Genomic DNA, 72,089 nt, shown 5'->3' on the forward strand with positions numbered 1-72,089 from the left:
CAAATAAATCCCGGTAATCAGACAAGAACTCAGGAACCTCAGAAGGGGTGGATGACGAAATAGTCAGAAATGGGACATCACCATGTACCCCCTGACAACCCCAGCTGGACACAGACATGGATTTCCAATCTAAAACTGGATTATGGACTTGTAGCCATGGCAACCCCAACACGACCACATCATGCAGATTATGCAACACCAGAAAGCGAATAACCTCCTGATGTGCAGGAGCCATGCACATGGTCAGCTGGGTCCAGTACTGAGGCTTATTCTTGGCCAAAGGCGTAGCATCAATTCCTCTCAATGGAATAGGACACTGCAAGGACTCCAAGAAAAACCCACAACGCCTAGCATACTCCAAGTCCATCAAATTCAGAGCAGCGCCTGAGTCCACAAATGCCATGACAGAATACGATGACAAAGAGCAGATCAAGGTAACGGACAGAAGAAACTTTGACTGTACCGTACCAATGGTGGCAGACCTAGCGAACCGCCTAGTGCGCTTAGGACAATCAGAGACAGCATGAGTGGAATCACCACAGTAGAAACACAGCCCATTCAGACGTCTGTGTTCTTGCCGTTCAACTCTGGTCAAAGTCCTATCGCACTGCATAGGCTCAGGTTTGGTGCACAGATTTACGCTCGCGCAAGCATCGACCGATCTGAATGGCCAAAGACATAGACTCATTCAGACCAGCAGGCATAGGAAATCCCACCATGACATCTTTAAGGGCTTCAGAGAGACCTTTTCTGAAAATAGCTGCGAGCGCACCTTCATTCCACTGAGTGAGTACGGACCACTTTCTAAATTTCTGACAATATACCTCTATTTCATCCTGACCCTGACACAGAGCCAGCAAATTCTTCTCTGCCTGATCCACAGAATTAGGCTCATCGTACAGCAATCCGAGCGCCAGGAAAAATGCATCGATATTACTTAATGCAGGATCCCCTGGCGCAAGGGAAAATGCCCAGTCCTGAGGATCGCCACGCAAAAAAGAAATAACGATCCTAACTTGTTGAACTGGGTCACCAGAGGAGCGAGGTTTCAAAGCCAGAAATAGTTTACAATTATTTTTGAAACTCAGAAATTTAGTTCTATCTCCAAAAAACAAATCAGGAACAGGGATTCTCGGTTCTAACATAGAATTCTGAACCACAAAGTCTTGAATACTTTGCACTCTTGCCGTGAGCTGATCCACACATGAAGACAGACCTTTAATGTCCATTGCTACACCTGTGTCCTGAACCACCCAAATGTCTAGGGGAAAAAAATGGCAAAACACAGTGCAAAGAAAAAAAAATGGTCTCAGAACTTCTTTTTTCCCTCTATTGAGAATCATTAGTACTTTGGCTTCCAGTACTGTTATGAAAGGTAATTCAGTACCACAATGGACATAGAGGTCAGCGCACATACAGTGACCTGGCAATAACCCAAAAAACAAGAACGAGCTCTGAGACGTGGAAACTCTGTTGACCGCAAACCCTAATCCTCTCCAACACAACTAGAGGCAGCCGTGGATTGCGCCTAACGCTCCCTATGCAACTCGGCACGGCCTGAGAAACTAGCTAGCCTGAAGAAGGAAAATAAGCCTACCTTGCCTCAGAGAAATACCCCAAAGGAAAAGGCAGCCCCCACATATAATGACTGTGAGTTAAGATGAAAAGACAAACGTAGAGATGAAATAGATTTAGCAAAGTGAGGCCCAACTTTCTGAACAGAGCGAGGATAGGAAAGGTAACTTTGCGGTCAACACAAAACCCTACAAAAACCACGCAAAGGGGGCAAAAAGACCCTCCGTACCGAACTAACGGCACGGAGGTACACCCTCTGCGTCCCAGAGCTTCCAGCAAGCAGAAAAAAACAAATTGACAAGCTGGACAGAAAAAAACAGCAAACAATAGCAAAGAGGAACTTAGCTATGCAGAGCAGCAGGCCACAGGAACGATCCAGGAGGAAACAGGTCCAATACTAGAACATTGACTGGAAGCCAGGATCAAAGCACTAGGTGGAGTTAAATAGAGAAGCACCTAACGACTTCACCACATCACCTGAGGAAGGAAACTCAGAAGCCGCAGTACCACTTTCCTCCACCAACGGAAGCTCACAGAGAGAACCAGCCGAAGTACCACTTGTGACCACAGGAGGGAGCTCTGCCACAGAATTCACAACAGAGATCATATTTCATTATGGTGAATTGTTTTTATTTCAATGTATTATTTTAATCCAAGATGAATGAATTTTAACATTTTTGGTCACAGCATGTCAGTACAATGTATCAGTTAGTAATTTGAAACCATGCGTTCATATAGATCTTGCAGGACCTTACCATTAAGTCATCTGACACTAGTGGTTTATTTGCTCGGTCCGCATGCACTATATGGATCTCATGCTGTTGAACATAGTTTAGCTGTGACAAAGATCTATCTATAGATCGAAACGCGTCTCTAGACTTTCTCCCCTCCGTGTGCGTCCACATCATCTGAGGATTTTGCCAATTACATGGATTTTAAAATGGATAAATAAAGATTACAATTTTAAGGAGCTGGAACGCCCATCTTTCCTTTCCTGGTTGCTTCATGTTCTGTCAAGACGAGGTTCCGTGTACCTGTGGCTGTCGCTGAGCTGCCGGTGGCTATTTAGCCTATTTGTTTTATATACTGGATATGTTGGTTTCTCATAGTGTAGGGCCAGTGCCAATTCTTTTGTAATGATTCATTTATCTTTGTGTCATGATCTGCTTAGTTTGTGGGATTAGGTAGTTCAGAGGTGGGTTTCTGGGAGGCTTCATTGTAGAGTCATTCCTCCTGGCTTGTACTCTGACCCTTGGCCGTGTGTGCGTGTGACCGTGTGGTGCCTGTGTCTGTGCTTTGCGCCTGTGCTACTTTATGCTTGTCTGGTTCTGATCTGGTTCTGTCCCCGTTTAGAGTTCTGTCTGTCCCTCATGTACTACGCTGCTATCTCCATGAATGACTCCTTGCTTACGTTCTGACTATTCTCTGATTGCCCCTCCTGTACCGCGCTGCCCTCTCCGTGTATGACCCCCGCCTGTTTGACCTGAGTTCCCCTCTCCTCTACTTGAGGGTCCCTGTAGAATCCTGCACTCATTCCAGCAGCAGGATGCTAAGCCCCGCCCCCTGTGGTCACATGATCGCGGGTCCTTCTGTTTTCTCCATCCTCAGCACGCTGCTCAGGTCCCGTCTGCGTGAGCTTTCCCTGTGGTATCTGACCCCAGGCTTCCCCACAGTGTGGACGAGTCACCCTGTTGAGCCGTGGAAGTGCACCGGTGCTGACATGATCCTGGTACTTTGGCTACTTTTATATGACAAAATTGTGCTGACTATGATAGCGGGGGATTATAGATCAGCTTTCTATAACAATCCTTATTTTTAGATGACGGAATGTGTCAGACTCATACAGAGTTCTTGGCAATATCACTATGTTGCCATCTTTGTTCGTGGGTTTAAAAACAACATTGTCTCTTTTGTTAGGTTATATAGACTCACTGTTACATTCATTTCTGCTTAAAATGTCTTTGTAACAATTATAGTGGTACACTCAGGAATCTCTTGACTTGAGACAAATAAGGCAGCTGAACCAAACTAGATTGGCTGTAGCAAGCAGAGCTTACGTGTCCTAGCAGGCAGGAGAAGATTGCAGATAAACACAGGCAAAAACAGCTTGCAGCACAGACACCACTGAGAGCTGGGAAGGTTTACTGAGGAGGCGGAGCCAGAGTATCTGAAGAGGAAAGTCTCTTGTAGCACAAGCCAGGAATTCTAGCAGAATAAACAAGCAAGGAGTTGGATGTGAACCAGGGTTATAAAGACAGGGAGGGCGGATCACATGAGCAGAAGTGAGGCAGCAGACGCCATCTTGGAAAAGGGCGATTAGTACCTCAAATAAAAACAGGGAATCCAGAGTCCTGACAGTCTTTTTTAATTGTATGAGGAATTTTCTCAAAGTCTGCACTGACCAACTGAGCAAGTAAACCCACATTAGGACAGTTAGATAGAGGTGGACGTTTTTTGACCTTGGGGCAATACTAGATGGAATCTTCCTTCCTTCCTCTGTTTTATGATCATGAGCTAATTCTTCCAAGATATTTAGAGCTTCCTGTTCTGATTCTGTTGGAAACAATTTATGTAAGGATTGGTCATGAGAATGTTTTTTAAAGGTCAGAGGTCGTGCAAAAAGCTGCAGATCTTTGATACTTGTAAATAAACCAAATTTACTGTCAGGAAAACAATTAAGACCCTTATTAACCCCTTCAAGATGCAGGCCTTTTTCGTTTTTGCGTTTTCCTTTTTCTCTCCCCTCCTTCCCAGAGCCATAACTTTTTTATTTTTTCCATCAATATGGCCATGTGAGGGCTTATTTTTGAGGGACGAGTTGTACTTTTGAACGACACCATTGGTTTTACCATGTCTTGTACTAGAAAACGGGAAAAAAATTCCAAGTGTGGTGAAATTGCAAAAAAAGTGCAATCCCACGCTTGTTTATTGTTTGGCTTTTTTGCTAGGTTCACTAAATGCTAAAACTGACCTGCCATTGTGATTCTCCAGGTCATTACAAGTTCATAGACACTAAACATGTCTAGGTTCTTTTTTATCTATGTGATGAAAAAATTCAAAACATTGCTAAAAAAAAAAAAAAAATTTGCGCCATTTTCCGATACCCGTCGCGTCTTCATTTTTTGGGCTGCACTCTATCGTGCCAAAGCCTGTCTAATATGAAATACATGAAATATGAATAGCAAAATCAGGTGAGGGCTTATTTTTTGCGTGCCGAGCTGATATTTTTAATGATACCATTTTGGTGCAGATACGTTCTTTTAATCGCCTGTTATTGCATTTCAATGCAATGTCGCGGCGACCAAAAAAACTTTTCGAATTTTTTTTTCTCGCTGCACTGTTGAGCGATCAGGTTAATGCTTTTTTTATTGATAGATCGGGCGATTCTGAACGCGGCGATACCAAATATGTGTGTTAGATTTTTTTTATTATTGTTTTATTTAGGATTGGGTGAAAGGGGGGTGATTTAAACTTTTATATTTTTTTATTTTTTTCATATTTTTTAAAACTTTTTTAAAAACTTTTGCCATGCTTCAATAGCCTAATTTTAGTTTCTTTATTTTGATTCTGTTTTTCCCTTTGTATCTGTTTATGCACATTATATATTGTTTTTTGTCCCTGTAGCACACTGATGAAGGTCCACGCGGACCGAAACGTTTGTGACTACTGTATGTACATTAAATTTTCCCCTTTGCATCACATTTCTGGAGTGTGCCAATTATAAATTATTTCACGTATTAAGGTTTGGGAACCTATATTTGTGCACCTCCCTAGCAGGCTGTGCTGAAACATTTTCTATACTAGCCTCCATGGGAGGCTAGAAGCTGGCATAGCCTGATCATCAGATCGCTCCTATGTAGCTGAATTTCAGGCTTGATATGAGCGCTGACCACAGGGTGACGCTCACAGCTAGCCGGGATCATTAACCATAGAGGTCTCAAGGAGCGGCCGGAAGTTGTAGTTAAATGCCGCTGTCAGAGTTTGACAGCGGCATTTAACTGGTTAATAGCGGCAGGTAGATCGCTATTCCACCTGCCGCTATTGCGCGCACATGTCAGCTGTACAAAACAGCTGACATGTCGCGGCTTTGATGTGGGCTCAGTGCCGGAGCCCACATCAAAGAGGGAGAAACGACATGCCCCGTACTAGTATGGGGCATGTCGTGAAGGGGTTAAGGATGTCATAATCAGCTTCAGATAATACATGACTACTCAAATTAATGACCTTGTTACGCTTATTGTCAGGTGATCGATGGCCTCTATTATGGAACTGACGCTAATCGTATTTACGTCTGAATAAATTATTCCTTTTAAAAATTGTTACAAAGACATTTCCGGAACTTTGCTCTAGGACGTAGCAGAAGACAATGATTCTGAACTAATATTTTCATGTGTTTGTTGTTTTCTCCGTTATACGTTATTCCCCAGCAGGTCTTTGGGGTCTCGTTTGAATTTAGTAGCCCGAGTCTGCTGAATGTTTTTAACCCAAGTATCCACATGTTTATCCATTTGGGAATTAATGGATTCAAGGTCATTTGCTGATGATTCCGATGTAGCAGATGTACAGTAGCATGTAAAAGTTTGGGCCCCCATGATCAAAATTGCTGTTATTAAGAACAGTTAAGCAAGTTGAAGATGAAATGATCTCTAAAAGGCCTAAAATTAAAGATAACATAGTAACATAGTTAGTAAGGCCGAAAAAAGACATTTGTCCATCCAGTTCAGCCTATATTCCATCATAATAAATCCCCAGATCTACGTCCTTCTACAGAACCTAATAATTGTATGATACAATATTGTTCTACTCCAGGAAGACATCCAGGCCTCTCTTGAACCCCTCGACTGAGTTCGCCATCACCAACTCCTCAGGCAAGCAATTCCAGATTCTCACTGCCCTAACAGAATCCTCTTCTATGTTGGTGGAAAAACCTTCTCTCCTCAGACGCAAAGAATGCCCCCTTGTGCCCGTCACCTTCCTTGGTATAAACAGATCCTCAGCGAGATATTTGTATTGTCCCCTTATATACTTATACACAGCGTCGGACTGGAGCACCTTGGGCCCACCAGAGAAAATCATTCTTGGGGCCCACTATGTAGCTACATAGAAATAGATACAAGACCAACAATTGTGCGGTAAAAAGCGCTAATATCAGGGTATAATATAAGGTAGTTCACGTCTTAATAATGTAGCAAGGGTTGGGGTAGCCCCCTCACAGAATATAATGTAGCCCCCTCATAAAATATAATGCAGTCCCCTCTCATAGAATATAATGCAGCACCCCACAAAATATAATGCAACCCTCTCAGGTATGACGCAGTCCCCACCATAGAATATAATGTAGCACCCCATAGGGTATAATGCAGCCCCCCCCATATAGTGTAATGCCACCCACCACAGAATATAATGTAGTCCCCTGAGAGAATGCAGTTCCACCACAGAATATAATGCAGCCCCCCCATAGAGTATACTGTAGCCCCCTCATATAGTATGATGTAGCCCCCATAATATTATGTAGTCCCCTGAGAGAATAATGCAGCCCCACCACAGAATATAATGCAGCCCCCCATAGAGTATACTGTAACCCCTCATAATATAATGTAGTACCTTGAGTATAATGCAGTCCCCCCACAGAATATAATGTAGCCCCCCAGGGCCGTATTTAGAGTTTCTGCTGCCCTAGGCACTTTTAGCTCTGCCTTCCCTTTTGGTGAGTATGACACTATCGGCAGTGACTTTGGCAAGAATCGCTGATGTGAAAGTCGCCTTTTGCAGCAGATCGTGCAGTTTTTCTGCATCTGCCGCGTAACGGATCACTTACAGCAACACTGCGTTCGGCCTCATTCATTCCCTATGGGATTTGCGGCACTTGCCGTGATCTGGCAAATGTGGTACCATACCTCCCAACTTTTGAAGGGAAGGAGGTATTAAGTTTGCGGCGCGCGTAGTGCGCCGCAGCAAATTTTAGGCCACGCTTCTGACCAGACCCATTTCACAACTAGTCACACCCATATCCACGTCCCAACCACAGCCATTTAGCACTGCTGATCACACTGTTTTATATACAATAATTATAAGCAAACAAAAATATGGCCACACAGTGCTCCATACTGTATAATGGCCACACATGATGCTCAATACTGTATAACGGCCACCACACATGATGTTCCATACTGTATAATGGCCACACATGATGCTCCATACTGTATAACGGCCACACATGATGCTCCACACTATATAATGGCCACACATGATGCTCCATACTGTATAATGGCCACACATGATGCTCCATACTGTATAACGGCCACACATGATGCTCAATACTGTATAACGGCCACCACACATGATGTTCCATACTGTATAATGTCCATTGGCCACACATGATGCTCCATACTGTATAACGGCCACACATGATGCTCCATACTGTATAATGGCCACACATGATGCTCCATACTGTATAACGGCCACACATGATGCTCAATACTGTATAATGACCCCCCTCCTGTATGCATGGCTCATCTCCCTCCTATCCCATATACATAGCTCATATTACCCCCTCCTGTATGCATGACTCATATCTCCCCATGTATTCATGGCTCATATCCCCCCCCCCTGTATTCTTGGCTCATATTCCCCCTGTATGCATGGCTTATATTCCCCCCTGCATGGCTCATATTCCCCCCTGCATGGCTCATATTCCCCCCTGCATGGCTCATATATATTCCCCCCTGCATGGCTCATATATATTCCCCCCTGCATGGCTCATATATATTCCCCCCTGCATGGCTCATATACATTCCCCCCTGCATGGCTCATATACATTCCCCCCTGCATGGCTCATATACATTCCCCCCTGCATGGCTCATATACTGTACATTCCCCCCTGCATGGCTCATATACATTCCCCCCTGCATGGCTCATATACATTCCCCCCTGCATGGCTCATATACATTCCCCCCTGCATGGCTCATATACATTCCCCCCTGCATGGCTCATGTTCATTCCCCCCTGCATGGCTCATATACATTCCCCCCTGCATGGCTCATATACATTCCCCCCTACATGGCTCATATACATTCCCCTCCTGCATGGCTCATATACATTCCCCCCTGCATGGCTCATATACATTCCCCCCTGCATGGCTCATATACATTCCCCCCTGCATGGCTCATATACATTCCCCCCTGCATGGCTCATATACATTCCCCCCTGCATGGCTCATATACATTCCCCCCTGCATGGCTCATATACATTCCCCCCTGCATGGCTCATATACATTCCCCCCCTGCATGGCTCAAACATTCCCCCCTGCATGGCTCATATACATTCCCCCCCTGCATAGCTCATATACATTCCCCCCTGCATGGCTCATATACATTCCCCCCCTGCATGGCTCATATACATTCCCCCCCTGCATGGCTCATATACATTCCCCCCTGCATGGCTCATATACATTCCCCCCTGCATGGCTCATATACATTCCCCCCTGCATGGCTCATATACATTCCCCCCCTGCATGGCTCATATACATTCCCCCCCTGCATGGCTCATATACATTCCCCCCCTGCATGGCTCATATACATTCCCCCCCTGCATGGCTCATATACATTCCCCCCTGCATGGCTCATATACATTCCCCCCTGCATGGCTCATATACATTCCCCCCCTGCATGGCTCATATACATTCCCCCCCTGCATGGCTCATATACATTCCCCCCTGCATGGCTCATATACATTCCCCCCCTGCATGGCTCATATACATTCCCCCCCTGCATGGCTCATATACATTCCCCCCTGCATGGCTCATATACATTCCCCCCTGCATGGCTCATATACATTCCCCCCTGCATGGCTCACATACATTCCCCCTGCATGGCTCATATACATTCCCCCCCTGCATGGCTCATATACATTCCCCCCTGCATGGCTCATATATATTCCCCCCCTGCATGGCTCATATACATTCCCCCCCTGCATGGCTCATATATATTCCCCCCTGCATGGCGGCTTATCTCTCTGCACCAGCACCCGCTCCTGCTCGGCGCGCCGGCTTATATCCTCCTTCCCCCCGTCCCTCATACTCACCTGTCCCACTGCACGGCCGTGCCGACATCCCTCGCGCTCTGTCCCGACTCCAGGCGGCGGCGCCGGCGCAGCACCTTCTTCCTGCTTGAGCGGTCATGTGACACCGTTCATTAAGATCATGAATATGCGCATATTCATGATCTTAATGAGCGGTGTCACGTGACAGCTCGTTCAGGACGAGCTGCGCCTGCAGTGCAGACGCCGAGACCATCGCTGGAGCAGGCAGGGTGAGTATTCAAGGCAAGGCGGGCGGCGGGGGAGGGGGCCCTGGAGCGGGGGGAGGCCCTGGAGCGAGGGGAGGCCCTGCCAACAGGTGTCAGTGCCAGGGCCCACCGGAGGATCATCCGGTTCCCCGGTGGGCCAGTCCGAGCCTGCTTATACATGGTTATTAGATCGCCCCTCAGTCGTCTTTTTTCTAGACTAAATAATCCTAATTTCACTAATCTATCTGGGTATTGTAGTATTGTACTCTCTCTAGTTCCATTATATCCTTCCTGAGCACTGGTGCCCAAAACTGGACACAGTACTCCATGTGCGGTCTAACTAGGGATTTGTACAGAGGCAGTATAATGCTCTCATCATGTGTATCCAGACCTCTTTTAATGCACCCCATGATCCTGTTTGCCTTGGCAGCTGCTGCCTGGCACTGGCTGCTCCAGGTAAGTTTATCATTAACTAGGATCCCCAAGTCCTTCTCCCTGTCAGATTTAGGCTGGTTTCACACTTGCGTTTTTGTCTGCAGCGTTTTTAAAAAAAAAAAAAGCATGCGTTTTTTTCCTCTATATTTAACATTGAAAACGCATGCGTTTTTTTGTGTACGCGTTTGGTCGCGTTTTCAATCGCATGCGTTTTTTTTACTGCATGCATTCATTTTCCAAAATGCTACTTGTAGTATTTTGGGGGGCGTTTTTTTTTACCCCAAAAAACGCATGCGTTTTCATGCGTTTTTTTGGGGTCCAAAAATACATTGGTGTCAATGGGGACGCATGCGTTTTTTTGTACATGCGTTTGCATGCGTTTTTTTGACGCATGCGTTTTTTTAAACAAAGGTTGAGTAGACTGTAGATAAGGTTGTCTAGACACTGATAAGCCTCCCCCATAGCAGCAGGGTTATAAAAGGAAGGTTGGGGGAAGTTTCTGGTCACTTCTCATCAGACTACAAAGAAGACAAGACCCTGCTCGGACGCATTGGTGGACAAGACCCAGAGCAATGTGAGTATATCCTAGCCAATGCATTTACTTTTTAATTTTTGGTATCTACATGTCCTAATTTCTTCTTTTTTTTTATTTCAACATGCATCAGAATGTCTTCAGCGGAGTCTTCATCTGATGAGGAGTTCGAGCCACGTCAGTCAGAAGTGGATCATGTCAGTGAGGTTAGTTTTTTGTCCTTCAGCTTGGTAAGTATTGACTGTCACATCGACACATGAGACAATTTGATTATTTTTTTTTTAGACGGAGCAGCGGAGTCAAGGTCCGGTGGGAAGACGTCAGCGGGTATGTATACAAGGCAGACTGTCCTCATTGTAATATTCTTGAATCTTCCTTTCTGTACCCTTGATTTTCTTTTCATTTTTCTTGTATGATCCTTTTCTGAAATTTGACTTTCATATTCCTGCCCTTTTTCATTTTTTTTTTTCTTTTTTCCCAATGTGACTGAGCAAACTTATATGATTTTCTTTTACTTTTAGGTTTCACAACGGGACGATGACCGGATCGATAATGATCTCCTGATCACCCTGGTCCAGGAGCGAGTCCCGTTGTGGGACGGCCGGGATCCTCAGCACTCAGTCAATAGTACGCTACGTCGGTTGTGGAGTGAGGTGGCCCAAGCGTTGTGGGATGGCTGGGAGAATGCCCCGCCGTGGGTCCGTAATGCATTTGGTAAGTATTGCACTGCAGTGTGAAGCAGCAGAGACCTTGGCCGTGCTCTCTTGACTGTGTGTGATGAAAGAAACTTTTTGGAGTTTCTGTCATCACACACAGCCAAGAGAGCACGGCCAAAAGTACTTTTTCTGACCATTATATGTTTTTGTTATTTCACAGTGGACAAAATAAGAACACGTTGGCGTTCCATGAAGACCGCTTCAACAAGGACCTTCGTGCAGAGAAGAGTGCAGCTAGTGGTTCCGGAGCAAGGCACCGGCTCTACAAATATCACTGTGTGCTGGCCTTTTTAAGACCGGTCCTTCTCATGAGAACGTAAGTATTTCTCACATGCTTCCGGTTGTATTGCATTGACATAATCTGTAATTTTAAATTCCACAGGATGTACCGTCTTGTTATATTTTGGTATTAATTTTCTGTGTTCTTTTTTCACAGCACACACTGCATGACTGTCGCAACAGGTTCTGGAGCGGTCCTTCAGCCGGCAGCCATGGACCCGTCCCAGCCATCCAGCAGCGCAGCAGCAGGTGGGTCTTCCACAGTCACTGGAGACCAGGGGGCTGGCCCATCAGGTCTTCCCCTTTCGCAGTCCTCTTTCACTGCACCCATTTTTGCGGGCACATCCCGGCAGCGACAGAGGGCTTCGGATAGGACCGTCATGCCCGAGTTTTTGCACTTGAGCTCGGTTTTACACGAAGCAATCAAGGCTTTAGGTGACAGAATGGATGTGTCCCATAATCTCTTACATTGCCGCATCCAGGATGTCGCCAAAAGCGTTGATCAAGTTAAAGCCGACCTCAAGAAGCCAGCTCATCATTTTTTTAATCAAATACAACAGGGCATGTCGGAACACCTTAGCCCTGATCTCCAGCTGAGTGTGATGCAGGCCTGCAATGTTGCTTTTGTGCAGGCTATGCAGCAGAGTGAGAGTCGTAATGTGGCGGCATATCCAACTGTGCCGTCACTGTCACGATTAACCACCATTCCTACCTCTGCTGCATACCACTGCACGGCCACCTCTATTCCCTCCACAGGTGTACTCCACTACAGCGCCAACACAATGACGAGTGCTGTTGGACATCCCACCGCCACCACCGTGACAACCGCTGCTCCGGCTTGGACCTCCTCCGCTGACACCACGATGACGCAGGACCCTGGCGTGGCTTATCGGCCCGGCCCCCTCCCGATGCAGCAGGACCCAGGCATGGCATATCGGACCGGCCCCCCCCATGCAGCAGGACCGAGGCATTGGTTTCCGGGCAGGACACCCCCCGATGCAGCAGGACCCAGGCCTGGCGTATAGGACGGCTCCCCCCCCATGCAACAGGACACAGGCATGGTGTATCACACCGGCCCCCCCACGATGCAGCAGGAACAAGCCATGGCTTTCCGGGCAGGACCCACCCCGATGCAGCAGGACACTGCCAGGGCTTTATGTTCCCCCCCACCAGCAATGAAGCAGGACCCTGGGAGGGGTTTAGGTCCCCCCCTGCCAAGGATGCACCAGGACCCTGGTATGGGCTTTGACATAGTGGGAATAACCAAGACATGGTTAGATGAAAGCTATGACTGAGCAGTTAACTTACAGGGTTACAGTCTGTTTAGAAAGGATCGTAAAAATCGGAGAGGAGGAGGGGTTTGTCTCTATGTAAAGTCTTGTCTAAAGTCCACTTTAAGGGAGGATATTAGCGAAGGAAATGAGGATGTCGAGTCCATATGGGTCGAAATTCATGGAGGGAAAAATGGTAACAAAATTCTCATTGGGGTCTGTTACAAACCCCCAAATATAACAGAAACCATGGAAAGTCTACTTCTAAAGCAGATAGATGAAGCTGCAACCCATAATGAGGTCCTGGTTATGGGGGACTTTAACTACCCGGATATTAACTGGGAAACAGAAACCTGTGAAACCCATAAAGGCAACAGGTTTCTGCTAATAACCAAGAAAAATTATCTTTCACAATTGGTGCAGAATCCAACCAGAGGAGCAGCACTTTTAGACCTAATACTATCTAATAGACCTGACAGAATAACAAATCTGCAGGTGGTTGGGCATCTAGGAAATAGCGACCACAATATTGTGCAGTTTCACCTGTCTTTCACTAGGGGGACTTGTCAGGGATTCACAAAAACACTGAACTTTAGGAAGGCAAAGTTTGACCAGCTTAGAGATGCCCTTAATCTGGTAGACTGGGACAATATCCTCAGAAATAAGAATACAGATAATAAATATAATAAATGGGAAATGTTTAAGAACATCCTAAATAGGCAGTGTAAGCGGTTTATACCTTGTGGGAATAAAATGACTAGAAATAGGAAAAACCCAATGTGGCTAAACAAAGAAGTAAGACAGGCAATTAACAGTAAAAAGAAAGCATTTGCACTACTAAAGCAGGATGGCACCATTGAAGCTCTAAAAAACTATAGGGAGAAAAATACTTTATCTAAAAAACTAATTAAAGCTGCCAAAAAGGAAACAGAGAAGCACATTGCTAAGGAGAGTAAAACTAATCCCAAACTGTTCTTCAACTATATCAATAGTAAAAGAATAAAAACTGAAAATGTAGGCCCCTTAAAAAATAGTGAGGAAAGAATGGTTGTAGATGATGAGGAAAAAGCTAACATATTAAACACCTTCTTCTCCACGGTATTCACGGTGGAAAATGAAATGCTAGGTGAAATCCCAAGAAACAATGAAAACCCTATATTAAGGGTCACCAATCTAACCCAAGAAGAGGTGCGAAACCGGCTAAATAAGATTAAAATAGATAAATCTCCGGGTCCGGATGGCATACACCCACGAATACTAAGAGAACTAAGTAATGTAATAGATAAACCAGAAGAAAAAAGCGGGCGGGAGAAAATGTGTTGGGAAATGAAGGTCCTTCATTTCCCAACACGTTTTCTCCCGCCCGCTTTTTTCTGTAAGATGTTCCAATAAAGTTTACTTTCTTCGTCCGGACCAAGGTGTGCGCTCCATCTTCTTCTCTTGAATTGGCGATAAATGTAAGGTTATACACATGGGAAGAAGGAATCAATATCACCATTACACACTGAACGGGAAACCACTGGGTAAGGCTGGTTTCACACTTGCGTTTTTGAACGCATGCGTTTTTTTAAAAAAACGCATGGTGCGTAAACGCGTGTAAACGCTGCGTTTTTTTGACGCACGCGTCGCACGCCCAGGCTCGTGATCTATCCAGCAGATTCCGGGAGAGGGGGTACAGTAGCAGAAATATCAAACAAGGTTACCAACGTGCCAGGCGTGTACCAAGGGAACAACTTCTTCGCACCATTAAAAAGGATGCTAAGAGAGAGCAGCCTCTCCGTTTCATCACCACATTTAATGATCAATGGGGATCGATCCGTAATATTCTATCCAAACACTGGCCTATCCTTAAGACTGAACCTACCTTGGAACGCCTTATTCCAGACAACCCCCTTTTGACAGCAAGGCGGGGTAGGAATTTAAAGGATATTTTAACAAGAAGCCACTATGTGGCAAAACCCCCTACCCCCTTCGGGACAGGCAAACAGAAATGGGGCTTTTTTCCCTGTGGCTCTTGCGCAGCTTGTCGAAATTTTGAGAGAGCAACGTCCTTTACATCTGCGAATGGTGATAAGGAGTACCGCATTACTCACTATATCACCTGCAATACCACATACGTGGTTTATTATGCACGGTGCTCCTGCAATTTGGGGTATGTTGGCCTTACATCTCGAGAGCTCAGGATAAGGACACGTGAGCACGTGCGGGACATCGTTGCTGCAAAACAGGCTGTGGAAATTGACGAGCTCAAGACGATCCCCCGACACTTCAGACTGCGCCATGATTCTGACCCCTCATCCTTCAAAGTTCGTGGAATTGATAGGGTCCGTTGTGGTATCAGGGGGGGTGATCAGAAGCGTGTCTTGGCGCAGATGGAGTGTCGGTGGATTGTGACTTTGGGCACGATGTCTCCGCACGGGCTTAACAAGAAACTGTCCTTTGCCCCTTTCCTTTAGCCTTCCTCTTTTTGAGTTAACGGTTCCATCTTATTCTGCATTTATTCTTGACCCTGGTTGTACATAGAGTAGTCTTCTGCTCACACCTTATTATGTGCCTCTCTCGCATTGTTTTTGCTGTATGTGTTTTTATTCACTGTTTTGTTTTGTTTTTTCTTTTATTATTGTATAGTCACATATGGGTCGGAAGAATTTTGTTCTCCCATGTGACCTCCATCACATCTTGCGAGAATCACCATGGAGGGACATTTTGTCATTTCTTCAGGAAAACGACATATCTTATGGAGCATATGGAAGGAACTATACTTGGGGATCACCATACTTTTGGAACAGATAATGTGAAGATATCCCTTATTCTATTATCACCTTGAACCTTTTGCTCCTTTGTATTAATGTCCTGTTTTTTGTTTCTTCCCTTACCCTTCTGTGTCTGTACGTATATTATGTAATTTTATGTGTTCATATTCAGTTTTGGTCACATACCGCATGTTCTTTGTGAAACCGCAATGCTCCGCGGTGCTGCCCATAGTTCATCCAGTATCCAAGATGGCCACTGCGCCGTGCGCTTGCGCAGTGTGACTCCATATGTGCCCGCGTCACCGAAGGCGTCCACAAGACCAGGTGCGGGTCTCTGACATCACAGGAAATTTTTCCTTGACCCGCGCCTGGCCTGGACTGCCGGATGTGACGATGGACGCTGGGGGCTACACACGGCGCATGCGCCACACCGGGCGCATTACTCTCAGCACCAATTAGTTTCATATATATATGGGGCATTTTAGGGTTTAACACACGGCCCCCCGAGGAAGCCAACTACGCGAAACGCGCGTCGGGGTCTTTTGGTGTCTTCAGCCATCCACGGTCTCTCTCCCACATGGGTAAGCATTTGCTATGCTTTTAACTAGCCGGTGGGCTTATATACTCTCCATGTCTATTAGAACCAGCGGTTCGCTGGTATGTGCTCCCTAGTGCCAGATGGTATGTACAATTTTTGGGATGCTCTCCTATTTATTAGATTACATTTTGCTCCAGGCTTTTTTTTAGCATGGAGACACGTTGAGTGGCTGATTACACATGGTTTTTATTGTGTTTCTGTCCTTTTCATCTTTGTCATGTTGCTATATTTGGCTATTTGCCATTATTAACTGTTAATGAGCTTTTGTACTAATAAAACTTTTTTGATATGATGTTACTGGCACCTGAGCTCGATTTTTTTATTGGGTTCATACTATTGAGAGTATAGACTCCTGTTTCTTTTGTAGGTTTATCTCATATTTTGGAGTAGCGGCTCGCGCTCTCAATCAGATCCTGGTCACAGGATCGTTAGCCTCTTAAGTGTTTTCCAATATGTCAGTGGTTGTTAATCTACACTACTGCAGTGCGCAGGCGCCAAGAAAGGTCAGCGAGGCCTGGCTTCTGTGCACTGCAGTACTTTGCTCTGCCCTCAACAGGGCAAAGTACGCCTGCGCCGGAGCATGAAGAGAAGAAGAGGACGTCATCCTATGAAGATGGGAGGCCCCGGACCGAACCGCGACGCCCATCGGATCGGACGGCCCGCCCAGGTGAGTATAATCTAACCTCTTTTTCTCATCTTTCAAGTTACATTGGGGGCATTCTGTAATGCTGTAGATAAGCCCCTGATGCCGGTGGGCTTAGCTCACCTTCAAATTTGGGGGTGACAGGTTCTCATTAATGAAGCTGCCAGTTGAGGACCTGTGAGGCATCGATTTCTCAAACTACAGACTCTAATGTACTTGCCTTGTTGCTCAGTTGTGCATCGGGGCCTCCCACTTCTCTTTCTACTCTGGTTAGAGCCTGTTTGTGCTCTCCTCTGAAGGGAGTAGTACACACCGTTGTAGGAAATCTTCAGTTTCTTGGCAATTTCTCACATGGAATAGCCTTCATTTCTAAGAACAAGAATAGACTGTCAAGTTTCACATGAAAGTTCTTTTTTTCTGGCCATTTTGAGAGTTTAATGGAACCAACAAAAGTAATGCTCCAGATTCTGAACTAGCTCAAAGGAAGGTCAGGTTTATAGGTTCTCTAATCAGCCAAACTGTTTTCAGCTGTGCTAACATACTTGCACAAGGGTTTTCAAGGGTATTCTAACAAACCATTAGCCTTCTTACACAGTTAGCAAACACAAAGTACCATGAGAATACTGGAGTGATGATTGCTGGAAATGGGCCTCTATACACCTATGAAGATATTGCATTACATACCAGACATCTGCAGCTAGACTAGTCATTTACCACATTAACAATGTATAGAGTGTATTTCTGAATTATTTAATGTTAGCTTCATTGGAAAAAAACTGTGCTTTTCTTTAAAAAATAAGGACATTTCTAAGTTACCCTAAACTTTAAACCGGTAGTGTGTATATATATATAATGGGCTGATGCAAACGTTTAGGCACCCTAAATGGTTAGTACCTAGTAACACCCCCTTTTGCAAGTATCACAGGTTGAAAAGGAATTTTGTTGCCATGCAAGAGGTTTTTTTTTGTTTTTTTTAGGTATTTTCATCCAATTTTCCTTGGAAAACTTTTTCAGTTCTGTGAGATTCCTGGGTTGTCTTGCATCCTCTGCTATTTTGAGGTCTAGCCACAGATTTTCAATGATGTTCACATCAAGGGACTGTGAGGGCAATTGCAAAAACTTCAGCTTGTGCCTTCTGAGGTCGTCTATTGTGGATTGTGACGTGTGTTTAGCATCTTAATCCATTTGTAGAAGGCATCCTCTTTTCACCTTTAGCTTTTTTACAGATGATGTTATGTTTGCATCAATAATAATTTGTTGAAATTTCATTGAATCCACTCTTCCCTCTACTCGGGAAATGTTCCTCGTGCTACTGGCTGCAACACAACCCAAAGCATGATTGATCCACCCCATGCACGGTTGGGTAGATGTTCTTTCCTGAAATTCTGTGCCCTTTTTCTCCACACATACCTTTGATCATTGAGGCCAAATAGTTCTATTTTAACCTTATCGGTCCACAGAACTTGTATCCAAAATGCATCAGGCTTGTTTAGATATTCTTTTGCATACTTCTGATGCTGAATTTTATGGTGAGGACGCAGGAGAGGTTTTTTTTCTGATGACTCTTCCATGAAGGCCATATTTATGCAGGTGTCTCTGAACAGTAGAACAACGTACCACAACATCGGAGTCTGCTAAATCTTTCTGGTCTTTTACAGTCAAGTGAGGTGCAGATTTGCTTTTCTAGCAATCCTACAAACAGCGCTCACTGAAATTTTGCTTGGTCTTCCAGACCGTACATTGTCCTCCATTGTTTCTGTTAAATGCCATTTCTTAATTACATTTCAAACTGAGGAAATGGCAACTTGAAGAAAATGCTTTGCTATCTTCTAACAGCCTTCTCCTGCTTTGTGAGCCTCCACCATTTTAATTTTCAGACTGCTAGGCAGCTGCTTAGAAGAACCCAAGGCTGCTGTTTTTGGCACAAGGATAGAGGAGGCTGGGTTTTATAAGTCTGGGAAATTTGTATCACTTGGCCTTTCCTAATCCTAACAATGATAGTTAACAAGCCATAACCCAAACAGGCTAATTAAGGTCTGAAACCTTGATCAAAGTTATCTGAGCAGACAAATCTTCAAGGGTGCCCACACCCTATAGGCATTGGCCTATTTTCCTTTTTGTAATTTTTAAAATGTAAAAAATAACAATATATAATGTATTTTTTGCCTAAAATACAAAGGAAATGTGATATCTTTAACTTTAGGCCTTTTAGAGATTTAGAGATCTTTCCATCTTCAACTTGCTTAATTGTTCACAATAACTAATTTTGACCAGGGGTGCCAAACTTTTACATGCCACTGTAAATGCTTCATCCAGTTGGTGTTCAATATTTAATAGGGTATTACTATAAATCTTAATGAAAGTTCCATGATTTTCTTTGAGCTGTTATTACAAATATTTCCCAATTATTGATGAACTCCTGGTCCTCAATAAGAGAAGAAGGTCTCACACGTATCCGCAATCCTCTCATTGTTGGGGACGATCATTCCCAGGAAAGCTTTGTTCCACCAGGTTTTGGTTCGTTTAAAGAGTAGATTGTTCTATCAAAACGTTAAAATCCTTCATACTCTGAGCCCCAGAGCCGCCATTTGTTGGTGGTTTGTTATTGGAAACTGGATTTACGTGTCCGAGCCAAGACTGTTCCTGGGCTTTGTAGTCCATAGTCTTTAGCAAGACGTCTTGTGCGGAGCAAAGTATAATATCAGGAGGAAGGAAAAAGACACAAGACGATAATACACAGATGTGAATAATAGAGAGGAAATATTGGAGAACAAAACATGGAATATTCAGATGGATACAATCACTGTTTTATACAAAGTCCACTTATTAAACGAACCGAAACATTGAACAAAGCTCGGCTCCGTACACACACTGCTCCACTACATACACCTCGTAACCACACGGCTCTGCTCCATAAACCTCGTACACACATGGCTCTGCTCCATAAACCTCGTACACACACGGTTCTGCTACATACACCTTGCAACCACACGGCTCTGCTACATACACCTTGTACACACACGGCTCTGCTCCATAAACCTCATACACACATGGTCATACACTTCGTAACGACACGGCTCCGACTACATACACCTCGTACACACACGGTTCTACTCCATACACCTCATACACACGTGGCAGCCCCTCTATACACCCCTCACACACGTCTTCGCTCTGTATACACGGCTCTGCTCCGTACACCTCTTACACACACCGCTCGGCTCCGTACACCTCGAACACACAAGGCTCCTCTCCGTACACCTCGTTCACACACGGCTCCTCTCCGTACATCTTGTACACACACGTCTTCTCTCCGTACACCTCGTAAACACAGGCGGCTCCTCTCCGTACACCTCGTACACACACGGCTCCTCTCCGTACACCTCGTACACACACGGCTCTGCTCCGTACACCTTGTAAACCCGTGGCTAGGCACACCTTGTACACATGCGGCTCCGCTCTATACATCCCTCACACATGGCTCCGCTCCATACACACAGGCGGCTCCGCTCCATACACCTTGTTCACACACGGCTCCGCTCCGTACACCTCGAACACACGGCTCTGCTCCGTAACCCTCGTACACACGGCTCCGCTCCGTACACCTCATACACACACTGCTCCGCTCCGTACACCTCGTACACACACGGCTCAGCTCCGTACACATCGTACACACACGGCTCCGCTCCGTACACCTCGTAAATACGTGGCTAGGCACAAATTGTACACACGTGGCTCCGCTCTATACGTCCCTCACACATGGCTTCGTTCCGCTCACACGGCTCCGCTCCGTACACCTTGTTCACACACGGCTCCTCTCCGTACATCTCGTACACACGTCTTCTCACCGTACACCTCGTAAACACAGGCGGCTCCGCTCCGTACACCTCGTACACACACGGCTCTGCTCCGTACACCTTGTAAACACGTGGCTAGGCACACCTTGTACACACGCGGCTCTACTCTATACATCCCTCACACATGGCTTCGTTCCGTACACACAGGCGGCTCCGCTCCGTACACCTCGTTCACACACACGGCTCCTCTCCGTACACCCCGTACAAACACGCGGCTCTGCTACATCCACACTGTAAACCCCTCCTGACCTCACACATAAACTTCCCCTCATCCAGCACCATGACAACCAGCACAGCAGAGTCCTGCATACACTGAAGCCCCTGATCATGTGACCCCTGACTCCTCCCCTCCTGTGACCTCATCATAGGTCCTGTGTGCACAGAGCAGCCATATATGTGGAGTGCGGCTCTGCAGGTGGAGGGTCCACACTAGAACTGTAGCAGGTAAAGACCCCAATATCCACAGGTGTCCCTTCTAATTGGGGGGAAACTATCACCTCTAATAATCCTCGGACGGTTCTGACAAACACAGTAAAGTGCCCCTTTATGGAGGTGACAGAAAGTCTGTTTAGTCTCTTTAGCTTCATAGTATCAGCTCTAATCCAATGGGGAGAGAGCGATTTACCCTGAAGAGTCACAGATTGTGGGGTTGTTATAAAATGTTATATTTAGGGGGTTTGTGTTGTCTCCTTATAAGAATCACAATGGTTTTGTTCCTTTTCCGCTGATAGATACAAACGACCCAACTATGAAAGACGGGAACCAAGGAAACATGTATAACTCTCATAGTACGGGGCCTCACACAGTGTAATGTTCCCACAGATCCTCCATTCCCCCACACAATATTCTACCACCTAAACTAATAGATAATAAATCCTGACTTATCCCCACTCTTGATGCCTTTTCTTGGTTCCTGCCCACAGTGTAATATTCCCACAGCACCAACATCCCCCACAGACACAGTATAATGTTTTCCTAGAACCTCAAGTCCTCATTTTATTTTTGTGACATTTTAACACCTGTTTTGTTTGGGTGTTTTTCATGTAATATGTGAAAGCCTACGGAAAAATGCCCCCAAAACCCTCCATTATATTTATAAACTTGTTGCTCTTACAAAAAAAAATCTTTTCTAAAAGCCTCAAACTTCTGTGTGTGAATCAGACCTGAGATCTAACGTGATAAATGATTACAGTGCGGGGAAGACGGGAAACCTTCATATAGACGGCCGGTGGTGATGGAGTCAGTGACGGACTCTGGACAAATATGTTTCTAGAGCCGTAGTAGAAGATGAAGATGTCGTCCTCATCATGAAGTAGTTATTTCTCCTGTCACGTGTAATGAATATCTCCTGCAGTATTGTTAATGCCGATTCCAGTGTCGGTAAATGAGACGAGAATTAGCGTTATGGAAGATGAGTCTATGAGGAACGTATTCAGCTGCCGACTCCGAGGAAGAAACTGCTTGTTGTCTGTGGCCTAAATATATAGGTTTTATTAGTAGATGTAAAGAAGGAAACTGAATACTGTAAAATAATAAATCTCCTCATATGTCTCCCTTATTATCTCCAGTAATTGTATTATTACACAGGATTTTTATGATGTTCCATCGGTTCATCTTCGTCTCATTCAGGTCTCTACAATATCGAATCCTCTCAGTGAAGATCTTCTACAAAAGAAAATTTTCATGATTTACACATCAAGGATGGATATGGACAGAGACAAGATGGTGGAGAGGATATTACACCTCACCCTAGAGATCCTCTTCCGGCTTACTGGAGAGGTGAGAGATTCTGATGATGTCACATTACATCATTCTTATCTATAAGAATAACAGATGGACAGAACTGGAGAGGTGAGAACTCCGGAAATGTTTGTAGTGAGATTTATTAATGTGTCTCCATAACCAGGATTACACAGTAGTGAAAAAGACCTCTAGTGAGCGCTGTCAGGACCCGGTGTCTGAGGGATGCGGAAGACCCCTGAGCCCAATCACGAGGCCTCCACCTCAACCCCCTGTACATGAGGACATCAATGACCAGGAGATCCTTGAACTCATCTACAAGATGATTGAGCTGCTGACTGGAGAGGTGACACTGCTGGGAATGCTGGGACATTATACAGTAACGCTATGAAGGGATCAGGAGATGACGGTATCATTGTATGTGTCAGGTTCCTATAAGGTGTCAGGATGTCACCGTCTATTTCTCCATGGAGGAGTGGGAGTATTTAGAAGGACACAGAGATCTGTACAAGGACGTCATGATGGAGGTTCCCCAGTCCCTCACATCTCCAGGTAATAGACAGGACTAAATACACACGGCCTATAATTATCTGTATGTAAAGAATGAATTCAGTCCCTGTATGTGTTTCCTCCAGATCTATCCAGTAAGAGGACAACACCAGAGAGATGTCCCCGTCCTCTTCTTCTACAAGACTGTAAACAAGAAGATCCCAATGTTCCTCAGGATCATCAGGTAGATGGAGAGAAGGTGTTATGAGATCTCCCCTATGATGTGTAGATGGCTGTGAAGGTCTTGTGCTCAGTCTCAGACTCAATTTTTTCTCCCAAAGTCAGGGGGAAAATGGGGGTGCGTCTTATAATGCTTAAATACTTTACGAGCCGCATTGGAGCAGGGTCACGGCTGGAGGAGGAAAGAGTGGAGTGTTGCTACAGGCCGCAGGGGGTGTTCGGATGTGTGGCGTGCCGCTTCGGGTGGTGTCCGCTGCTGCAGGGGCTCTGCCGACATTTTGTGAAAGGCCAGAGCCCCTGCAGTTCCATGGTTTTCTATGCGGTGGACTCCGGGAAAATGGCTGCCGGGGCGGCGCATGCGCATATCCGGAAATATGAGTCATTTCATAATGTTCGAAGTCCACCTCTGGCACTGCCTGTAGCCTTACACCCAGTTGGTTTGTGCATTGTACTTCTGTATGTGAACCTGCAGAGACACCACTTCAAAACTGTCTTCCTCTACACTGTGTAATTCTTCTATCCGCTCTTCCCCCTTCCTTCCTTCAGCAACTGGTCATTACCCAGATCAGTTCAGAGCGGATTCTCTGTCCAAAATTTAAAATTTCCTTTGTGTATTCAAACTTGAATTTAATAACACACACTAATTATAGAGACAGGAAAAATATACAGTATTTCCAGAATCGGTACAATTTAGGCTACATTCAGCAACGTTTTGCAGCCTGGGTGTCCATCAGAAGCCAGGAAAATGGTTTCTGCCCCCAGTGACACACAGTCCTGTCATGTTTGGTCTGAAACGAAAGATAATTTCATAAGAGAAAATATAATGCCCCTGTCGTCACTCAGTGAGCTTCCCATCCAGAGTTATGGCAAGGAGAGGTTTTTAATAACTGTTCAAAAAGGAGCATACATTCTCTAACTCAGCCCAAGTGAGGTCAGCATGAGAAAAGCATAAAGTCCAGACGCTCAATCAGGGAGGTGTCAGATGCCTGGAGAACCAGCTACACAATGCTGTGCTGAAAGACCCTTTGCCATGGGAAGGCCCTCCTCCCCTTCATCAACACGTCATATCTGTGACTGACATAGAGTAAGTTTCTTATTTTAATCCCTTTTATTTGTAACTGTGCATACATACTGTATTTTGTCTCCTCTTGTAGTATCTTTTGTATTTTTGTAAACACTGCCTATATTTTCTGGAGTAAACTTATAAATTTAATATCTTCATTTTCGTTGCTCTCTGATCAAACCGACACATACTCCGTGCCAAATTACGCTACTTGCGGCTTGGTTCCTAACCCGATATAGGTTTTAGTATCAAATGAGGAACTGGTGGCAGGTGTCCTGGTGGTATTGGGAAACCCTGGCAGTGACAGATCGGAGGTTTATGTGTGTATTTCCTGCCTGAGGCCGGTTTCACACGTCCAGATAATTCCAGTACCGTATAAAATCGGTACTGGAGTTGTCCGTGTGCTCACGTGGCACATCAGTGTGGCACACGAGCGGCACACATGTGCCGCCCGTGTGCCCACTGGGTACCACACGCACCGTGCAGGAGACAGCGCTAAACTTTAGCGCTGTCCCCTGCATCGTGCTGAATCCGCGATTCATATCTTCCCTGCAGCAGCGTTTGCTGCAGGGAAGATATGAATAGTAGTGTTTAAAATAAAGATCTATCTGTCCCGCGCCCCCCCCACCCCCTGTGCGCCCCCCCGTTCTGAAAATACTCACCCGCCTCCCTCGTTGGCTGTCGCTGCTTCCTGGTCTGGCCGCATCTTCTCCTGTATGCGCACAGGTTGGACAGATAAATCTTTATTTTAAACACTATTATTCTTATCTTCCCTGCAGCAAACGCTGCTGCAGGGAAGATATGAATCGCGGATTCAGCACCAGTGGGGGGGACAGCGCTTAATGTAGCGCTGTCCCCTGCACGGCACACGGACTGCACACGGACAACGTCCGTGTGCGGTACGTGTTTTACACGGTCCCATTGACTTTAATGGGTCCGTGTAATACGTGCGCTCCCACGAACACTGACATGTCTCCGTGTTTGGCACACGGAGACACGGTCCGCAAAAAATCACTGACATCTGAACAGATGCAGTGATTTTTATGTGTCTACGTGTGTCAGTGTCTCCGGTACGTGAGGAAACTGTCACCTCACGTACCGGAGACAATGACGTGTCAAACCGGCCTGAGACTGGTGATATACATACCGCCTTCACTGCAGAATGCCTGATAGCCAGTACGCGACAAGTCAGCCTTTCCGGCAACTACTTATCTTAGGTGCAGTTCCCTGACTGACCTGAAGGTAAGGGGGGTGCCAGAGAGCTGCAAGTTCCTAACTGGAACTGAAAGTGGAAGCAAAACTTGTGTAGGGTTATTTAACCCATAACTTAACATATAAATAATACATTCGTGACAACGGGTGACTACACACTCCCTCGTCAAATCCCTAACAGCGCAGATGGAGATCTCAGCATCAAGATCTCATCTCTCGAGATCTTGATGACGAGATCTCCAACTGTGCATGCGCCGGCCCTGGCAGCCATTTTCCCGGAGTCCACTGCATAGGAAACCATGGAACTACGGGGGCTCTGGCCTTTCACAAAATGTCGGCAGAGCCCCTGAAGCAGCGGACACCACTCGCAGCACCGGACAGCCGCAATGGCACACCGCACATCCGAACACTCCCTATTCCCAGCCTGCGGCCTGCAGGAAAGCTCCACTCTTGCCTCCTCCAGCAGCGACCCTGGGACAACGCTTCACCGCAGCCACCCCCCAGTAAGCAATAAGACACATGTACAGTGCCTTGCGAAAGTATTCGGCTCCCTTGAACTTTTCAACCTTTTCCCACATATCATGCTTCAAACATAAAGATACCAAATGTAAATTTTTGGTGAAGAATCAACAACAAGTGGAACACAATTGTGAAGTTGAACGAAATTTATTGGTTATTTTACATTTTTGTGGAAATTCAAAAACTGAAAAGTGGGGCGTGCAATATTATTCGGCCCCTTTACTTTCAGTGCAGCAAACTCAATCCAGAAGTTCATTGTGGATCTCTGAATGATCCAATGCTATACTAAATGCCTAATGATGATAAATATAATCCACCTGTGTAATCAAGTCTCCGTATAAATGCACTTGCTCTGTGATAGTCTCAGGCTGTGTGCACACGTTGCGGTTTTTCGCTATAAAAACGCATATGTATGCATCCTATCATTTAGAATGCACTCTGCAATTTTTGTGCACATGATGCATTTTTTTCCACAAAGAAAAACGCAGCATGTTCATTAATTTTGCGTTTTTTCTCCATGTTTTTCCCGCTATATAATGCATTGGGAAAACTCTGGAAAAAACGCATGAGGATTTCTTGCAGAAAATGTACGGTTTTCTTCAGGAATTTTCTGCAAGAAATTCTTACGTGTGCACATACCCTTAGGGTTCTGTTTGAAGCACAGAGAGCATCATGAAGTCTAAGGAACACAACAGGCAGGCCCGTGATACTGTTGTGGAGAAGTTCAAAGCCGGATTTGGATACGAAATGATTTCCAAAACTTTAAACATCCCAAGGAGCACTGTGCAAGCGATCACATTTATAAGAAAAACAGCCGCACTCGAGTCTTGATTTTAATGTAGAAAATTTTGTTTTTATTCAAGTGCACTTAGGAGGAGTAGTATTAAAGAAGAGGAGATACAGGATGAGAGTCCCCAAGGACAGCTCCAAGTAGAATACAGGAGTAAGGTGTCCGTCTCATCTTTACTACTACTCCTCCTAAGTGAGGTTTGAGAAAGACCGTACCTGGTCGAAACGTTACCTCGTTGTCCGCTATCACTTGCCATTTTCTTTAAAATTATTTGGTGGTGCCTGTGCACTTGAATAAAAACAAAATTTTCTACATTAAAATCAAGACTCGAATGCGGCTGTTTTTCTTGTATATCTGACGTTGGATGTCCAGCCAGCACCGGCCTCATTGAACTTTACAGTGTGCCCATTATATCTTCTTCTGCAAGCGATCACATTGAAATGGAATGCGTATCATACCACTGCAAATCTACCAAGACCCAGCTGTCCCTCTAAACCTTCATCTCAAACAAGGAGAAGACTGATCAGAGATGCAGCCAAGAGGCCCATGATCACTCTGGATGAACTGCAGAGATCTACAGCTGAGGTGGGACAGTCTGTCCATAGGACAACAATCAGTTATACACTGCACAAATCTGGCCTTTATGGAAGAGTGGCAAGAAGAAACCAATTTCTCAAAGATATCCATAAAAAGTGTTGTTTAAAGTTTGCAACAAGCCACCTGGGAGACATAGCAAACATGTGGAAGAAGGTGCTCTGGTCAGATGAAATAAAAATTGAACTTTTTGGCAACAATACCAAACGATATGTTTGGCGTTAAGACAACACAGCTCATCACCCTGAACACACCATCCCCACTGTCAAACATGGTGGTGGCAGCATCATGGTTTGGGCCTGCTTTTCTTCAGCACGGACAGGGAATATGGTTAAAATTGATAGGAAGATGGATGGAGCCAAATACAGGACCATTCTTGAAGAAAACCTGTTGGAGTCTGCAAAAGACCTGAGATTGGGACTGATATTTGTCTTACAACAAGACAATTATCCCAAACATAAAGAAAAATCTACAATGAAATGGTTTACAAATAAACATATCCAGGTGTTAGAATGGCCAAGTCAAAGTCCAGACCTCAATCCAATCGAGAATCTGGAAAGAGCTGAAAACTGCTGTTCACAAACGATCTCCATCAAACCTCACTGAGCTCGAGCTGTTTGCCAAGGAAGAATGGGCAAGAATTTCAGTCTCTTGATGTACAAAACTGATAGAGACATATCCCAAGTGACTTGCAGCTGTAATCGTCGCAAAAGGTGGCGCAACAAAGTATTAAGTTAAAGGGCCGAATAATATTGCACGCCCCACTTTTCAGTTTTTGAATTTCCACAAAAATTTTGAATAACCAATAAATTTCGTTCAACTTCACAACTGTGTTCCACTTGTTGTTGATTCTCCACCAAAAATTTACATTTGGTATCTTTGTTTGAAGCATGATATGTGGGAAAAGGTTGAAAAGATCAAGGGAGCCGAATATTTTCGCAAGGCACTGTATTATAAGAAGCATCACGATTTTATTTAAAAAAATTTTTTTTTCCTTTTTTCTCCTCAAAATTTGGGGAGTATCTTATAATCCTGAGCATTTTATAATCCGAAAAATATGGTATTTCAGTTCTTCAATAGAAAAAGTGAAACTCATATATAGTCATTACAAACAGAGTGATCTATTTCACATGTTTATTTCTGTTAATGTTGATGATTATGGCTTACAGCCAATGAAAACCCAAAAGTCATTATCTCAGTAAATTAGAATACTTTATAACACCAGCTTCAAAAATTTAAAAATCCAAAATGTTGGCCTACTGAAATGTATGTTCAGTAAATGCACTCAATACTTGGTCGCGGCTCATTTTTCATCAATTACTGCATCAATGTGGCGTGGCATGGAGGCGATCAGCCTGTGGCACTGCTGAGGGGTTATGGAAGCCCAGGTTGCTTTGATAGCAGCCTTCAGCTCGTCTGCATTGTTGGGTGTGGTGTCTCTTATCTTCCTTTAGACAATACCCCATAGATTCTCTATTGGGTTAAGGTCAGGCGAGTTTGCTGGCCAATCAAGCGCAGTGATACTGTTGTTTTTAAACCAGGTATTGGCACTTTTGCAGTGTGGACAGGTGCCAAGTCCTGCTGGAGAATTACATTTCATCTTCAAAAAGCTTGTTGGCAGAGGGAAGCATGAAGTGCTCTAAGATTCCCTGGTAGATGGCTGAGCTGAATTTTGTCTTGATAAAACACAATGGACCTACACCAGCAGATGACATAGCTCCCCAAACCATCACTGATTTTGGAAACTTCACACTAGACCTCAAGCAGCTTGGATTGTGGCCTCTCCACTCTTCCTCCAGACACTGAGACCTTGATTTTCAAGTGAAATGCAAAATTTACTTTAATCTGAAAACACCTTGGACCACTGAGCAACAGTCCAGTTATTTTTCTCCTTTGCCCAGCTAAGATGCTTCTGGCGTTGTCTATTGGTCATAAGTGGCTTGACACAATGAATGCGACACTTGTAGCCCATGTCCTGGATACATCTGTGTGGGGTGGCTCTTGAAGCAATGACTCCAGTAGCAGTCCACTACTTGTGAATCTCCCCAAAATTTTTGAATGGCTTATTCTTAACAATCCTTTCAAGGCTGTGGTTATCTCAGAATCTTGTGCACCTTTTTCTACCACATTTTTTCCTTCCACTCAATTTTCCATTAATATGCTTGGATACAGCACTCTGTGAACAGCCGCCTTCTTTAGCAATGACCTTTTGTGGTTTATCCTCCTTGTGGAGTGTCAATGACTGCCTTCTCTACATCTATCAAGTCAGCAGTCTTCTCCATGATTGTGGAGCCAACTGAAACAGGATAAGGGACCTTTTTTAAATGTTTGGGAAGCCTTTTCAGATGTTTTTGTGAATTATTCTAATTTACTGAGATAACGACTTTTGGATTTTTATTGTCTGTAAGCTATAATTATCAACAGTAACATAAATAAACATATTAGATAGATCACTCTGTTTGTAATGACTCTACATTATGAGTTTCACTTTTTGTTTTGAAGAACTGAAATAAATTAACTTTTTGATGATATTCTAATTTTGTAAGAAGCACCTGTAGGTGACAGTGTGACTAATACATTACATGGGGTCACATAGGTTACATTACAAATATATTATTTTATTTTATTTTTTTCCTTTTGAGGCCCAATTACAGATATTACTGTTTGATCCGTGATTTCTATCTACTCCACTGTGTATAGGATAATAAAGTTGTTTTGGACATGACGTGACTAACATTGTGTAGTGACTCTGGTTTCCCTATACTGATGGATATTTCTGGTTGTTAAACTATGATGTTTTTCACTTTAAACCTTTGTTAAACACCTCTGATTAGTGCGATCATACAACATACAAGCCTCTGATGGCTCCGGTGATGCCCTAACGGCCCCATACACATGAGATAAGAGTTGGCTGAACGGTCATTTGGCAGACGGCCATCTCTCCCGACTCCCCCATACACACAAATATTCCAGCTTTCCTGTGGTTGTATGAGAGAGTCGCCCCCAGACTCCTCTAGCGGAGGATTATCTACAGGAAGACCAAACAGATTAGCCTATGAAATTCAGGATGCCAGTTCCTTCTCTGCCCTGACCTCATCTGTCGGGAGGCCCCCAAATACATTATATAGTCGCCCAAACCCCCCAAAATCAGTGCTTTCATGTAATGTGTATGGGGCGTTAAAAGGTAACTTATTGGACGCTGCCTCTGGCCCGGCCTAATAGACCTTCGTACATTGCAGGCCCAGACACCATTTTTAAGCAAGGTTGTAACGTGGCACTACTGGTATGGTGCTCAGGTAGGGTCCCAAACCAAATATTGCGATAAAGAAACTTGACACTCAACTTTTGAATATATGAGGTAATTTTAATGCAGTTTTAAAACGTAACTGAGAGATGTAATTGGGGTTAATCTATGAAAGTGTCCATATCCCTGTATAGATGTTGTTACACCTATGAAGATGGATTTCAGGTGTGTTATCTCTTTCACTAATGATGTATACCATTTATAAGAGGTGGTGACCAATATGGATGCCGCTGTCTTTTTCTCCTGACTGAAGGGAGATGTTGCCCAGGAACTTCTGACAGGAATTAATGTGCCAATCCCCTGATGAATCACTTTGTTGAAGAAACGCGTCGGGGGGCACACAGGGTCAGTCCAGGGCTGGCTAGTGTGAGGGCTAGCTGTTGACTGCCCTTGTAAGGGCGGGAGTCTTTTGGGGTACCAGGGTCAGCCAAAACTAGGGTTTGACAGGGACTATGTTGTGACCCAGACTCCATTTGCAGTGAAGGAAGGAAAAAAGGAAAGAAACAACAAATGGTGAAACTGTTCCATTTTATTTTCATTATGGCCCATGAGATGATGTGTGACAGACAAATCCTCCTGATGTGAATAATATGGTTTAGTATTAGTGATGAGCGAGTGTACTCGTTGCTCGGGTGGTCTCCCCGTATTTCTTATGTTCGGAGATTTAGTTTTCATTGCGGCAGCTGAATGATTTACAGCTATTAGCCAGGCTGAGTACATGTGGGGGTTGCCTGGTTGCTAGGGAATCCCCACATGTAATCAAGCTGGCTAGTAGCTGTAAATCACTCAGCCGCGGCGATGAAAACTAAATCTCCGAGCAGTCATAAATACTCGGAGATCACCCGAGCAATGAGTATACTCGCTTATCACTAATAAGTATTAACTCAAATTGATTGCCCCAGGTGGGCCTTTGGGATCTATATTAATTCATTGGAATACTTATGAGGTGATAATATTTATGTATCTCTGATTGAAAATTGGGATTTGAATTCTATTCCCCAAACGGGGTTGAGATTTAATATATGTGTGTGATGGTTTACTATTCACATTGATTTTATGGAGGTTATGGACCTCCTTTTAATTAATTAACTAGTAAAAGTTACGTTTTAAAACCACACTTTTTTGTTTGTTGCTAATATTCCAGGATTTTCTGTGATAAAAACGGCAAAAGGGATTTGTTTATACCTCTCTCGCTTTATATTTTTAATTTTAATGCAGTCAAAACTGTAGTGCAGTATCCAGACGTTTCGGTCAAACCGTGACCTTCATCAGTGTACTAACAATGGAAACAAAGAATGTAAACAAAATAAATAATGAAATCACACATAATAAAATAAAACATACCAATAAAGAGCATAAGAAAAAATGTGTGATCTTGTAAGTCACACGGAGAGAGGTAATCCCTCAAACATCTTAATAGAGTGATAAACATAGAACAATCCTCCATATTTATATCTGTAGAATACGTTATTCTGAGGAGGAAGTAGTATAGTAAAGAACCTACCCGACTGCTGTTTGGTGCGGTGTATTAATTAAGGGGAATGAGGCACCGTGTCTTTGCATCCTGTTAAACAAGTAAGGTGGTGTAAGAGGCAGATTGATTTCATTAGAAGTGATTATTCTGAGACATCCACCTATTATTACTGGCTTAGCAGAATTAGGTGACAGTTTGGGTTTTTTGCGAATAGGATGTGATCTAAGATATAATAGAGAGAATTAATGATATGATCTCATTACATGTTAGGTAAGGAATATGACCATAAATATATGTAAGAGAGGCACTGTATGCAGTGGGGTACCTGCCTTATTTCCTATGGTAAATTGTACCTGTAATGCACAGATAGAGTGAGTGACCGATGTGGCTAAGACAGAGGTTGATTGTTTGATCTTAAAAAGTGTATATCATTAAAGGGAACCTGTCACCCCCAAAATCGAAGGTGAGCTAAACCCACCGGCATCAGGGGCTTATCTACAGCATTCTGTAACGCTGTAGACAAGCCACCGATGTATCCTGAGAGATGAGAAAAAGAGGTTAGATTATACTCACCCAAGGGCTGTCCCGCTGCGGTCCGGTCCGATGGGCGTCGCGGTCCGGTCCGGAGCCTCCCATCTTCTTACGATGACGTCCTCTTCTTGTCTTCACGCTGCGGCTCCGGCGTACTTTGTCTGCCCTGTTGAGGGCAGAGCAAAGTACTGCAGTGCGCAGGTGCAGGGAAAGGTCAGTGAGGCCCAGTGCCTGCGCACTGCAGTACTTTCTCTGCCCTCAACAGGGCAAAGTACGCCTGTGCCTGAGCCATAGCGTGAAGACAAGAAGAGGACGTCATCGTAAGAAGATGGGAGACCCCGGACCGCGACGCCCATCGGATTGGACCACAGCAGGACAGCCCCTGGGTGAGTATAATCTAACCTCTTTTTCTCATCTTTCAGAATATATCAGTGGCTTATCTACAGCATTACAGAATGCTGTAGATAAGCCCCTAATGCCTGTGGGCTTAGCTCACCTTCGATTTTGGGGGTAACAGGTTCCCTTTAATTCTCTCTATTATATCGTAGATCACATCCTATTCTCAAAAAACCCAAACGGTCACCTAATTCTGCAAAGCCAGTAATAACATCATAGAAAAAAGGAAAAAAAGTAGTCGGTTCCCCTGTATTTTTGCTAACCATCCAGGAAAAACTCACAGCTGGGGCTTCAACCATCAGCTGTCAGCTTCAGCAAGGCTAGTTAGCAAGAATAGAAGGGTCTCCATGCTGTTTTTTTTTTTTTTTTAATTACCGTATATACTCGAGTATAAGCCGAGATTTTCAGCCCAAAATTTTGGGCTGAAAGTGCCCCTCTCGGGTTATACTCGAGTCACAGTAGCGGTGGGGTCGGCGGGTGAGGGGGAGAGGTCTGAGGCATACTTACCTAGTCCTGGCGGTCCTGACGCTCCCCCTGCCCGTCACACGGTCTTCGGTGCTGCAGCTCTTGCTCTTCCCCTGTTCAGCGGTCACGTGGGACCGTTCATTAGAGAAATGAATACGCGGCTCCACCTCCCATAGGGGTGGAGCCACATATTCATTTCTCTAATCAGCGGTGCCGGTGACCGCTGATAGAGGAAGAGGCTGCGGCACCGAAGACCGTGTGACAGGCAGAGGGAGCCGGACGCCGGGACCAGGTAAGTATTTTATATTCACCTGTCCCCGTTCCAGCCGCCGGGCGTCGCTCTGTCTTCGCGTCCTCTTGCTCGAACTGTGCAGGTCAGAGGGCGCGATGACGCATATAGTGTGCGCGGCGCCCTCTCCCTGATCAGTCAGTGCTGAGAGACGCCGGGACTGGATGCTGGGAGCTGCAAGCAAGAGAGGTGAGTATGGCATTTTTTTTTTTTTATTGCAGCAGCAGCAATGGCACAGATTTATGTGGCACAGCTATGGGGAAATAATGAACGGTGCAGAGCACTATATGGCACAGCTATGGGGCAATACTGAACGGCGCAGAGCACTATATGGCAGCTATGGGGCAATACTGAACGGCGCAGAGCACTATATGGCACCTATGGGGCAATACTGAACGGCGCAGAGCACTATATGGCAGCTATGGAGCAATACTGAACGGCGCAGAGCACTATATGGCACAGCTATGGGGCAATAATGAACGGCGCAGAGCACTATATGGCAGCTATGGGGCAATAATGAACGGCGCAGAGCACTATATGGCACAGCTATGGGGCAATAATGAACGGTGCAGAGCACTATATGGCACAGCTATGGGGCAATAATGAACGGTGCAGAGCACTATATGGCACATCTATGGGGCAATAATGAATGGCACAGAGCACTATATGGCAGCTATGGGGCAATAATGAACGGCGCAGAGCACTATATGGCACATCTATGGGGCAGTAATGAACGGTGCAGAGCACTATATGGCACATCTATGGGGCAGTAATGAATGGTGCAGAGCACTATATGGCACATCTATGGGGCAATGATGAATGGTGCAGAGCACTATATGGCAGAGCTTTCTATGGCACATCTATGGGGAAATAATGAACAGTATGGAGCATTATATATGGCACAGCTTTATATGGAGCATCTTATGGGGCTATAATGAACGGTATGGAGCATCTATTTTTCTTTTTCTGCTGCATTTCCTACCCTAGGCTTATACTCGAGTCAATACGTTTTCCCAGTTTTTTGTGGCAAAATTGGGGGGGTCGGCTTATACTCGGGTCGGCTTATCCTCGAGTATATACGGTATTTAAATAAATTAAATAAACGGTGTGGAGTCCCTCCCAATTTTGACAACCACCCTTGCTAAAGCTCACAGCTGGAGGCTGATATTCTCAGGCTGGTAAAGGGCCATGGATATATGCCCCTCAGCCTAAAAACAGCAGCCCGCAGTTGCCCAGAAAAGGTGCATCTATTAGATGCACCTTTTCTAGCGCTTTGCGTGGCTCTTCCCACTTGCCCTGTAGCGGTGGCAAGTGGGGTTAATATTTGTGGGGTTGATGTCACCTTTGTATTGTTAGGTGACATCAAGGTCACGGCTTAGTAATGGAGAGGTGTCTTTAAGACACCCATTCATTACTAAACCTATAATTGTATGGTAAATAAAGACACAGTCAGACTAAAGTCCTTTATTTGAAAAAAATGACACAAACTCCTTTATTAATCTCAATTAAACCATACTTACTGCATCCCCAAATCCCAGCGAAGCCCTCGATGTCTTGTAATAAAACTAAAATAAAAAACCAACAATATACCATACCTGTCCATCGTTCTGTCTCACGCCGTAATCCATGTCTGGGGGCTAAATAGTTTTCAACCTTGATGGTGCCAAGATACAACCGTCTCCGCTGATAGCACAGCATCATTCACCAGCGATGACATCATTGTGGCCTGGCTGATCTTCGGTGACCTCAGGACCATGGGAAAATGACAGTGATGATGTCTCTCAGGTCAATAATGCTGCGCTCTTAGCATCTCATTCACCAGTGGTTTTCAGCCGGGGCTGTCACATCTTGGCACTGTCCAGATTGAAAACTAGTCCCCAGACATGGATTACGGGAGATTATGGGAGAAACCGACAGACAGGTATGGTATATTGTTTTTTTTGTTTTTTTTTATTTGTATTACAGTAGATCGAGGGCTTCGCTGGGATTAGGCGTAATAATAAAAATGGTAAACTGTGTTTAGTGTTATGTCAAAAGACTTTATTCTGGCTGTGCCTTTATTTAACATGTAACTATAGGATTAGTAATGGATGGGTGTCTTATAGACACTTATCCATTGCTAAGCCGTGGGCTTGATGTAACCAGACAATAGAAAGGTCACATCAACCCCACAAATATTAACCCCATTTGACGCCGCTAATAGATGTACCTTTACTGGGCAGTTGCAGGCTGCTATTTTTAGGCTGGGGGGTGCTATATCCATGGCCCCTTACCATTTATATAGCCCCCCCAGCCTAAAAACAGCAGCCTGCAGGCACCCAGCAAAGGCGCACATATTAGATTTAGTGGTGGCAAGTGAGGTTTATATTTGTGGGGTATATGTCACCTTTCTATTGTCTGGTGACATCATGCCCACTGCTTGGTAATGGAGAGGTGTCTATAAGACACCCATCCATTACAAATCCAACAGTTACAAGTTAAATAAAGACACAACCAGAATAAAGTATTTTATTTGAAGTAACACTAAACACAGTTTTCCAGTTTTATTATTACGTCTAATCCCAGCGAAGCCCTCGATCTCCTGTAGTTAAAATAAAATGAAAAAGCAACAAAATGAAAAACAACAATGCACCATACCTGTCCGTCGTTCTCTCCCATGCCGTAATCCATGTCTGGGGGATAATACGTTTTCAACCAGTACGGGACCAAGATGCGACCGTACTGGCTAAAAACCAGTGGTGAATGACATGCTGCGAGCGCATCACCAACAGTGACATCATCATTGGCATTTTCCCACGGTCCGAAGGTCACCGCAGTTCAGCCTGGCCTCGATGATGTCACTGCTGGTGAATGATGTTTAAGGAGAAGCACCGGACTGCGGGATCCTGCACTGCGTCGGGCCCGGAACTGCTGAGGCAGTGTCCCTTGTTGTCCGGAGGAAGGTTTAAAATCCAAGACAGAATGCCTAACCCAGCAGCAGGGGACGTGCCCAAAGAAAAGCGCACTCGGAAGCAGTCAGTTTTGGCACGGGCAGAGAGCGAGCAGCAGGCTGAGGAGTGTGCTCCTTCTCTTGAGCACCCGCGCTGTGTCGCTCTGCGCCCGCCAGTCCCTGCCATCACCCAAGTGTCCAGGAAGGACCGAGACGTTGGATGTTCTGGCTTCACTAGACTGGGAGCTGCCGTGTGCGCCTCATCTGTGAGCACAATGTCCGGGCCGCTGAGAGAGCCGGAACCCAGATAGACTTTTGTGGCCTGACTAATTAATCCTCATGGACCACCCTATGCTGGATTCTGTTATTGCTGCGGCCCTGTTTGCCTTGGCCGCACCAACCTGTCGACTAGGGGCTAAGCAGAAGGTAACAGAGACCGACTGGTGCTGCCAGAAGGACTGTTGCATGAAAGATCCCATTGGAACCACACCACTCCATCTGCTGCTGGCGCCGTTTGTTGTGAGTTCTGTTTTTGGGCTCCCTCTGGTGGTTACTGATGGTACTGGGTGATTTGTGTTCTGCTGTCTCTGGTGTCCACCTGTTCTATTAGGATTTGGGAGTTTCCTATTTAACCGGGCTTTCTTGTCATTTCCCCGCCGGCTATCAAGGTTTTCAGAGTGTTTTGTTACCTCAGCTTCTGGCTTCCGTAATCTTCAGGACAAGCTAAGTTTTGATTTTCTTGTTCCACGTTTTGCTTTATTTTTGTCTTGTCCAGCTTGCATATAATTGTCTCTTTGCTGCTGGTTGCTTTAGTGGGCTGTAATTGCTCCTCATGTTCCATGAGTTGGAACATGAGTTCAAGTAATTACAGGATGGTTTTTTGAAGGGTTTTTTGCTGACCGCGCAGTTTACTTTTGTATCCTCTGCTATCTAGTTTTAGCGGGCCTCATTTTGCTGAATCTGTTTTCATACTGTGTATGTGCCTTCCTCTCATTTCACCGTCATTATATGTGGGGGGCTGCTATTTCTGTGGGGTATTTCTCTGGAGGCAAGAGAGGTCTGTGTTTCTTCTAATAGGGGAAGTTAGATCTTCGGCTGGTGCGAGACGTCTAGGATCAACGTAGGCACGTTCCCCGGCTATTGTTATTTGTGTGTTCAGGTTTAGGGTCGCGGTCAGCTCAGGTTCCATCACCCTAGAGCTCGTTGGTGCTTGTCCTTTTGTGATTCCCTGCCATTGGAATCATGACAGCCGTTGTCTCCAAAACTACAGCTAAAGACTGAGAGGCCTTTGATACGATAAGTGATGTTCAGGAACTGCCATTATTACGTTTAGGCTGGGTTCACATTGCGTCCTGGCAGTCCGTTAGACGGACTACGTTACACCGCGGCATAAACGCTAAGGCCGCCATTGACCGCAATGTCGGATGCATCGCTAGCGCACGCCCACAATGGGCGAGCGCTAGGGATGTTCCGTCATTGAGTGACGGACCCTGAGACGTGGGCTACAGCGTTTTTGGGTCCGTCACTACTAGCGCAGATAGAGCTAGCAGATGCTCTATCTGCGCTAGTGCGATGTAAACGTTGGCACTTGCGTTACAGCAGCACGTTAGTGTATGTGGTAAACGGGCTGCTGCTAACGCAGTGTGAACCCAACCTTACTGCCCACTTTTGTTGTTTATTATCTGCCACTGTACTGTTCAACCTCCCTTTGTATCTCCCTTTGAGGATTTCAACACCAGTTGTATTACATCTGTTCAAGTTGTTAACCCTTGCTCTGCCTCTCTTGAGTCACTGCATCCCGCAACCTGCTTACAGATGCTGTGCTCTCAGCAGCTCATTCACCAGTGGTTTTCTGCCGGGATGGTCACATCTTGGCGCCATCCTGGTTGAAAGCTAATTATCCCCCAACCATGGATTACGGCATGGGACAGAACGTCGAACAGGTATGGTGTATTGTTTGATTTTTATTTTATTCGCCGGGATTAGGCGATGCAGTAGGAATGGTTTAATTGAGATTAATAAAGGAGTTTGGGTCATATTTTCAAATAAAGGATTTTATTCTGGCTGTGTCTTTATTTACCATACAACTATAGAATTAGTAATGGATGGGTGTCTTATAGACACCTCTCCGTTACTAAGCCGTCAGCTTGATGTCAGCTAACAATACAAAGGTGACATCAACCCCACAAATATTAACCCCACTTGCCACCACTACAGGGCAAGTGTGAAGAGTGGGGCAAAGCACCAGAAAAGGTGCATTTAATAGATGCGCCTTTTCTGGGCATCTTTTGGCTGCTATTTTAAGCTGGGGGGCCTATATCAATGACCCCTTACCAGCCTGAGAATACCAGCTCCAAGCTGAGACCTTTAGCAAGGCTGGTTGTCAAAAATGGGGGGGGGGCATGCCGTTTATTTAAATTATTTAAATAAAAAAACAACTTGGGGACCCCTCTATTTTTCTGATCTAGCCTTGCTGAAGCTGACAGCTGAGGGTTGCAGCCCCCAGCTGTGAGTTTTGTCTGGCCTGCTAGCAAAAATACAGGGGAACCCACGCCAGTTTTGTTTTAAAATTGTTAATTTACAGCACAGGAGCAGCTAATGAAAACTCAGATCCGTCGCTCCTGCTCTCTCTGTACTTAGCAGCTGCAGGTATCAGATGATGGGAACAGTAGTCCCATCATCTGACAACAGTGACCGGAGGTGAACTTTATACCTCCGATCACAGCTGAGAGCTCACGCTGTCTTTTTACAGCATGGGAACCGCGGCTCTCTGACTGGCGGGAAGGATTTCCCCACCGATCAGAAGCGGTGTTTGCCACCCTGTCATGCACATGACAGCGCAGCAAACACCCGGTATTCGGACAGCCGAACCCGAACAGTAACACTGGCTTCCTGGTGAAGTCCGTGTTCTGTGTCCATCGCCGAAGAGTAGGTGTTCAGTATGGACGCTGAACTTTACTGTTCGGGTTCGCCCATCTCTATTTGGGATCAGATCATTTCTGTTGCTGTGTTGGTGGAAACAAAAAAGCTTTTATAAAAGCCTCAAACTTCTGTGTGTGAATCAGACCTGAGATGTAACGTGATAGAAGATTACAGTGCGGAGAAGACGGGAAACTTTCATATAGACGGCCGGTGGTGATGGAGTCAGTGACGGACTCTGGACAAATATGTTTCTAGAGCCGCAGTAGAAGATGAAGATGTCGTCCTCATCATGAAGTAGTTATTTCTTTTGTCACGTGTAATGAATATCTCCTGCAGTATTGCTAATGCCGATTCAGTGTCGGTAAATGAGACGAGAATTAGCGTTATGGAAGATGAGACTATGAGGAACGTATTCAGCTGCCGACTCCGAGGGAGAAACTGCTTGTTGTCTGTGGCCTAAATATATAGGTTTTATTAGTAGATATAAGGAAGAAAACTGAATACTGTAAAATAATAAATCTCCTCATATGTTTCCCTTATTATTTCAGTAATTGTATTATTACACAGGATTTTTATGATGTAACATTGGCTCATCTTCTTCTCATTCAGGTCTCTACAATATTGGATCCTCTCAGTGAAGGTCTTCTACATAAGAAAATTTTCCTGGTTTACCCATCAAAGATGGATATGGACAAAGAAAAGATGGCGGAGAGGATAATACACCTCACCCTAGAGATCCTCTTCCGTCTTACTGGAGAGGTGAGAGATTCTGATGACGTCACATTACATCATTCTTATCTATGGGAATAACAGATGGAGAGAACTAGGGAGGTGAGGACTCTGGAAATGTCTGTAGTGAGATTTATGAATGTGTCTTTCCATAACCAGGATTATACAGTAGTGAAGAAGACCTCTAGTGAGCGCTGTCAGGACCCTGTGTCTGAAGGATGCAGAAGACCCCTGAGCCCAATCACAGGGCCTCCATCTCACCCCCTGATACATGAGGACATCAATGACCAGGAGATCCTAGAACTCGCCTACAAGATGATTGAGCTGCTGACTGGAGAGGTGATACTGCTGGGAATGCTGGGACATTATACAGTAACACTATGAAGGGATCAGGGGATGACGGTATCATTGTATGTTTCAGGTTCCTATAAGGTGTCAGGGTGTCGCTATCTATTTCTCCATGGAGGAGTGGGAATATTTAGAAGGACACAAAGATGTGTACAAGGACGTCATGATGGAGGTTCCCCAGCCCCTCACATCACCAGGTAATAGACAGGACTAAATACACACAGCTTATAATTATCTGTATGTAAAGAATGACTTCAGTCCCTGTATGTGTTTCCTTCAGATCTATCCAGTAAGAGGACAACACCAGAGAGATGTCCCCGTCCTCTTCTTCCACAGGACTGTAAACAAAAAGATCCCAATGTTCCTCAGGATCATCAGGTAGATGGAGAGAAGGTGTCATGAGATCTCCCCTATGATGTGTAGATGGCTGTGAAGGTCTTGTGCTCAGTCTTGTTTTATCCCCTAGTATTATCTATATAATCTTCTAAGGGTCACTTCCATCTGTTTGTCTGTCACGGAAAATCTGTTTGTCTGTCACGGAAATCCCGCGTCGCTGATTTGTCCTTGCCGGCCGCGACCAATCAGCGACGGGCACAGGCCGCGAATTCGCCCTTCCCTACTCCCCTCCAGTCAGTGCCCCCATAGTGGTTTGGCAGTCCGTTAAACGGACTGCGTTACACCGCGGCATAACGCGGTGGTAACGCAGTCCATTAACGCTGCTATTAACCCTGTGTGACCAACTTTTTACTATTGACTCTGCCTATGCAGAATCAATAGTAAAAAGATCTAATGTTAAAAATAATGAAAAAATAAAAAATCATTATGTTCTTACCTTCCGGCGCCTTTCCCACTCCTCGTGACGCTCTGGTCCCAAGAATGCATTGCGGCAATGACTGGAGATGACGTAGCGGTCTCGCGAGACCACTACATCATCACGTGTTATTGCCACAATGCATTCTTGGGACCTGAGCGTCGCCCGGAAGCATCTGTAAACACCTGGGCTGGGGCTGGGGGCCGCCGGAAGGTGAGTATATAACTATTTTTTATTTTAATTCTTTTCTTAACAGGGATATGGTGCCCACATTGCTATATACTACATGGGCTGTGTTGGATACTACGTGGGCTGTGTTATATATTGCGTGGCCTGCGTTATATACTATGTCTCTGTGCTTTATACTACGTGGACTGTGCTATATACTGCGTGGCCTGTGTTATATACTACGTCTCTGTGATATATACTACGTGGGCTCTGCAATATACTACGTGGCTGGGCAATATACTATGTGGCTGTGCTATATACTACGTGGGCTGTGTTATATACTGTGGGCTGTGCTATATACTACGTGGGCTGTGTTATATACTATGTGGGCTGTGTTATATACTGTGTGGGCTGTGCTATGTAGTACGTGGCTGTGCTATATATGCACGTGGCTGTGCTATATACTACGTGGCTGTGCTATATACTACGTGGCTGTGCTATATACTACGTGGCTGTGCTATATACTACGTGGCCATGCTATATACTACGTGGCCATGCTATATACTACGTGGCTGTGTTATATCCTACGTGGCTGTGTTATATCCTACGTGACTGTGTTTATATACTATGTGGGCTGTGATATATACTACTATACATATTCTAGAATACCAGATACGTTAGAATCGGGCCACCATCTAGTATGTTTTATACTTGTGTAATGAGAACGGTGGAGATGGCAGGATTAGAGCTGATCTTAGATGTGACTTCTCCATCTGTCTGTGATTTTTTCAATATTTCTTTCAGGGTAAAGATCTGAGCCGTATTAATACTACAGAGACATATTTGAGGGGTGATGAGCGGTGTAAAGAGGAGATTCCTACATATGAATACCCAGGTGAGTAGTAACCACTAAATGCAGAGAAGTCACAGATTCTTCTCAGTCACCGGCTGTGGCTGCTTTATTCGTGGTGTAGTCTGGCTGTATTACCATGATCGCCATTTTGCCTCTAGACCACAACATTCTCCTCTATTCAAAACTGTTCAAATGACTTTGGCCATTGAAAGCCCTTTCATATAGAACTTACAACCTGGAGGATCCAACTACCCTCTGCGGATAAAAGACGGTGACCGTTACCTGCCCGGATCTGTAAACTATAAAGCCAAATGACAGCGTACGTAGAATGTGCTGACAAGATTGAAAATCACTTGAGGAAAAGTATGATGGGTCTGTAAGAGAAAGCGGAGGGTAATGATGCTGTTGGCCTCCTAGAACCCTGATATCTTATTGGATGAATCTACCTTCTCCTCCCTTCTGTGCTGCTGAATGTGCTCATATGGTCCCTACAAGACCAGGTCCAGTCTTTCTGGTTAAACTTCACTTCATCGACACCATTAAATGAGCAGTGAGGGCCCAGTCTGAATTTCTGTACAGTAACAGGATGTACAATAACAAATTGTATTTGTGGTACCGTGTTAGCCAGAAAAATCGATGTGAATACTTTTCTGCCCAATGATGACGAAAGTATTCTGGGAGTGATACCTTAATTGGCTAACCAGAAAATGTGTTTGCAGCTTTCAGAGCACAGTGGCTCCTTCTTCAGGCAAGATTACAAATAGATTAATAAGAAAAAAGCACAACATTTAAGGAATGCTATAGTAGGACATTTGTTCAGGGGGTGGGAGGTGTGATGCCTCCTAAAGATAAACAAAGGAAATCAAATTAGGCATTTTCTTACAAATGGAGAGGCAGTGGGAATGATGTTCTTAGGGTACCGTCACACTAAAGGCCCCTTCACATTAAGCGACGCTGCAGCGATACCGACAACGATCCGGATCGCTGCAGCGTCGCTGTTTGGTCGCTGGAGAGCTGTCACACAGACCGCTCTCCAGCGACCAACGATGCCGGTAACCAGGGTAAACATCGGGTAACTAAGCGCAGGGCCGCGCTTAGTAACCCGATGTTTACCCTGGTTACCATGCTAAAAGTAAAAAAAAACAAACACTACATACTTACCTACAGCCGTCTGTCCTCCAGCGCTGTGCTCTGCTTCTCTGCACTCCTCCTGTACTGGCTGTGAGCCGGAAAGCAGAGCGGTGACGTCACCGCTCTGCTTTCCGGCTCACAGACAGTACAGGAGGAGTGCAGAGCACAGCGCTGGAGGACAGACAGCTGTAGGTAAGTATGTAGTGTTTGTTTTTTTTTACTTTTAGCATGGTAACCAGGGTAAACATCGGGTTACTAAGCGCGGCCCTGCGCTTAGTTACCCGATGTTTACCCTGGTTACCAGTGAAGACATCGCTGGATTGGTGTCACACACGCCGATCCAGCGATGTCTCCAGGGAGTCCAGCGACGAAATAAAGTTCTGGACTTTATTCAGCGACCAACGATCTCCCAGCAGGGGCCTGATCGTTGGTCGCTGTCACACATAACGATATCGTTAACGATATCGTTGCTACGTCACAAATAGCAACGATATCGTTAACAATATCGTTATGTGTGAAGGTACCTTTAGCGACGCTGCAGCGATCTAGACAACGATCCCGATCGCTGCAGCGTTTCTGTTTGGTCGATGGAGAGCTGTCACACAGACAGCTCTCCAGCGACCAACGATCCCGAAGTCCCCTGGTAACCAGGGTAAACATCGGGTTACTAAGTGCAGGGCCGCTCTGGCGCCATGGGGGTGACTCAGTAACGCTCCAGGTACAGTATGCTTTTAATGTGGTCTTGCTTTTAGTTCATTTAGGAGGCCTTTATGGCACAGCGAATATAAAAAACGTAGTGTAGGACTGCCCCAATATGAGATTGCCGTGAAGAGGCGGGGTGGCTCAAATAATTGATCAATTGTTTGCTAAATGTCTCATTTTGAAAATACAGTTAGAAATTAATATGTGCATTTGCACTTTATGTATTGCGTCTTAACCTTAGGCTGCGCTGGCTTCTCCCCTCTTTTGCTCGGAAGAGAGAGAGAGGTTGAATATTTTTGTTAAATGAGAGATGACAGATGGGGAAAGGGACTGTAGGAGATGTGACGGAATGGGGTCACTGGTGCAAGTGGTCGGGCGAGAAGTTTCAAGGAGCCTGATTACTTTTTCTTCTGTAACTGGTTCGAAGTTAGAGAGTGAACTAAATGCTGTGGGGGAGGGAGGACAGTGCATGGTATGAAGGGATTGGGAGATAATTTCCTGTTGGATGTGGTCAATTTTTTTCTTTGAAGTAATTGGCCAGATAGTCAGCGCGGAGATCTGTGGTTGGGGCCTGCACTCTTGGGTTGAGTAGAGACTGGAAAGTGTCAGAGATGTTTAGGGTTATTGGACAGGGAGGTGATGAGGGTGTTAAAATAGGTTTGTTTGGAGAGCTGAAGGACAGAGTTGTATGTTTTAAGCATGAACTTATAATAGATGAAATCTTCCGGTAGATTAGATTTTCTCCACAGATGTTCTGCGCACGTGGAGCACCGCTGCAGGAAGCGTGTTTGCAGCGTGTGCCACGGTTGTCGCCGCCTGTGCCGAGTTCTTCTATGTATTGGAGGTGCAGTTTCATCCAGGGCACTTTGCAGGGTTTCATTGTAATGCTTCAGTGCAGAATCAGGACATGAGATGGAGGAGATAAGGGCCAATGAGGACTGCAAGTTCTTCACAAGTTTCTGGGTGTTAATGGCCTGTATGTTTCTATAAGTGTGGAAAGTGGGGGTAACCTGGGCGGGATGGCGGTTCTTGATAGAGAATGAAAGAAGGTTGTGGTCAGAGAGTGGGAGAGGGGAGTTTGTGAAATAATCCACTGAGCAAAGCCAGGAGAAGACCAAGTCGAGGAAGTTTCCATCGTCATGCGTTGGAGAGTTAGTATGCTGCGAGAGGCCAAAAGAGGAGGTTAGAGATAAAAGGTGAGAAGCAGATGGAGAGAGGGGAAAAGCAATGGGGATGTTGAAATCACCCGTGATGAGGGTGGGGATGTCACAGAAAAGAAAGTGAGGAAGCCAGGTGGCAAAGTGATTCAGGAACTGATGTGAGGGGCCGGGAGGACGATACACCACCGCCAAGCGCATGGAGAAGGGGATGTAGAGTCTGACAGTATGGACCTCAAAAGAAGGGAATATAAGTGAGGGTACTTGGGGGATAACCTGAAAGGTACATTTGGTTGATAGGAGCAGGCCAATGCCTCCACCTGCTCTGTTGTCCGATCTTGGGGTATGAGAAAAGTGTCCACCATATGAGAGAGCAGCAGCGGTGGTGTCTGACTGCTGGATCCAGGTTTCAGTAAGAGCCAGGAGGTTAAGAGAATTAGAAAGGAAGAAGTCATGGATAAAAGGGAGTTTATTACACACAGAGCGAGAATTCCAAAAGGCACAATTGAAAGAGGCAGAAGGCATGCATGGGATATTAATAAGGTTAGAGGGGTTTCTGAGTGTAGCAGTTGGAAGGTTAGACTTGCTATAACATGGGGGGCCAGGGTTGGGAGAGATGTCTCCAGTGACTTGGAGAAGGAAGATAGAAAGAGTGAGCAGATGGTTAAGTGATTTGTGAGAGCGTCTCTTGTGTTGGATGGTGGGACTGAATGGATCTGCGCTGTTAAGCAATGTGAACAGAGCATGAGTGCTATACATAGGAGTGGAAAGGACAGAGGGGCTGATATGGATGGAGTGAAAAGAGTTAATTCAAGGGCGGTGAATGTGAGTGAATGAAGCAGCCAGGATATACATTATACAAATGCATATGGTGAGTATTTGTTCTGTTTTAAATGAACAGGGAATAGATTTAGATTGTCTTACCTGTCTCCTGCCCTGTCTAAGGCTGGGTTCACATTGCGCTAGGTGTGTCCGTCTAACGGACTAGTTTTTAAGTAGTAAAAACGCAATGTAACGCACATACTAACGCGCCCATAGACTTGCATTGTCTGACGCATCGTGACGCATCCCTAAATTGGTATGCGTTTGTCACATAACGTTTTTTTTCTGACGGACCTTCAACGCGGCTTGCAGCGTTTTCGGGTCCGGCCAAGCTAACGCACTACTAACGGAAGCGTTCATTCTGCCATAGAAGGCTATGGCAAACGCAGTCAGACGCAAATCATGAAAAATTTCCAAATAGAACCACACGTTTTAATAGCGTTTGAGGGTGGTCACATGTGGTCATGTGACAGGAAATGTGATTTCAGCCATTAAAAGATCCCACTCACACAAAGTCTCCTGCACGTGACAGAGTGTTTTGCCGTAGCTCTATAAATTGTAAGTACATTTCTATATATTATATATCTCTGTATACATCATGGGAGTCTGTAATGTCCGTCGGATGTGTGTGTACTAAAAATGTATTATTTTGTTGCACACAGATGTCGGATACAGATGTCAGCAGCAGCAGCGTGTCTGCGATTTTTTCTTCTGAGTCGGTAGGCTTGCACTTTAAAAAACCATGTTGTGTGAAACTCCATTGTATTGAGCTAGGCATAACAATCCTGTTTATTGTTTTATTGTGAATAGGAGTCTTCTGAGGCCGAGGCTAGACCTCCCCCCAAAAAACACGCAAAAACAACAAAGGTACATAGCACACATGTTGAATTTTTCAGGCATAAATTTATTGAGCCAATGAATGTTAACATTATTTAATGTTAAAATTTTTTTTTTTACATTTTACATACACAATAGGTTGTGGCACAAGGAGGACAAAAAAGAAAAAAGGTCCCTAGACGTCTGTCGTCGCCACAACTGCCAGTGGTAAATATAAAACTAGAAATATTCTATCCAATATTTACCAACAATCTATCTATTCACTTTCTATCTACTATATCTATAAACTATCTATCAACTATCTATCGCTCCATCTATTTGTCTATCTATATCTATGTATCTATCTATCAATATCTATGTATCTATCTATCTATCTATCTATCTATATCTATCTATCTATATCTATGTATCTATCTATATATCTATCTATCAATATCTATGTATCTATCTATATCTATCTATCTATGTATCTATCTATCTATCTATATATCAATCTATCAATATCTATGTATCTATCTATCTATCTATCTATCTATATATCTATCTATCAATATCTATGTATCTATCTATCTATCAATGTATATCTATCTATCTACATCTATCTATCTATCTATATATCTATATATTGCTATATCTATGTATCTATCTATCTCTGTATATATGAATATGGCCATCCAGTGAAATTGACACTATCAACATAACGTTTTGTGTTTACATAGTCCAAGTCAGCGACAAAAAAAAAAAGGATTGTCGTTGACGAAGAGCCATTGACTATCCACAATGAGACACTTATTAACCTTGTGGAAGCCAACCCCTCCATATGGGACCAGAGCGACAGCTCCCACCATGACAGCGTGAAGAACCGGAAGTTGTGGGATCAAATAATCTGTCACTTTGATCCCTGATACATGGAGAAGTCGACAACCTCAAAGAAAAAAATTGGTAAATATTGGTGACGTAACATCGGAAAATGTTTAAAAAAAAAAAATTTTCTATCCTATCAACCTATCCACTTGTTGTCTGCTATCTATCTCTCAATTATCAACTATCTGTACACTATATATCTATACACTATTTCTACACTATTTCTTATCTAACAACTATCTATCTACTATTTATATATCGTAGCAAACTATGAACAATTTTTCCTATATCTTAACACAATCTACTATTTTTATATATATTTTTTTTAAAATTTAAAGCCGATGCTGTCCATACCCGTTGGAAGTCCATCCGCGATCGCTTTGTCCGTGACTACCGGAACAGTCAGAATGCACCAAGCGGATCAAGTGGCAAACGGGTGACACCGTATGTGCATTATGACCAACTGCTCTTTCTTCAGAAAACATTGTCTCAGCGCTCGTAAGTACAAGAAGGTCTGTGTGCGAGACTAAATTGTTTAAAGGAAAATAAGTAATTTTTGTTTTTGGGTTACAGCACGATATGCAGTACCGCTGCTCCTAGACCAGCAGAGGAACTTGAGCCTTCTTCAGTGGAACCAACGCAACCTGAAGATGTGTCTGGCATCAGCGAGCCACGATCTGCGGATAGAAGCACTGTTGCTGCAGGTGTGAGTGCCCGGTTGCAATCACAGCGTGGACGCAAGCGAGCATCTCAAAAAGATGAAGCAGATGCAATTATCGTGGATGGACTCCAACGGGTAGAGGACATGTGTCGCAGTGAGCTCAAAGACCTGAGACGAGAAATTACCGAGCTACAAGCACGCGAGTCTGTCTACTCTGCTAATGAGTGGAAGCTACTTTTATTATCCTATGTGCCTGTCGTACAAAATATCCCGGCACATAGAAACCTTATGTTTCGACAAAGACTTAACGAGCTTGTAGAGGAATTTGTGGGCACCGAGGAACCCGCTCCATCGGGAAGAAGAAGACTGGACATGCCGCCCTACAACCCTCAATATAGAGGCCGGGGTGAAACGAGCGTGGAACCTCAAAGACAATGTAGCAGTCCATCATATAGTTGGGCAGACAATACTCCCGTGCAATACCAAAGTCTTTAGTACCGTTCACTGTCCACAGCCAGGTGCAATTTTCGCGTTGGAATTTTTTTTTTTGGGGGGGGGGGTTTTGTTGTTAATTTCTATGTTCCTTTTTTTTTTCATCCCTATGGTATCACATATGGTATCATATGTTACACCTGTGTACCAACAGTTTGTTGGGAAAATACAAAAACATTTAGTAAACTGTTTCAAATTTCAGATTCTTGTATGACTTTAACTTTAACTTTTTACACGACATAAGGTAACTTTTTACACGACATCAGGTTAAACAACATAACTTTTTACACTACGTAACTTTTTACACGACATCAGGTTAAACAACATAACTTTTTACACTACGTAACTTTTTACACGACATCAGGTTAAACAACATAACTTTTTACACTACGTAACTTTTTACACGACATCAGGAAGACTTTAAATTATTTTCACACGTGTCTGTCTTGCCATGGAACCTGGCCTTCATGTGTGAAGTAGTGTGCAAATTGATCACGAATCCTCATTATTTGTGATGCAGAACGAACTGTAGTCGATTCAATGCTACTGAGGTTCGACTCACAATCATTGGGGTCTACCAACTGGGGTTCATGTCTCGCCACAAAATTGTGCAGACAGATGCATGCCTTCACAACACGGTCCACATTTTCTGGTTGCAGTTGCATGCAGGTTAGTAAAATCCGCCATTTTAATGTCAAAATCCCAAATGCACACTCCACATAACGTCTAGCCCGGCTCAAGCGATAATTAAAAATGCGCCTGCTGGAGTCTAGACTACAGCTTGAGTAGGGCTTGAGGAGATTTTGTCCTAGTTGGAAGGCCTCATCACCAACTAAAACATAGGGCAAACTTGGGCCTTCGGTCCCCGGAAGAGGTCGTGATGACGGTATGTTAAAACTTTGGTTGTACAAACATTGGCCCATGTTGGAGTCTCTGAATACTCTGGAATCGTTAGTCCGGCCATAAGCTCCAATATCCACAGCAACAAAACGGTACCTGGCATCCGCAATCGCCATCAATACTATAGAAAAGTATTTCTTATAGTTATAGTAGAGGGAACCACTATGTGCAGGTTTCTGAATCCGAATGTGCTTTCCGTCCACGGCACCAATACAATTGGGGAAATTAGCCACATCCTCGAACTGTTGGGAAATTGCTAGCCACATTTCTGATGTTGGTGTTGGTAGCACAAGTGGTTGCAAGTTGTTCCAAATGGCATCACAAGTTTCCCGAACCAGTTGACAAATTGTTGATTTCCCAAGTCGAAACTGGTAATGCAGTGACGCAAAAGTTTCTCCGGTAGCCAGATATCTGTTGACATTCAAAAACAAAAAAAAAAAATTAGGATTTTAATGATCATCTAAAGGCTAGTTTACAATATAATATACAATTGCAAAATGAACATTAGGCCACACGATACCGAGATCTAGTCTTTGTCAATAGAATGATAAAAAAAATGTATAATTACCTCACAGTCACTACTAAACGTTGCTCCGCACTGATGCTTTCACGAAAAGTGCTGCGATGATGATGTATCTCATCCTTCACGTGTGAGAGCAGAACATCAAAGGTCTCAATGGACATCCGTAGATAGCGTTGGAATTTGAAGGGATGATCCCGAAGCTGCACATACAGGGTGTGAAAGGCACCATATGTACTCCGCAAGAAATTCACTTCGTGGATCCAATATCTCCTTTGCGAACTACGCTTTCTCTGCCGAAGTCGCAACCGCATCAAGCGAAATCTGACGAGCTCAGACACAAACATCTTGCTAGCAGAAGTTCACTCAATGCTTTCAAAATGGAGAATGAGTCTGTGCCCACACCCGACAATGACAAAAGGGAAACAAAAACAAAAAAGAACAACTTTATTGACAGTGACAAACGCAGACAAACGGATACTTCGTAAACGGACATCAAAATGAAAAAACGCGATCACATGCGTTAACGCTAGCGTTACCGTGACGACGAACTTAACATATTTTTGCTCCGCTTCTGTACATGCGTTTAACGCATCCGTTTAACGCCATGTACTTGACGCAATGTGAACCTAGCCTAACTGCCATATTATAAAGGCACGGATGATTGACCTCGTGGAGACCAAAACATCCAACACCGCAGAGACACCATCACGTGTTTCTCAACGCAGTGATCCAGAACACTGCCCCCAAATATGCAAATGCATGTAGAGGAGCTGCGGAGACACCATCACGTGTTTCTCAATGCAGGCAGTGAATAGCCAGGCCTTTCCCTGGGAAGGAACAACCAAGGGAAGGGCAGCATCCAATAAAGGAAAGCCACCTATGCCAAGCATGGTATCCATCCACAGACAGCTGTTTCGGGGTTTTTGCCCCTCATCAGTGTGGAGTAGGAAACTGGCTATCAGGAGCAGTGCCTAGTAGAAAGTCTATAAAGGCACGGATGATTGACCTCGTGGAGACCAAAACATCCAACACAGCGGAGACACCATCACGTGTTTCTCAACGCAGTGATCCAGAACACTGCCCCCAAATATGCAATTGCATGTAGAGGAGCTGCGGAGACACCATCACGTGTTTCTCAACGCAGGCAGTGAATAGCCAGGCCTTTCCCCGGGAAGAAACAACCAAGGGAAGGACAGCATCCAATAAAGGAAAACATCCAATAAAGGAAAGCCACCAATGGCAAGCATGGTATCCATCCACAGACAGCTGTTTCGGGGTTTTTGCTCCTCATCAGTGTGGAGTAGGAAACTGGCTATCAGGAGCAGTGCCTAGTAGAAAGTCTATAAAGGCATGGATGATTGACCTCGTGTAGACCAAAACATCCAACACGTGATGGTGTCTCCGCAGCTCCTCTACATGCATTTGCATATTTGGGGGCAGTGTTCTGGATCACTGCGTTGAAAAACACGTGATGGTGTCTCCGCGGTGTTGGATGTTTTGGTCTCCACGAGGTCAATCATCCGTGCCTTTATAGACTTTCTACTAGGCACTGCTCCTGATAGCCAGTTTCCTACTCCACACTGATGAGGGGCAAAAACCCCGAAACAGCTGTCTGTGGATGGATACCATGCTTGGCATAGGTGGCTTTCCTTTATTGGATGTTTTCCTTTATTGGATGCTGCCCTTCCCTTGGTTGTTCCTTCCCGGGGAAAGGCCTGGCTATTCACTGTTTGCGTTGAGAAACACATGATGGTGTCTCCGCAGCTCCTCTACATGTCACTGCCATATTATAACTGCCAGTACTTAGAAAAAGTTCTTTGAATAAATGTACATGAATAATAGTGCACAAATGCGTCCCCAAGCAATGTCTAAATTTATAGAAGGCTACCTCTTGGATCTCCTCGTCTAAGCAATCAATCAAACTTAGTTGAGACAGCAAGGCGCAATAAATGTAGTGACTAGATAAATGTCCAGGCCTAGAAGGATCATAAACTCCTTTGAAAACAGTTATGTGACCTCTCTGCATAAGGACAAGCATAAGTGAGTTCTATATCTATATACAAAAACAAATGCTTACTAAGATGTCTAACAAATCTAGAAACATGCAGAATTCAATGCCGAAGATAGAATGACTCAGATACCATTCAGGCTGCTTGCTGTCAGGGACTGGAGCAATAGACATGCAGGGTGTTTTGGGTTCAGAGAATGAATGATACGTTTACCTGTATGAAGAGAATAGAGATGCTTGCTAGATTCATCCATGTTATAACTGCCAGTACTTAGAAAAAGTACTTTGAATAAATGTACACGAATAATAGTGCACAAAGGCACCCCTGCACTATTTCATGAGTTTTATTTTTTTTTTAATTCTATGGAAGCATGGTTGAAAAGCAATGTCTGACGTTCATTTTCATAGATTATTTATTATTACTTGTCAGGTTCAAGTTATTTTTGCGACTATTATGGGATTTTCTGTCATTAAACGAGGGGTAACAACAATTTTGACCACGTGTGTAGGAGGACTGAATATTTTGATTCCACAGCCACTTTCCAGAAATCAACATGCAGTGGAATTTGGAGAGTGAAAATTGCACATTTGCCATTTTATTACCCAACACTTAGTGCCCAGATTGTGCTCACTATAATATTGCTGAATACAGGGATCCTAAATTTTGTTTTTGCACACTGCAAGACTCAGGAGTGAGAGCGGATTTTGCTGGATTGGTTTATAGAAACCCTGTTGCTTTTCAACAGCCTTAGGCTGCCATCACACTAGCAGTATTTGGTCAGTATTTTACATCAGTATTTGTAAGCCAAAACCAGGAGTGGGTGATAAATGCAGAAGTGGTGCATATGTTTCTGTTATACTTTTCCTCTATTTGTTCCACTCCTGGTTTTGGCTTACAAATACTGATGTAAAATACTGACCAAATACTGCTAGTGTGACGGCAGCCTTAGAGCCACTAATAGTGTGGGAACCTCTATTTTTCCATTGACAGATGATGGACCTTAGTGGGGACTTGTTTTTTGTGAGATGAGAATTGATATTATTTTCGCCTACATAGCATTGATTGGTTTCTTTTTATTCAATATTTGGGAGGCAGAATGAGCAAACAGTTGCACACCACACACTACTGATTCGTCCAATAAGGTGTGAACTGTCATTGTCTTGGTAAATAATGACAGTTTTTTTTACATAGCTTGCCAATTTTTATGGACAGTTTAAGTCGAAATGTTCAAAAATATAAAATTCAAGGATATTTTATTTGAAAATAATTGTTTTTTTCTTAGCAGATGACTGTACCCGGAGATCAGAGGTACAGCGGACATCTTCAATTTTTAAATCAGATGATCTCGAAATCCTACAGGATGCAACTGCATTGAATGCCATGACTTCAGCTATACCATCATCCCTTCACAGCAAAGATCTGTCATCTGATCCTTTGAAACAGGTCCTGTCTTCTGATTTATTACTGACTACTAAGGAAAATGAAAGTCACAAAATAAGCATTAAAACACAATCTGCTCCTAAAGAAAAGAAGTCATTTTCACATGTAGAATATGGAAATATTATAAACCAAAGAACCCACACAGGGGAGAAGCCTTTTTCCTGTTCAGAATGTGGGAAATATTTTAACCAGAAATCAGATTTGCATAGGGACCAGAGAATTCACACTGGGGAGAAGCCTTATTCATGTTTAGAATGTGGGAAATGTTTTAACGGGAAAGCAGATTTGGTTGTGCACCATAGAACTCACACAGGGGAGAAGCCTTTTTGCTGTTCAGAATGTGGGAAATGTTTTAAACGAAAATCAGATTTGTTTAAGCACCAGAGAATCCACACAGGGCGGAAGCCTTATTCATGTTCGGAATGTGGGAAATGTTTTAATGAGAAATCAGATTTGGTTGTGCACCATAGAACTCACACAGGGAAGAAGCCTTTTTGCTGTTCAGAATGTGGGAAATGTTTTAACGGGAAAGCAGATTTGGTTGTGCACCATAGAACTCACACAGGGGAGAAGCCTTTTTGCTGTTCAGAATGTGGGAAATGTTTTAACCGAAAATCAGATTTGGTTAAGCGCCAGAGAATCCACACAGGGCGGAAGCCTTATTCATGTTTGGAATGTGGGAAATGTTTTAACCACAAATGTAATCTTGTTACACACGAGAGAACTCACACAGGGGAGAAGCCTTTTTGCTGTTCAGAATGTGGGAAATGTTTTAACCGCAAATCAGATTTGGTAAAGCACCAGAGAATCCACACAGGGTGGAAGCCTTATTCATGTTCGGAATGTGGGAAATGTTTTAACCACAAATGTAATCTTGTTACACACGAGAGAACTCACACAGGGGAGAAGCCTTTTTCCTGTTCAGCATGTGGGAAATGTTTTAACGAGAAATCAGATTTGGTTGTGCACCATAGAACTCACACAGGGGAGAAGCCTTTTTGCTGTTCAGAATGTGGGAAATGTTTTAACGGGAAAGCAGATTTGGTTGTGCACCATAGAACTCACACAGCGGAGAAGCCTTTTTGCTGTTCAGAATGTGGGAAATGTTTTAAACGAAAATCAGATTTGGTAAAGCACCAGAGAATCCACACAGGGCGGAAGCCTTATTCATGTTCGGAATGTGGGAAATGTTTTAACGAGAAATCAGATTTGGTTGTGCACCATAGAACTCACACAGGGGAGAAGCCTTTTTGCTGTTCAGAATGTGGGAAATGTTTTAACGGGAAAGCAGATTTGGTTGTGCACCATAGAACTCACACAGTGGAGAAGCCTTTTTGCTGTTCAGAATGTGGGAAATGTTTTAAACGAAAATCAGATTTGGTAAAGCACCAGAGAATCCACACAGGGCGGAAGCCTTATTCATGTTCGGAATGTGGGAAATGTTTTAACCACAAATGTAATCTTGTTACACACGAGAGAACTCACACAGGGGAGAAGCCTTTTTCCTGTTCAGCATGTGGGAAATGTTTTAACCTCAAATGTAATCTTGTTACACACAAGAGAACTCACACAGGGGAGAAGCCTTTTTCATGTTCAGAATGTGGAAAATGTTTTAACCTCAAATGTAATCTTGTTACACACAAGAGAACTCACACCGGGGAGAAGCCTTTTTCCTGTTCAGAATGTGGGAAATGTTTTAACCAGAAATCAGATTTGCTTAAGCACCAGAAAATTCATACAGGGGAGAAGCCTTATTCATGTTTAGAATGTGGAAAAAGTTTTAAGCATAAATTAGATTTTGTTAGTCACAAAAGAATTCACAGAGGAGAGAAGCCTCTTTCATGCGATTAATGTGGAAAATATTTTACACAGAAATTAAACATCAGAGCAGTCACACAGGGGAGAAGCCCTTTTCTTTTTCAGAATGTTGGAAATGTTTTAACCAATAATTGCATTTTCTTAAAGTGGTTGTCCACTACTAAGGCAATCCCTTGTAGTTCCTAATGTTTGGCTTTGTTAACCCTTTTCCCACGTTGGACGTATCCATATGTCCCTGTAACCTGGGTCATAGTGACATCTTGACGATTTTGCACTCACACGGCCTGTGCAAGCGCGATCACTGCCGGGCGTCAGCTGATTCTGACTGCTGACACCCGATAATCCGTGCTAGGAGTGGTCCCACACCGCTCCCGATACTTTAACCCCCTAAGTGATGTGATCAAACTCACAGCAGTCTGCCTCTTTGCCATGAATAAATATTTAATAAAAAAATATAAGCAATAAAAGTACACATTTGGTATTGTCGCATCCAGAATGAACAGACCTACAAAACTGTCCCACTATTTAACCCCTTTAGTGAACACCATAAAAATTAAATAAAAAACAAGACAAAAAACATTGCTTTGTCATACCGTTGAACAAAAGGTGGAATAAAAAGCGATAAAAAAAATAAAACTGTGGTATCGCTGTAATCAAACTGTCTTATCAATTTTACCACATGTGGAGTGACATAACAAAAATAGAATCCTGAATTGCTGATTTTTGTTAATTCTTCCTCCCAAAAATCAGAATAGAAAGCGATCAAAGAGTGTCATGTGTCTGATAATGGTACTAATAAACACGTCAACTCGTCTTGCAAAAAACATGCCCCCACATGATATGGTGATGCGCAATGCATTTTTTAAGTGTGTGACAGGAGCCAAACAAAAAAAACATATAAATCTAAAGTTGCCTAATCACTTATACCGCACGAGTAATGATGATGTTAAAAAATAAATAAAACCAATTTTTCACCTGCTGTTTTGTTAGTTCTGTCTCCGAAAGATCGCAGTAAGGCTTGGCTCACATTTATTCTGCGCTGAGCGCTTATACCAATGTAAATCTCTGAAATATGTGATTCAGACTGAACCCCAGCAAAATATTCCCTATAGTGAGGCGATGGAGGCACTGTGGATGCCATAGGACCTGTGAACTGGTGGTGTCCATCTTTTTAGGACTGCATAAAGTGCTGTTGGCCACAGTTTTGTGCATCTCTGAAAAGAAGGACAATGCTGAACAGAGGCCAGAGTTCAGAATAACTCTGCTGCCTCATTAAAGTGAATGGATCCCTTGGGGGTTTCATATGAATCTTGTCACTTGGAGATTTAGATGGAAACACCAGAGTAAGTACTCGGCGTAGAACGCTTTATAAATGTAATCCCATAATCCCAAACATTATGTAAAATGTTCCCAATAAAAGCTTCAAATCAATCCACAAAAAGCAAGTTCCCACTCAGGTCTGTCATCTGTTAACGGAAATATAGGGGGCTTCCATGTTACTGATAGCACAATGGCTCTGGAAAAGTGAAATGGCTCCGTAACCTTCCAAAGTAATTCAACGAATTCTGCGCTCTCAAATACAAATGCCCCCCCTCACTTCTGAACCCTACAGTGTAACTAAACCACATATAATATTGACGTTTGGCATTTCTAAAGCAACGAGAGCCCGCCTAACTTATGGGTGTGTGTCTCCAGAAGCATGAGGTGGGCATAACGTACTGGTGCCTGCAATGTACTGATGATGGCAACATACTGGTCACTACAACGTACTGGTCACTAACAGAAACAAACAGAGGTAGAGGGCACCATCGTATGATCAAAAAACTGGGATCCACCTGGAGTATGTCAAACCAGAATCATGAAAAGAGACATACACTACACCAGGGATCACCAAGAAATAATAAATCCTAAATATATAATATAATGAATTTTATTAAGGTCAAGCAAGACACTGCAAACAATTAAAACCATTTAAAACCACACGGTAAATATCCCAAATAGGGAATACCCCCCAAGACCCAGAAGGTGACTTCATACCAGAAGATACATACACATATAACATGTAGGTGCACACTACAATATATGTAATCAATAAATGACAAAATATATATACAGCTGTACAGGGCTCAAAACAATAGAGTATGTTCTATAGGCGTATACAAATAATATCCCTAATCAATAAGAATTAGAACTCCCCACAAAAGATCCCGCACACACAATATGTTAGTAATATACAGGTAGGTAAGTGTCCTAAATGAGATGGAACTAATATTTAAGATGTGTACATATCCTATATGTCTAATAATATAAAAGGACAACCTTCAATCACCTGTGGAAAATATAACATAGAATGCACGGCGACGCCTAAACCACAAAGACGGCAGGTAAAGGATAAATGCATAGATAGAGAATAGAGGCAGCCTGCCTCTAGGCAGTGACTAAATCTGACCGATAAGGGAAAGGCATCAAGATGATACTACATACAAGAGAACAAGTGAGAGTACAAAAACGCCAAATAGAACCTGCCCATGAAAAAGACAGCGCTAGTCCGGTATGAAGTCAGTCATGGGGGGCACAGAGAAGCCCAACGCGTGTCGCCACGGAGTGGCTTCGTCAGGGGCAGAAATAAGTGTCCAAGTGTTGACGCTTATATATACAACTATCTAAATAAGTTACCATAACAGCTGAGTGGATCCTCCTAGGGTAGCTACAGCCGGCTCCATAATAGACGCTGTGGCGCCATGTCAGAGACCGGAAGAGTAACCACAATACCGGATGTAACGCCGGCGGGTGTACCAAGATGGAGAAACACCGGCTAATGCGCATGCGCTAAGAGCAATGACCTATTGCCGATCACTTAGGGAAGGTGTACCAATGTGTAGTACAAATATGGAGGCGCCGCAAAGTAGTGCGCAAGCGCATTTGGTACATACAGAGCGTACATGGATTTTACAGAACTAGACAAAATAATAAACAAAAAAAGGCTAGTATGCTCCGTGTATAACAGAAGGAAAAGTAATACATGAAATTAGATAATATTTGATGCATTCGCCACCAGATGTAACAGAATGTGCGACTGCCGATGGTATCCGCATCCGCACAAAACGGTCGCTAATTACAAGGCCCTGTAAATGTCGATAGTAAGGCGTATCAAAGAATGAAGGCGCAACAAAGTAGTGCGCAAGCACCAGAGCATATAAAGTATATACACAGCATACTAATTGCCAAGAATACTAGTAAAGTATAAACGCATGAAACCAATGATATACCCCATAGATGCCACTTGAAACAAGATAATGGTCCACAATGCTACATAGATTAGTTAAATTGCTCAGATTTTGACGCGAATATCAGATAGAACAATGATAAGATATTCATACTTCAGCCGATACCCACACAGTAATTATATTGAAAAAGTATTTATTATACTGATATACATGATGATGAAATATATACAGTATGATATACGCTAGGTATACCAAGCTTAGTCTTGATGGATAAAGCAAAGATGAAGTTATAGATGCATGAAGCCATATATACAGCATATGCACCATCATATAGTGACTGTGGTAGTCTGCATAATTATGACTACAAACGCCAAATAAGATAAAACACATATCTTGTGTCGTAGCATCCACAACAGTTTCATTGCTATAACATATGTCCAAAATCAGTACCATATAGGGAGTAATAAAAAGAACACCCAGGTAGGTACATTGTATGATGGAACCCAAAGAAAACACATATACAGTACCATAAAGTGGTTATAATGCAATTCTGCTCAGACGGGCGTATAAACACCCAAAAAGATGAAGCGATCTAGCCAACTTGGCAAGTAGACTCCAAAAAGCAGAGGCAGTGAATATACTTTAAGGCCTCTGACGGAGATAGTGGTACTGGATCAAATGCCACGAATCACTTTATAACCCGCATTCCCTCGCATGGAATCTATCAGAAACCTCAATGGTCCGAAAGGATCCAAATACGGTTACGGATGCTCGAAACTATCTACACGCGCCACCCCAAGTGGTACTACACACAAAACAGTGAGGTAAGAATTATCGCACAAGATTGTAACAATAGACTATATAGCTTTCTTTATTGGTTTTTATAGTAAAAGAAGGAAAATCCCATATCTATTGAAGACGATAAATACCTAAATCTACACAGTGGCAGTCACGCCCTATGCATCACATGCTCAATGCTATAGGGCAATGTACTGCCACAGTAGGCGAATACAGGATGTAAGAAGGCACAACAATATGAGATACTTATATATATGGCCAGCTACCCAATATCAAATGACTAGACTCCTAGAAGAGGAGGAAGGGAATAGAAGGAAAAGAAAACTCACAAAAAGCCCCCAAGGAGAACGACCAGAATGACATAGAGTCCTGATAGTAGAATCCCATATTCATTACAGGAGAGAATAACATGGGCAAAACCTCATAAAGGACACCAAGAGAAGGCTGACAACTCTGACGGCAGATTTACCAAATCACAGTTTTTTATAGAAACCGGTAAAAAGCATCTCCTCATTGAGCCCTTGAGGTGCCAAACTCTTTAAATTAAAAATCCACTTAGTTTCACAGCGGAGTAAGTCATTTGTGATGTCACCTCCTCTAATATTAGTCCGAACACTTTCAAGTCCCATAACTTTGAACCCGGACGTGTTGCCCTGATGAACATCCAAGAAATGCATTGCCACTGATGATAAAACCTTCTTCCTCTCTCGATCTCTACGGGCCCTTGAGATATTGGAAAGATGTTGCTGTGTCCGTCTTCTGAGTTCTTGTGTCGTCTGTCCGACATAGATTTTCGGACAATCGCAGAATATCGCGTAAATGATGTTTCTGGATTTGCAGGTAAAAAATTCTCTGGGTCGAATCTGAAAAGAGAGGGTAGAAACTGAGAAGCCATCCTGTGCTACCATATATTGGCAGATGGTACAATTGCCACATGGATAGGAGCCGTAAATCCTAGTACCCATGTTTAGTCTGGTAGTGGGCCGTTGGTAGTGGCTGTGACACAGAGAGTCCCTCAAATTTTTGGCTCTTCTGGCCACCAAACAAGGTGATCTAGACACAAAAGGCACAATTCTTTTTTCACTCATCAGGATATCCCAGTTGTTATAAAGTATTTTACGGATGTCCGCCCACCGATTGTTGAAGGTGGTAATTACAGAAAGAGGACGAGAACCATCACGTACCTTTTTTGTGAGCAGATTACTCCTATCTTGCTGTAAAGCATGTTGAAAGGCACCCGAGATAGCCCCTCTAGGGTACCCCCTCTTCTTGAAACGGCACGAGAGGTCTTTGGATTGTTGCAAAAAGTCTGTCAGTGCTGCAATTTCTTCTTAACCGGAGGAACTGTCCCTTTGGGATCCCCTTCTTCAGATGGTACGGATGGAAACTTGTGTAGTGGAGGAGACTATTGGTAGCGGTAGTTTTTCTGAATAACGAGCTCACGATGCCTGAGTTCTGGATGGAAAGTTTAAGATCAAGAAAATCAATACTGTGATCAGAAACAACAGACGTGAGTTTAATGTTATAGGAGTTCTCGTTCAGGTCCATAATGAACCTATTACAATCCTCCAAAGGGCCAGTCCATAACAGCAGAATGTCATCAATGTAGCGTTGCCACACCAAAACATTGGATGTGAACGCCTGATGTTTATAGACAATAAGCTCCTCCCACCAACCAAGAAATAGGTTGGCATATGATGGAGCACAACGTGCCCCCATCGCCGTACCGGATAGCTGACGAAAAAACTTTCTATCGAAGACAAAATAATTTTTGTCTAGGATAAAAAATAAAAGTTGGAGAATGAAATCCTTGTGTATTGCCACTCGATGCGGATCTTTTTCTAGGAAGTAAGTAACAGCTTGCATACCTGATTGATGCTGGATACTGGTATACAGGGATTCCACGTCCATGCTCACCAGGTATGTACCCGACAGAATCTCCAAGGTCTCCAAATTTTGCATAAGGTGAGTCGAGTCCCTGGTGAATGATTTTAGAGAGGTGACCAAAGGTTGAAGAAAATGGTCTAAATATATACATGGTCGCTCAAAAATGCTACCTATACCCGAGACAATTGGTCTACCTGGTGGTTCAGACAGGGACTTGTGGATCTTGGGCAGGGCATAAAAAGTAGGTACCACTGGATGAGGTGTCGTCAAGAAGTCAGCCTCCTTCTTGGTGATGACATGGTTGCAAAGAGCCCTGTTAATGCAATCAATTTTATCCTTATAAAACCACGTAGGATCAGAGGGAAGTGGTGTATAACAATGACCCCCATGTAGTTGGCGCATAACCTCTTTAACATATAAATCATGTGGCCAAAGCACCACATTCCCTCCTTTGTCCGCTTCGCGGACTATGAAATTGTTGTTAGTTATTACTGGTCACTACAACGGCAGTTTGCAATTTTGACAAGGCAACATTCATTGCTTAGAAAGAAGAAACACAAGCCAGCTCACCCGTGATGCATGAACCAATCTTCGGGAGCACGGACCCGCTGTGTCCAGGCGTATAAAGTCCATGTCATGATTAAGGGAGCTTAGTCTCCAGAAACGCATTGAGATTCTTACCCATATGGTTCGTGCTGAAGTCTGTATCTTCTATGTTTAAAATTTGTGAATAAAGAAAACTTTTTTACGGATTCGGTGAAGCTGGACATTCTCTTCTTTATTAAACATTCATTGCGGTTTGTTTCTGGAAAACACCCATGGAGTCAAAATCGTCACTGCACCTGTAGATAAATTCCCAGAGGGGTATATTTTCCAAAATGGGGTCACTTGAGGTGGGATTCTGCTTTTCTAGCAATTATGGGCTCTGTATTTGGAGTATGCAAGCTATTAGAGCAAAATCTGCGCTCCAGGAGGCAAATAGCGCGCTGTCCCTTCCAAGTCTCTAGTATGGCCAAGCAGTACTGTACAGCCATATATGGGGTATCGCCACGTTTAACCCCTTTACCCCCAAGGGTGGTTTGCACGTTAATGACCGGGCCAATTTTTACAATTCTGACCACTGTCCCTTTATGAGGTTATAACTCTGGAACGCTTCAATGGATCCTGGTGATTCTGACATTGTTTTCTCGTGACATATTGTACTTCATGACAATGGTAAAAATTATTTGATAGTACCTGCATTTATTTGTGAAAAAAACGGAAATTTGGCGAAAATTATGAAAATTTCGCAATTTTCCAACTTTGAATTTTTATGCAATTAAATCACAGAGATATGTCACACAAAATACTTAATAACTAACATTTCCCACATGTCTACTTTACATCAGCACAATTTTGGAACCAAAATTTTTTTTTGTTAGGGAGTTATAAGGGTTAAAAGTTGACCAGCAATTTCTCATTTCTACAACACCATTTTATTTTAGGGACCACATCTCATTTGAAGTCATTTTGAGGGGTCTATATGATAGAAAATACCCAAGTGTGACACCATTCTAAAAACTACACCCCTCAAGGTGCTCTAAACCATATTCAAGAAGTTTATTAACCCTTCTGGTGCTTCACAGGAATTTTTTGAATGTTTAAATAAAAATGAACATTTAACTTTTTTTTTCACAAAAAATTTAATTCAGCTCCAATTTGTTTTATTTTACCAAGGGTAACAGGAGAAAATGGACCCCAAACATTGTTTTACAATTTGTCCTGAGTATGCCAATACCCCACATGTGGGGGTAAACCACTGTTTGGGCGCATGGCAGAGCTCGGAAGCGAAGGAGTGCCATTTGACTTTTCAATGCAAAATTGACTGGAATTGAGATGGGACGCCATGTTTCGTTTGGAGAGCCCCTGATGTGGCTAAACATTGAAACCCCCCACAAGTGACACCATTTTGGAAAGTAGACCCCCTAAGGAACTTATCTAGAGGTGTGGTGAGCACTTTGACCCAACAAGTGCTTCACAGAAGTTTATAATGTAGAACCGTAAAAATAAAAAATCATATTTTGGGGGGTGTGGCTAGCCGCAGAAGAAGCAGGACGCACATTCCCTGAGCTCCTCGTATTGCAGATATAATCTGCTTAATCTCTTTATCTAGAGACGCAATCTGCTCGTTTTAAAAGCTCCACACACCTGCCTGCAGGACCCGGCCACTTATTTAGACCATATTGGCCATATTTGTGAGAGCGGGCAAGAGGAACATCGGAGGCCTACTTGCAGACCTGAAGCCGGTGACGGCGCGTGGCTCCCTGGTGCCGACGTGAGGAGGAAGAGACTGCCGGGGGAAGATTGGCGCTTATGCGCGCGTGCAGCAGCTTTCCTGCCCTCCCTATCCTCCATCGCTGCAGCGGCCCCCTGCTATACCCGCACCGGCTAGAAGGACGGCGCCTGGGACAGAGGCGATCAGCGGCAAACACCGTCGGAAGTGGGGTCCCTCAGGTAACCCCTCGGTGAGGGGCACACTCACTTGCGGCATCCTCGGTGGAGTGGTCCCTGCGGCACCTGGCTGTGAGGCGCCGGAAGCCGGCGAAGCGGTGCCAGACAGATCCAGAGCGCTGAAGTCAGGTGCTCCCCTGACCTGGAGCCCGGACTGCACATTCAGAGGCGACCCGCAGAGAGGACACACCGGCATCTGCGGCCTGCGGACCTCGGGCTTGCCTCACGGAGCGGGCCTAGAACAACCACAGGGGGCAGTCAGCTGGTGTCTCGTCCCTGGGAGGCCCGACAGGCGGCACGAGGTGAACACTTATAGAGAGAGCGCTGCGGGCACTCTGAAATCCCTGCTGGGGAAACCCTGAAGACTGCACCTCACTAAAGAGGGAGGAAAAGAAGGTAGGACTGTTATATGCGGGTTAAGGGAGCCCCTAGGGCACCCACCATTGCACCGTCAGCGCTGATTGTTTTCCCGCCAGTGAGAGGGTGGACGCCATCTTGGGGACGGGGCTCCTCATAGAGAAGCACCATTTCAGGGCAGGAATACCCAAGACACCCGGCACCCCTGCATATTGCTTTGCCTGTCATCCTTGCTGCAGAAGCGGTGCAGACACCCTACCATTACCCTTTACTGGGCTATCATTGTTCCTTATCTACGGTACTTTATTATCAGAAAAAGAACTTCAGCTCACCACATAACAAGCTTACAATTTATAAGTCCAGACCTCTGGCGACACCTAGTGCTGGAATTGTACATAACATCTAGAGGCTCCCTTTTTCTGGACCTGGACATTATATATGCCCCACTAACTTCAAGATCATAACTAATGCACCTCAGAGGGGGCTTGCTGATGGAGGGCTTTGTCTGAAGCGGTGACCGCTGCACCCCCATGCTCCCCTGAACACTACCATGTACAATTAATAGCAGCAGACATTTATGGGTAAAACTAGGAAGACTTCTGGGCAATCCGCAAGCTTACACAAGGAACCTCATATAGAGGACATGGAACGTTTCTTAAACCAACCACCTCAAACAAGGAACACCAGATCAGCAATGTCGCAAACACCGCACAAAAATAGTTCCTCCCCAAAGGAGCCACAGACCTCACAGATCTCTCCTAAAAAAACAACAGACAACAGTGGGGGAGATGGAGACATGCCGGAGGACATGAATATAGCTGAACTGAGTAAATACATTAAAGCTCTTCCAACTAAAACGGATCTGGAAAGTTTTGCGTGCAGGCTTGAGAACTCGTACAAAAAAGAGATACATAATTTACAGACAGAATTTACATCGCGCATAGAAGATGTAGAAAAGACTCAGGAGAATATCTCACAGGAACTTCAGGCGCACAGAGAAATTTTAATGGACCACACCATGAAACTGGAGGAAATGTCATCTGGCCTTGAGGACCAGGAAAATCGCAATAGGCGCAACAATATCCGTATACGTGGCCTACCAGAATCGGTCAGTCCTCAGGACCTAGACCGTACAGTTCAGAGAATATTTCTGGACATTCTCGGCGACCATGGAGACAACACCATCGAGTTCGACAGGATTCATAGATCACTTGGTCCTAAACCCACGTCTGAGGCGCGCCCTAGAGATGTCATCTGCAGGGTGCATTATTTCAGAATTAAGGAGGCCATCATGATGGCATCTAGGAAAAAGGGACCGCTCCAGTTTGAAGGTCATCCAATCTTACTCCTATCAGACTTATCCAGGCGCACTCTATTCCTGCGCAAAGCTCTGAAGCCCTTGCTGGAAGCTCTCAAGGAAAGAGATATCCCCTACAGGTGGGGGTTCCCTTTTCAATTAACAGCATTCAAAGGTGGCAAAAGCGCATACTTCCGCCGGATTGGGGACTTGGCTAACTTTCTAGGAACATTTGAACTCCCACTAATAGATCTCCCAGATTGGCCTCAGGCTCCGACACTTCCAGATGCTCCTCCAAGGTGGCTCAAGGTTCCACGTTCCAAGAATCGTCATGCCAACGAAGGCTCCTCAGATCCCCCATGAAGCTTTTCCCTCTTCATTTGTTCCATTTTCTTCTTAGTTTCAATTAGTTTCTATTCATTGTTGCAATATGCCCAGATACTCTGCTGCAGCTGTGTGGTCCCATGAACACTTATTGTTAGTAGGCCGAGTCTCCTGGCGGGACGGTTTGTCCCACAGCGGGCTCGCCTTGGAGGTTTGATCCTAATCTTTGAGCACCTGGGCGCGTGGTGTCTTGCCTGTCATCGGTGAATTTATCCCCCCCTCCCCTTTTTTTCTTTTTTTTTTTCTTTTCCTCTCCGTGTTCTCTGATGGCATGCGGGACATCTCGCCGGTGCAAGGACAATTATCCTGTTTAACTAGACGTTACATGTTTGCAAATTCTCGTTTATGGGACTTACCAAGTTCGTGGGGGTTGGGGGGATCGGTATCTCCCTTGGCTTCCCTTATCCACTTAAGGTGCTCGGGTGAAGGGAGGAGACTTCTCCTTCTCCATTCTTTTGCCCTAAATATACAGATGCATAGTCTAACCTGGTGCGTCAATCCTAACGCACCTTCTTTCATGTTTTCCATGCTCTATTATTTCTTCTTTACCCCACCTTTTTCCCTTCCCTCCTACTGTCTCTTCCCTACTACCTCTGGCTGTCGCGTGTTCTGGCGGATGGGGCGCATGGTACTGCGGAATGGCATAAAGGTATTTGATAATGGATGAAATTAAATTTTGCTCCTTCAACGTTAAGGGGCTAAATATACCTGAAAAAAGACGGCGGGTCCTATTTGATAGCCACAAACAGAGGGTCTCTGTGCTACTGCTCCAAGAGACACATTTCAAATCTGGTGTGTTGCCACATTGTACCACAAAAAATTACCCTAAATGGTATCACTGCCCAAACCCATTTTCAAAATCAAAAGGTGTCTCAATAGCCTTTCACAAATCCTTTGTGCCTGAGATCTTAGACTCACAAATTGACAAAAACGGCAGATATATCTTCCTACTCATCACATGGGCAGCACATAAACTTGTAATCGCTAACGTATATTTCCCAAACCAGGGGCAACAGAAGTTTGGAGCCAACTGCAGAAGACGTCTCGAGGAGTTTGCTGGTTCCTCTCCTGTGATACTTGGGGGCGACTTTAATATTCCTATGAACCCTGCGGTGGATGTCTCTTCGGGTAAGTCTTCATATCCTACATCTTCTATTAAAAAAATAAGATCCCAGCTGCGCAGCTTGAGACTGGTAGATGTCTGGAGGGTCCTTAATCCAACAACTAAGGATTACAGCTTCTTCTCAAAAATACACAACACTTACAGTAGAATAGATTATTTCTTCATAACACATAAGTTGCTTGATATGCAGGTAAAGGCGGACGTGGGGTCGATATTGTGGTCAGATCACGCTCCTATTTACCTAACAATCTCACTTCATTCTGCCTCGAGACCAGGTTTCTCCTGGCGTCTGAATGAAAACCTGCTACAGGATCCCATATGTAAATCCAAGATTGATCAAACAATCACAGATTTCCTGACTGACCACGAGGAAGACACCACGTCCCCTACTATAAAATGGGAGGCTTTGAAAAGTGTAATAAGAGGCGTCCTCATCTCCCATGGCGCGAGGTTAAAAAAAGAAAGAGCGGCGGAAATACTTAGCTTAACAGATCAAATCCACCAATTAGAAAACAAACATAAACGAGACCTTGAAGCCAGCACATTTGCTAGGCTCTCCTCGGCCAGACAAAAACTGCTATCTATAATAGACCAAAAATCTAAATACCTCAGAGAAAGACTCAAGAGCCGCTTCTATCAGCTCGGTAATAAAAGTGGTAGACTCTTGGCCAGAGCCCTCAATCAACGTAATCCCAATACCTATATTCCCTTTATCAAAAACAAAGAGGGGAAGAAAGTGTTTAACACCAAAGATATTCTTTCCAACTTCAGTGAATATTACAAATCTCTATACAACATAACGGGACACTATAAAGAGGCTCCACTACATTCTCTCCGGAACAAAATCAAATCATATTTACAGGAACATAAACTACCCACTCTGCCTGAAGGTGATCTACTTGATCTTGAAAAGGAATTCTCAGTGGAGGAGGTGTCCGAAACCATTAGCGCTTTGAAACAGGGCAAGAGCCCGGGCCCTGATGGGTACTCAGCAGGCTTCTACAAGTCGTTCAACACATTGCTTAGTCCAATACTTCTGAAGGCTTGTAATTTTGTCTCTCTTGGGGGCTCGTTCCCTACACAGGCACTAATCGTTCACATAACAGTTCTCCCTAAGCCTGGCAAGGACCCTTCTACGTGCGATAATTACCGCCCGATCTCTTTAATAAATCTGGATATTAAAATATATGCAAAAATGTTAGCCAATAGACTATGCCCCCTTTTACCAAAACTAATAAACCAGGACCAGGTGGGCTTTGTTCCAGGGCGAGAGGCGAGGGACAACACAATCCGAACTATCTCTCTAATTGACAGAGCGGGCAGAGAGGGGGACCCCCTGTGTATCATGTCAATTGATGCGGAAAAGGCCTTTGACCGGGTCCATTGGGAATTTATTTCCCAGACTCTAGAGGAAATTGGCCTAAAAGAAAACATGCTGCGTAGGATCTCCGCCCTGTATTCTTCTCCTAGTGCTCAGGTCAAGGTAAACGGCTCATTATCGGAAATGTTCCCGATCAGAAATGGTACAAGGCAGGGGTGCCCTCTCTCTCCCCTCTTATATATCCTAACAATGGAGCATTTAGCCGTGGCCCTGAGAAATAACCCATCAATTAATGGTATAAAATTACGTTCTGAAGAACATAAGCTGGCACTCTTTGCAGATGACATTCTCCTATATATTACGTCCCCCTCTACGAGCCTACCAAACATTATTTCGGAGCTACATAAATTTGGCCACCTAAGTAACTTCAAAATTAATTCCCATAAATCCGAAATCCTAAACATATCACTCCAACTCCCCTTGGTGGATCAATTAAGGAGGGCTTTCCCATTTAAATGGAGCTTTGATTCCCTTACTTATTTAGGTATCAAAATTACAAACAAAACGTCTAAACTGTTTGAAACCAACCTTGCGCCAATCCTACAGAAAACAAACTCAGACTTGGAGAAATGGCACAAGCTCCAATTGTCCTGGCTGGGTAGAATCAATGCAGTGAAGATGGACCTCCTGCCTCGCCTCTTATATTTTTTTCAAACAATTCCCCTATACCTACCAGCTTCCTTCTTTTCCCGCCTCAAACAAATAATTACTCGTTTTATTTGGTCTCATAATCGAGCACGTATTTCATATACAACATTGAGTAGATCTAAATCGACAGGTGGACTGGGTCTCCCGGACCTCGCGATTTATAGTTATGCATCAATGGGAACTTGTATCCTAGACCTTTATCACAGTAAAAACAACAAAAAGTGGGTTAACTTAGAAAATGATCTCAATGGACGAGACTCCCAAATTGTACTTTGGAAAGGAGGCAAGGGGCTAGGGCCGGGCACCTACATACCCTTCCTTACGAGAAACTTGTTGCTTCTTATCAAAAACCGAAATAAAGACTTTCAGATCACAACCCTCCCGGGCCCCTTAATTCCAATTTACGATAATTCTGCTTTTCCGGCAGGGTTGAATAGAGAGACATTTCTAAATAAAAGAAAAGATTCAAAACCCATCATCCATGACTATTTAAATGAAACTGGGATGAAGTCCCTTAGGGAACTATTCCCTGAGGAGGAATCATACTCTGTTGATTGGTTCTTCTATGAACAACTAAAAAGTTATATCCACTCAATCTCTAAACAAGCCAACATCAACAGGCCGCTAACTCCCTTTGAGAAGCTTTGCATATCAGCAAATCCCCCAGATCATACTGTCTCGCTGCTTTATAAAATCTTCCAAGAGGGAAGGGCTCCGCTGCAGGGTTGGCCATTGTTTTTCTCAAAATGGGAGGGCGACCTAGGAAGACCCTTGTCATCTGAAGATAGGGAAAAAATTCTTCTCTTTTCTTCCAGATCGTCATTATGCGCAGTATCACAGGAGAGGAGCTATAGGATTCTAGCAAGATGGTATAGATGCCCCTCCATGGTGCATGTGGTATTCCCCACGACTCCTGACGTCTGTTGGAGATGTTTAAAGGAAATAGGCTCCTACATGCATATCTGGTGGGACTGCCCCCCCATAAGGGATTTGTGGCTGGCCGTCTTTAAACTTCATAATAAGCTGTCTATCACACAGATCCAACCTTCACCAAGTCTAGCATTGTTGTCTCTATGCGACCTATCAATATCTAGGTTCAAGAGGGGTATCCTCAGACACTTTCTTACTGCAGTCAGAAATCTGATCCCTAGGTTTTGGAAACAAGAAAAATTTCCTTCCCGTACAGATTTTGTGGCAGAACTTAATGACATCTATAGAATGGAGCAGTTGATAAATCAGTCACCAGGTAGCGCAGAGAAAACTTACAACATATGGGCCCCTTGGATCGCTTTTAGGGAAACTCCTGAACTAGATCTCTGGGTTTCCAGAACCCGACGCACTTTATAGCCTATTCTCGTATGCTTCCAGGCCGTTCCTCGGCGTGCGTCCTGTCCGCTGGGATGCGGGGGCAGCCACACTCCTTCCCTGAATTCCCCACACCCTCATCCATCCTTCTTTTCTTCTTCCCACCCTCTTTTTTTTCCCCTTCCTTACTTTCTATGTTTGTCCTCCTCATAACTAGTTCGATTATACATATTGTATTTTGAATATCCACAAAGAAATCTAACAATTGGTACCATCTATCCCGGCTGTTTTTTATTGTTATCAGCTCATGATTTCGGGATAGCCAGGAGCATTGCTGATCAGAAAAGTTAAATCATAAGACATAAATGCTGTAACTATGCTCCTCTTGTTCGACTTAAAATTACTGCCTATCATTGCACAGATTTACCAGTTTGTAACGTTTGCCTTCGTTTTTTTTATTGCTGTGACCAATAAAAATGATTTATACAAAAAATCATATTTTTTCACAAAAATTATCTTTTCGCCCCCAATTTTTTATTTTCCCAAGGGTAAGAGAAGAAATTCGACCCCAAAAGTTGTTGTACAATTTGTCCTGAGTACGCTGATAGCCCATATGTGGGGGTAAACCACTGTTTGGGCGGATGGGAGAGCTCGGAAGGGAAGGAGCGCCGTTTGACTTTTCAATGCAAAATTGACAGGAATTGAGATGGGACGTCATGTTGCGTTTGAAGAGCCACTGATGTGCCTAAACATTGAAACCCCCCACAAGTGACACCATTTTGGAAAGTAGACCCCCTAAGGAACTTATCTAGAGGTGTGGTGAGCACTTTGACCCACCAAGTGCTTCACAGAAGTTTATAATGTAGAACCGTAAAAATAAAAAATCATATTTTTTCACAAAAATTATCTTTTTGCCCCCCCTTTTTTATTTTCCCAAGGGTAAGAGAAGAAATTGGACCCCAAAAGTTGTTGTACAATTTGTCCTGAGTACGCTGATACCCCATATGTGGGGGTAAACCACTGTTT

General features: G+C 44.1%; 1 protein-coding gene across 2 annotated transcripts; it reads left to right on the forward strand.

Annotated features, from left to right (window-relative positions):
* Window positions 1-21,308: 21,308 nt before the first annotated feature.
* LOC138663145 (zinc finger protein 271-like) lies at window positions 21,309-57,145 on the forward strand. 2 transcript variants are annotated; one of them, XM_069749284.1, is made up of 11 exons: window positions 21,309-21,388; window positions 22,574-22,723; window positions 22,851-23,030; window positions 23,113-23,236; window positions 23,320-23,417; window positions 40,511-40,660; window positions 40,790-40,969; window positions 41,052-41,175; window positions 41,259-41,356; window positions 42,762-42,852; window positions 54,194-57,145. In XM_069749284.1, exons 2-11 carry the CDS (start codon window positions 22,628-22,630, stop codon window positions 56,197-56,199), a joined length of 3,147 nt encoding a protein of 1,048 aa, XP_069605385.1. In that variant the 5' UTR covers window positions 21,309-21,388; window positions 22,574-22,627; the 3' UTR covers window positions 56,200-57,145. The 2 variants fall into 2 exon arrangements, with proteins under 2 accessions (XP_069605385.1, XP_069605384.1); XM_069749283.1 differs by having other exon boundaries at window positions 21,336-21,388; window positions 54,191-57,145.
* The last annotated feature ends 14,944 nt before the right edge of the window (window positions 57,146-72,089 follow it).

The sequence above is a fragment of the Ranitomeya imitator genome, chromosome 2, assembly GCF_032444005.1.
Source record: "Ranitomeya imitator isolate aRanImi1 chromosome 2, aRanImi1.pri, whole genome shotgun sequence".
Taxonomy (NCBI): Eukaryota; Metazoa; Chordata; class Amphibia; order Anura; family Dendrobatidae; genus Ranitomeya; species Ranitomeya imitator.

What these genes read in the sequence shown, in the direction of transcription:
- LOC138663145 (XM_069749283.1), top strand. Translation starts at nt 22,628, where the DNA reads ATGATTTACACATCAAGGATGGATATGGACAGAGACAAGATGGTGGAG. An exon ending in TTGAGCTGCTGACTGGAGAG is followed by an intron (nt 23,031 to 23,112) that starts GTGACACTGCTG and finishes TGTATGTGTCAG; the next exon opens with GTTCCTATAAGGTGTCAGGA. An exon ending in CCAGCCCCTCACATCACCAG is followed by an intron (nt 41,176 to 41,258) that starts GTAATAGACAGG and finishes TGTTTCCTTCAG; the next exon opens with ATCTATCCAGTAAGAGGACA.